This window comes from Hemicordylus capensis, chromosome 4, assembly GCF_027244095.1.
Source record: "Hemicordylus capensis ecotype Gifberg chromosome 4, rHemCap1.1.pri, whole genome shotgun sequence".
NCBI lineage: Eukaryota > Metazoa > Chordata > Lepidosauria > Squamata > Cordylidae > Hemicordylus > Hemicordylus capensis.
In genome coordinates, this window is record NC_069660.1 from 40,425,375 (window position 1) to 40,497,463 (window position 72,089).

The window sequence follows — 72,089 nt, forward strand, 5'->3', positions numbered from 1 at the left end:
CCCTACTATGAATTGGCCAGATTCTTATTATGAATCATGTATTTACAAACTTCAAAATCATATCTACAGCCTCTTTCAAAGGAGTCTCTCAGTGTTGCATTCCTCCCATCTGTGAAACACAAGCGCAATGTGATCCAGTGATACCACTGATAATCCTTGATTCTCCTAATCCTTGATTACTCCTAATCTGGCAATCCTTGATTCTTGCAGTTCTCCTGTGTCCACTGCTGCCCAACAAATACATTGCTCTATCACAACAACAAAAAGTTACCCTCTCTAAAATATGTGCTCGATTTTGGCAATATGGGAGGGGGACATAATTGGAGTGAAATTCACCCATTGAAACTGAGGACAGGAAGCACTTCCCTCACTCTGTTTTTGCTTGGTGATGTTATCATGTAGCTAAATATGATTGACTGTGTGGTGTCATCAGGAAGCATATTCAGACTGAAAGCAATACTTCCTGCCCACACTTTGATTTGCCTTTGTGACATCATTTATAGAGCCATAATGGGCTATGTGATGACATGACATCATCCTATTACCTATGCAATCTATGACAGGTTGAGATCAGCTCAGAAAGGAGATTGTGTCTATTTGTTTATTTGTTTTAATGAAATACACAGACTGGAAAAGAAGCCACTATTAATAGGTAGCAAACAACAAGTGAAGAGATAAGGAAAGATTTCATGAAAGTTCCTTCCCCCCGACCCTGGAAATCCCTTCTTCAGCCATGAAAATTTTCATGAGCATAAATTCAGGAAGCACAGTCCTACCAAATCTGTGGATCTGAACTTACATAAGTTCAAGTAAGTCCCATTGAATTGACTCAGTGGATAGACCTAGAAAGCTGGGGCATGTAGGCTAGGGATGTGCATAAATTGACTTTTTTGATTCAATTTGAACCCAAATCAAACACCCCCAATTTGTTTTGGGTCCAAATCTGATCAGCTAGCACAGGAACAATTTGTTTTGTCCATAAATCTTCCCAAACAGGTAGATTTGGATACAAATCATTTTGTATCCAAATTGATCCACAAAGGCAGTGATTCACTCAGCAGCAGGAAGGGGGTGGAAAAAAACCTCTACTCTTTTCCTCAATCAGGAAAGCAGGAACAAAAAGCAGAGAGGATCCACTCCAGGCAGCAGGCAAGACAAGACAAAGCAAAGCTCCTCTGGCTCTCTCTCTTCTCCCACGAGGCAGAAAGGCAGAATGGTGGCTGGTTGCCTCCTAAAGTACATTTGAAAATCCCTCCTTCAACCCCCCCCAACCTTGTCTCTTCTTTGACCCTTCCCCTAGCCAATGCAGGGCCAGTCACCCCTGGCAACACAAGATTTGAATGGAAATGAGCCAATCTGGAACCAGGGGAGAATCGCCAGCCAATTGTTGCACACTGAGTCACCAATCTGAAGCTTGGGAGGGCACGATTTTTTTTTTTTTTTAAAATCCTGACAGAAAATGGACATGGCAAGAGAGATCGCCGCACAATGGAGGTCTGAATCTACAAATCTTTCAGGTCTGAAAATCAGGGCGATTTGCTTTGTACCCGAATCTGGCCAGCTAGCACAGGGGCAATTTGTTTTGTCCACAAATCGCCCCAAACAAGTTGATTTGAGTACAAATCATTTTGTACCCGAATCAATTTGCACATCCCTAACGTAGGCAAAGATAATTAACATATGGACATTCCTGCTGCAAGTCAAGCTAAGAATGCGCAAGATGGATGAGACCTAAATAAACCTGTCATTCTGTACACATGCACTGCATTATAATGTATCAAGAACTCTTTAATTTCATGTTGATTTCTGTATCTTACACAGCTATGCTCCTCTCATTTCCAAAACCCCAGCAAGAGACAATTTCTGGCTGCCACCTTTGGACATACCCTTCTGATATCTTGCCCTACAAGGTGTGGGGTAGCTTCTTAAACTAAGTGTAAAGAACACTTCCTTTGTATGAGTCCTGAACAGAAGCAACCAGCAGTAGCAAGTTGCTTAGAAGGAAATTCATGCAATAGCACTCAAAAAGTTCACACTGCAGAGATAGTTATCACCGCATTAACTGACTCTAGGGGACTGACACTTTAGTACTGTGCTAGTACATTGTGTCTCTTGTACAGTAATGTCTCCCAGAGTACCAACTATGGCAGAATAAAATTGTGAGATGAGCTTGGGTCCAGGGAGATAAAAGCCACTTAACATCCATCTATCTCACTTGCAAGCTTACACACACAGGAACACACACACACACAAGGCAAACTGGAAGATAGGGGGATAAGGAATACGTATCATTCTTTTTTGAAAAAAGCTTTATTTTGTGGATCTCTGGGCTCAGATTTCCTGGACTAGCTTTTCATTTTTCAGATTTGCCTACTCTCATCATGGATGGGAATCGTAGGGGTAGGTCACAACTGCTCGAACACAGCTCTTGAGATGCATGGAGCCTCCCCCACCAACGGCAGGACATCCGTGCTCTGGTGAGTGCCATGAAGCCAGAAAACCCACAACTCTCTTCGACACTTGAGTGTGCAGCTTGATGAAAGGAATGCGCACCAGAGATTTGTCTAAGAATGCCTAGTGAATTTGTGGTTGATAGGTGACTTCTTGATTTATATGCTTATAGTGCATATAAAAAGCAATGTTGCCTACTACTACTATGAATATTTATATACCACTTCTCAGCAGAACTTCTCAAAGTGTTTTACATAGAAGAATTGATAAAAAATAAAGATGGTTGTTTCCCTACTACCTCTCCAACTATGAAGTTTTAACATGGCTAATTGGTTCCACGACCACATATGAGGGCATGAACAAGCACTTTATTTTATTTTATTTTATTTTGCATTTATATTCCACTTTTCAGGTGACCCTCCCAAAACGGTTTACAAAAAACTTAAATAAAGAACAATATTTCAAGCCGCACGTTTACAACTTTACATGGGCCTTAGTCTCACTTCTTTCGTCTCCCCTCCCCTCAGAGCAAGATGGTCCCTGGTTGCTCTGTGGTGGCAGTTGGGGGAGGAAAGGGCCACCTCAGCTGGAACATGGGAGCTGGATGGTGGCAGCTCCCCAGCCTTTCTCTCTTCTCCCCTCCCTTCAGAGCAGGATATTTGAACGAGTATCACTAATTAAGAATATTTTCAGGACTCTAGCTGTGACCTGGACACATGCACATTCTCTGGGGCTGTGGGCATTTCCAGTTTTAAATACAACACTTGAACACATGTAACACATGAATGCTTCATGCATTCCAAGTATGCAGTGTATGAGAAATTGTTTATTTCCAGGATATGGAGGCTGACAAATATATATCGAATTCAGATGGTATCTAAGAATTTGTTCCTTACCACCCTGAAGTTGTTGCAGTGACACTCACTCTCTCATCTTTTTACATTCATGTTGATAAGAATCTTAACCGCCTTTTATAGTGTAAATGGGTCTCTCCCTTTTTTTTAACTTTACATTTGAATGTTGGTGAGCCAGAAAGGTCTTATCCTTTGTTTCCAGATATGTTGACTCATTCATCACTTTCTTTATTAAAGATCCAAATCATAGTTGCAGTCAAGGAATACTGATGAATTCACTGGGGTGTGTCTGGACCTTTAGGGGCAGCCTTTCAGAGCCAGAGGGAACATCCCCAGATCTTTCTCTACCTTGCAAGATGCCTGAAGAAGCAATTCAGAAGTTGAATTTGGCCCATGGGACCATAGGGCAGTGCTTTCCAGATTTCAAGCAATTGTAATCCCTAGGTACTGAGAATTCATATGCCCAGAAAGAAGGAAGGCTGAATTCAAATTGTGTACTGGGCCCAGCAGGGCCTTTTTAAGATTCTGAGAGGCCCAGGGTGGGCGGAATGTTCGTTTGATTTCCCCCTCCCCCACTTTTCTCTGGCTGACATACTGCACAAATTTATGCATGTAATGGAAAGTAAGATATGCACAGTTGTACAGAGCACTGTTGTGCAAGCACAAAAACTGCACAAAGGGAGTTGCACAAGAGTCTGGCCATTATATATAATGGCGGAACTGTCACACAACTCCATTGGTGCCATTTTTGCACCTGCAGAACAGCACTCTTGCACAACTGCGCAAATGCTAAGTTCCACTGCATGCGTAACATTGTGCAGCATGGCAGGCACCACATCCTGTGTCAATGTAATAACCCCAAATATGGAAATAACTTTTGATCCTTATATTTGAACTGATCAGTTTTATTGCCTTGAATGAAAAGGTTAGATCTGCACATTTTAAATACCGAGCCATACTTTCGTCGGTCACCTCCATGTGAGGTGTGACCATCCAAAGGGGACCAGGACAGTTGCTGCCTTGACCCCCTAAAAGGGCCCTAAGGCCCAGAAAAATCCTGTCCCAAATATTTCTAAGGACAGAAATGGCAGTGTTTAGCTGCTGAGTAAAAGGCTTGACCCATACAGATTTCTTCACATATCAGGCTGTGAAAAAAGTAGGGCAAAGATACTTCTGTTACCTGTAGGGATTTGGGTGTTTTTATTGTATTTTCTTACTCGAGTGTAGATGTCAAAATGCTTCCTCTAAAGCCATGTGAGAGCTGTAAAGGAAGTGGAGCATACAACTGAGATAATAATTTGCTTTTATTTATAGACACAAGGCTTCTAGGGAGATAAACTCTAAGATAGTTGAGTCCTGATCGCCCATGCCAGGAGACTAGGCTTCAGCACTGGACATAATTCAAAGCAAGTTAAATGTACTTAGGACTTAAGAGTGTAACTGTGTGGTTAATTCTCACTGTTTTCCATGGGAAGTTTGAATACTTTTGCTGGAGAGTGGCAGCGAACCAAGGCAGTGCACAATGACCATGGTGTTAAGGCAGTGAATGGCAGGCCTGCAAAACTTGCCACTAACCAAACTGAACACAACTGACCAGCCTTATTTTCTTGCCTGCCAGTTGCTTGACAGCCACCTGTTTTACAGTCCCAGGCTGGCAGCAAAAACCAGGAGGTTTATTATAGAGTTCCTGGTGTGCTACCACATAGCTGGTAGGCTGCATTCAGTCCAGTGAGTCACAAACTGTGCCTGGTTGTACTAGAGTCGGAGCAAAATGATAAACCCGGAAGTGAGAGTTTGTTTCTAGTGGCTTGCTGAGATTGCTGACAACCTGGACCAACAGCAGGTGAACTAGTGTCCTAAAGCACAGCTGGGTGGAGTTTCAGAGTAACTCAATGGGATGTGATCGGTCTGCATGGAACCGGGAAGCCCAGCTTGATTTGAATCGGACTGGACTTGAACTGAACTGGGCCCTGTTTAGTTCCATGCACATCAAGCCAGGCCCCAGTTCAGCTTGAGGCCAAACCATTTTGGGCCTGAGTCGAGTGAGGTGGGGTGGGGTCAAAAAATGTTTTTAAAACAAAATTTACTGTCTGATCTGGCGTCCTCCTTGGGGTGAGGGTGTCTCCAATGGTCCCAGCTCACCCCGCCAGTCTCCCCCAGTCTTTTTAGGGCCGGTTCTGCCCATCATGGCCTGGGCACACAAATGGCTAGAGCGCACTCACGGCAGCCTTCAAAATGGCCACCGCGAGCGTGCAGAGTGCCAAAAAGGCCCATAAATGGGCTGAACCAGCCCTAAAAAGACTGGGGGAAGGCCGGCGGGGGGGGGGGGGGAGCAGGCAGCACCCACTGGAGGCTGCCAGACTGGTCATAGTGGTTGAGTCCTGGAATCATACTTCCAATTATTGTCACACCCAGGGCATGCAAATGGCCTTCGTGTGCCTGCGTGAGCAGGCAGGGGGCCGAAAAAACCCTGTAAATGGGCCAAAATGACCCTAAAAAGAATGGGGGGAGGCTGGTGGGGGGAGCGGGGCCTGCTGGAGATCCCCGACGGCCATGGCAGTACCGTTTTCAACCCCCCAAGCCAGCCCAGGGAGTTTGGCTCGAGGGCAAGCCCTTGAACAGGCCCAGTTCGATGGCGAAGTGGCTGAACCTTAAGCCAGTTTGCACATCCCTAGTTGGGCCTCAGGTAGTGATATGTGAATGAGAGTGTCACAGGAATGTACCTGGTTTGATCTGTGAAATGCTGGAGGATATGGGTGCATGATACACAGAATCATACAATTTTAGATCTGGAAGGGGCATTGGAAGCCTTCTAGTCCAACCCCCCCCACACACACACCAGTCATTTCAGAAATCTGCTACAGCATTCCTGACAAATGGCTTTTGCAATTGTAGGAACATAGGAATCTGCCTTATACTGAATCAGACTATTGATCCATCTAGTGTAATATTGTTTATACTGAGGCTGTCTGAGGTTTTAGGCTGAAATCTTCCCCAACCTTATCTGGAGATGCCAGGGAATGAACTCAGGACCTTCTGCATGCAAGCATACAGATGCTCTTCCACTGAGCTATGGCCCCATCCCCCTAAGGGGAATAGCTTACAGTGCTCGCATGCAGTCACCCATCCAAACATAAGCCAAAGTAGACCCTGCTTAGCAAAGGGAACAATTCATGCTCACTTCCACAAGACCTGCTCTCCTCCTCGTCTTCTGTTTGAGGTTGTCCATCTTCCCTTTGAAAACCTCTACAGAGGGAGAACACACCATTTGTGAGAGACAGACTGCTCCACTGTCAAACAGCATTCACAGCTAGGAAAATCCTCCCAGTGGTTAGCCTGGATTGGACTTCCTTGTAATTTCAGTTCATTGGTTCTAGTACTGTCCTCAAGAGCACAAGGCCCACGTCTTTTTCGATGTGAGTGCACCGGGATATTTGAAGATGGATATAATCTCTGGCGTGAGTGCACATTTTCATGTGCAAACATTATAGCTCTCTTCAGGCACAATGGAAAACCTCCACTACCAACTTTAACTCTGGTTTGGAGTGAAATGAAATTCCATTCCGGACATAACAGTGGAGGAAACAGACCCTCAGTTGGGTGAGTGAAACTTACTACAGAGCCAAGGTTCATTCCTAGGTTTGGTATCAAAATCAGAACCATGGTTGAGTCCTGGAACCACACTTCCAATTATTTGGATGACATGCGGTGTGCGGTGTGTGTGTGGGGGCAAACCTAAGGTGAGTTCACCTCAGGTTCCCCATTATGTCCAAAAGCAGCCTATGACAGGCACATTCAGTAGCAAAACTTCAGCTTTTTAGAGAAAGCGCCTGAGATCATTTCAGTGCTCTAAAAGCAGAAAGATTCTCTGTGATAGTTGCTAGGTCAAGGCCTTTTGCAACTATCACAATTTTTTTAAAAAAATAAATAAATCAGGGGTTGACTCAGCAATGCTGGAAACTCTCTCCTTTCGTTTATTTGCCTCACTTGCCTAGACTGGTTTCCTGACAAATTTTCAAGTGATGATTTTAGAGGCCAGTATAGTGCAAGGCCTAGGGCACAGTGACAAGATGAGCAATCCAGGTTCGGTTTCCTGCTCAGCCATGAAACTCATCAGTTGGTGAAAATTACCATGTTCAGTTTTATTTACACGAAGTCCTGAGTGTGGAGTCTTTGCTTTTATATGTTATAGCCACTAGATGGAGCAAGTTGCAGCGTTTTTGTGTGCAGTTACATAGCCCAAAGAAGCATAAGCAAAATGATGTTGGGCCTTTTGGTAGTGTTTCAAGGAACGATCTCCTATTAATCCAAACTCTGTTTGGATCAGTCAAGGCGGTGTGGGTGTGTGGGTGTGTGTGTGGGGGGGGAGGGTGTCAGTTTGCATCTTACTTGAAATTAATTGGCACTTTACCTCTGAGAGTGATCTTGTTGTAAGTTTGCTGCTTTTACAGTACAAAAATTATCTCAAATTCTTTCTCCATCTTAATGCATGTGCCTTTCATGACATTTGCACATATAGTGCATAATGGTAACACTAGTAAAAGGGCCGTTTTGGTGGTTGCACCCTGTTTGTGGAATAACCTCCCCAGTGAGGTTTGCCTGGCTTCATCACTTTGCTCTTTTAGATCTTTTTGTTCACCCAGGCCTTTTAAATCCAGGTTTTTGAGATTTGATTCTGATTTTTAAACAAATTTTAAAATGAGTTTTTAAGCTGCTTTGTATTGTATTTTGTATTTTCTATTCACCTTTTTTTGGACTGTTGTGATTTAATGTGTTATGTGTTTTTATTGTATGTTTTAATCCTCTGTTGTAAGCTTCCAGAGAACAATTTGTTATGGGGCGGCTAACAAATAAAGTTGTTAAATAAATAAAGTTTATTAATTATTATTATTATTATTATTATTATTATTATTATTATTATTATTAGTAATAGTAGTAGTAGTAGCAGCAGCAGCAGCAGCAGGGAAGTGCTTGACTAACAAGCAGCTGTTTGCCAGTTCAAATCCCCGCTGGTACTCTATCGGACAGCAGTGATATAGGATGAGGCTGAGAAGCATCATCTCATACTGCGCGGGAGGAGACAATGGTAAACCCCTCCTGTATTCTACCAAAGAAAACCACAGGGCTCTGTGGGTGCCAGGAGTTGAAACCAACTCGATGGCACACTTTACACTTTACGTAGTAGTAGTAGTAGTAGTAGTAGTAGTAGTAAAAACTGTTAGAAGTGAGAATTCTAAAGCACTGCTCTTAGCACTGCAGTGACCTCTTCTGGCCACTAGAAGCATGCTGAGATGTAATAGATCTGTCTTGGTCAGTTAGAACTGTTCATTTGTTGAAGGCTAGTGCCTGTTTGGGTCTGTTATTCAATCTCTCTCTCTCTCTCTCTCTCTCTCTCTCTCTCTCTCTCTCTCTCAGTATGTGATGTTTTAGTTTCTTAATAAAACTTTGTGGGGGTTTTTTGTATCCAAATAATATCTCTGGCTGAAATTCTTTATCGCCAGAGCATACTCTGCTGTGTGAGGACTTTAATATTCTTCTCACACTCCTCAGCAAATACAACAAGATCATTCCGACACAAACCCTGGAAACCCCCACATTTTTATTTACCATTGCAAACCTTTCCTTTCTGCCAGGTTAGCATATATGGAGTCATACCGTTTTCTGCTGCAGTCACTCCGCAGGGCTGGCCTTAGGGGTGAGCAAACTGGGCTGCAGCAAAGGTGCTTACCTCAGAGGGGAGCAAAGCTGAGCTCATTGGCTTGCTTTTCGTTGAGGGTACTCTCTGCAGTGAGCTAGGGAGAAAGCCTAGAGGTTGTTCTCATGACCAGGCAGGTGCAGCGGCAGGAGTGGAAGCCTTGGTAAATATACCTTCCCCTGATCTTGTGGTAGCAAGCATGACTTGTCCACATAGCTAAGCAGGATCCATCCTGGTTGCATATGAATGGGAGACTAGGTGTGTGAGCACTGTAAGATATTCCCCTCAGGGGATGGAGCCATTCTGGGAAAAGCAGAAGGTTCCAAGTTCTCTCTTTGGCAGCATCTCCAAGATAGGGCTGAGAGAGATTCCTGCCTGTGACCTTGGAGAAGCCGCTGCCAGTCTGTGAAGACAATACTAAGCTATATAGACCCATGGTCTGACTCAGTATATGGCAGCTTCCTATGTTTCAAGATGTCCAGGTTCTCCTGTAGAGAGCATGAAACATGCTCCCAGAGGAGCAGCACTGTGTGCCTGTAGCACAGAGGTGCTGGTGTTGGGACCATATGTCCCTGCCCTCAGAAATCTCACAATGCACTGTGAGAGGGCATGGTGCATTGTAGGGATCCTCCCAGTGACATACAAGGGCCCCTCAGTGTGTCAGCACTGGTTGAAAGCAAGGAAGCATGACTAAGAGAGCACTTACTCCCTTAACCTTGTTTAAGAGGCGGGCTCTCGAGGTAGGTTTGCTGCCAAGGCACTGCCAGGAGCCGATTGGCTCCCACAAGTTCCCATGGTCAGCCAATCCTGGGCTTTGCTGTCCTAACCCACTCTTGGTCTCTCTCTCTCTCTCTCTCTCTCTCTCTCTCTCTCTCTCTCTCTCTCTCTCTCTCTCTCTCTCCAGATCTTCTTTAGTGGGACCTGAGAGCTGGAACAGGGCAGCACTGGCAGCAAAGCAAGATATATTGAGAAGTAGTTCTGGGCTCTTTTCATGGGCATTTCTGGGAAAGCCTGGAAACAGTAGTAGGGCCAGTTGCACTACTAGATTTTGCAACCCTGCACAGCCACACAATTTGGCAACACTGAGAGTCTAACCATGTGTGTGTGTGTGTGTGTGTGTGTGTGTGTGTGTGTGTGTGTGATATCCTTATCTGAAGGCTGGCCCTGTCACCCCAGTGAGCTTCATGATTTGAACCCAGGGGTCCCTGGGGGTGTGTGTGTCAGAACTAACCGTCAGAGCTAGTGTGGTCCAATGCATCACACCAGCTCTGACAAAGTGTGCTCTTTCTTTCCCACCTCTAGTAAGAGTGTTTACAATGGTACAGTAATGGGATAATAGTGTTAAGTTACGGCAGAGAAAGGAAATCAATATACCAATTTACAGCAAAAAACCTTGCAGACAAAGTTATCACCCAATGACAGCAGATGTGATTAGGCTGTATAACTACATGGTCCCAACCAGTTTGATGTAGGAGGGCTTAACGTGATGAAACTGAATGTGAAAAACCGACTCTGGATGCATGTGTATTTCAGTTGTTTGCTGTGTGTCCGGTGTTACATTTAATGCCACTTGGCTCTCTCGTAGCTGCTGGGTCTGAAGGTCATGAAGTGCTTCTCAGTCTCTGCCAAGCAGACCTACAACAACTTATTTACTGTGGGACTACTTGGATTTAAACAGATTAGTGGTAATGAAGTCAGAAGGGAGTAAGGAACAAAATCTAAGCCTAACAGGACTATGGTTTAGAGCCTATTGTATATCTAAAGCTTCACTACCCAGAGAATTACATTTGACATTTCCATATTTACTTGACAGAGCATAAAAAGCCAAGACCAATCCAAAATGCTTCCTCCCTGCCAGTGCTCTATGTCCAGTGGCTTGAGGAGAACATCTTCAAGTTCATTGTAAGAGATTAGAATTCTTTGAACATGTTAATGCCAAATCTTGCATTGTTTTGGTGAGAACATTCAGACAACTGCATTTTTTAAGATCGTTCACACAACCATTTCTGGTGAGGCTGGGGAGTGTTGGGAGAAAGGCAGGATCATACCTACCTTCCCCCACACGACAGCCCGTTGCTCCCGAGTTGTGCCGCTCATGCGGCCGCATGATCACCACTGTGGCGAGTGGTACAGCCATCTGGAGGCTGGGGGAACGAAGCCCAGCCTCAAGATATCCCACAATACACTGCACAAACATCACAATGCATTACGGGATTCCCTGAGGCCAGGTCGCTCCTTTCCCCAGCCTCTATCATTTTAATGGCTGCTGGCAGCTCAAAAGGAGCTGCCGGCAGCCTGGGCACCCACACAATGACCACCACAACAAGTGACCACCATAACAAATATTTATCTACTGCTCTTCATCAAAAGTTCCCAATGCGGTTTACATCAATATAAATAAAGAAATAAAACACACGACTGGGAGGTGGGGTAGAGGTGGGGTAGAAGGGAGAGGAGAGTTGGTCTTGTGGTAGCAAGCATGACTTGTCCACATAGCTAAGCAGGGTCTGCCCTGGTTGCATATGAATGGGAGACTTGATGTGTGAGCACTGCAAGATATTCCCCTCAGGGGATGAAGCCGCTCTGGGAAGAGCAGAAGGTTTCAAGTTCCCTCCCTGGCAGCATCTCCAAGATAGGGCTGAGAGAGATTCCTGCCTGCAACCTTGGAGAAGCCGCTGCCAGTCTGTGAAGACAATACTGAGCTAGATAGACCAGTGGTCTGACTCAGTATATGGCAGTTTCCTATGTCCATATGTCTCTAAGGGTGCATGTGTGCCCCCACCTCACTTTTTGCCTGGCTACAAACCGATCCCAGAGGTTCTGATCTATCCCAGTTGTGAGAACTGATCCCAGCAGTTCTGACAACCAGCCCTACCAGGGCTAGTGCTGCCCTACCCAGGTAGGGCTGGTCATGAGAAAGACCTCATTTATTTTTATTGTGCTATCCGCTTGCATGGCACTATACACAGAGTTCAATGGAATAACCTGTTGGAGGTAAAAATCACAAGCAATTAAATAAGGAGATCAGCTGTGAAAACAGCAGGATGTTCTGTTGTCCTCCTGACTCCTGGTTGGGCTCCCTTACCTCACCATGGCAGTAATAAAGGATCAGGGGTTAGATGACAAAAAGTTTGTACTGCTTCTCTGTTCCTCTGGCTCCCATAGGCTGCTATTGCTGCCTGTTTGGGAGGCTGGGTCATGCCTAGGGTTTATTCCCTTGCCCCCAAAAGGTGGGCAGTGTCAGCTGCTCCTGCTTTCAGTTACTTAATCATTTAAATGTATGCCTCTTCTGGATCTTTGCCCCCAAACATCTCTTCCCTTCAGGCCTTTTTCAGCTGTACCCCAGTCTGTGCAGATGTGTTAGTAATGGTAAAATGTGCTGCCTTTTGTAATATCTTCAATCATGGCAAAAAAATAAAATAAATCCCTCTTTAAACAGGTTTTGGATTGCACATAGAGGGACAATTCAGATGGATGCTTTCCCTCATGTGGTTAAGGGATGCCCCAAGAGCATGTCGGGACGGCCTCCTGTGATGTTAGGGTGGATGTGCTCTCGGCGCAACCCTGACCTTATTACGTGTGCTGGCTGGCAATCGTCTGAACTGGCCCTGATGTAAGGGTTGGTTGGTTGTGCCGTCAAGTCGGTGTCGACTCCTGGCAACCACAGAGCCATGTGGTAGAATGCAGGAGGGGTTTACCATTGCCTTCTCCCGCACAGTTTGAGACAATGCCTTTCAGCACCTTCCTATATCACTGCTGCCCGATATAGGTGTTTCCCATAGTCTGGGAAACACACCAGCGGGGATTCAAACCAACAGCTTCCTGCTCTCTAGGCAGGTTGCTTCTCTGCTGTGCCATTAGGTGGTGACGTAATGGTTAGAGAATGGTATAATGACTGATGATGCCCTATCTTTATGGCTACGACTAACATAGGTACAGTTCTCATCAGGAGTGCGTTGCGTTAAGTGTTATACTCCAGCAGTCACAGAGAAGATTCTTGTAGGCTGTTTTTAAAGGGATTAAAGTACTGATCCAGTAGGAGAATTAAGAATGTAAACACCCATCCTCGCTCCTGCAATGTTTCTCTGCAACCTGATTCAACATGAGTCAGTTTTCTTTGTAAAATTAAAGGACTTAAAGTAACGGGTGCTTTTTTCAATGGAAGCAATTAATGGATATGTCTTTGGTGATTATTTTGACCTGGTGCCAATTACAAGAGCTATTAGGTGCATCTCTCCTGCCTGGTCTGCAGTGCATTGTAGCACAAGATGTGCCCTGTACTAGGCCCATGTTGATCTGCACTGTGTGCACTTAGTTGCCAATCTGAAAACTGTGCTGAGTAGAAAAGGTGTGCGTCCCCCTCCTTCATCTTACCATGCTGTGAAAAAGTATATTGTGGAACTGAAAGTCTATGAAATAAAATTGTGGCTATCATGAGCTGTGGATAGATGAGTACCTTTTCAGAGATTTGAAAGAGGTTTGACAGAATTGGTGTTGCCTATGGCCCATACATTCATAACACATCTTCTGCCCTACTATGGTCTCTGATCAAACAAGCAGATTTTCAAAGCAGTACAAAAACCTGCAACACCTGCTTGATACAGTGTTTATAGTGAAATCATGAGTGAACCGGCAGCAATGGTTCCACTCTAAAGTCTCTGAAAAGTACTTTTCCTCTCCTTGTTTCAAAAGATGCATTTTTTTCTTGCTTTTGTTTTCATTTCTTTTCTCTCTCCCCTCCACCCATGCTTTTCTCAAATTCATCCCAGAATTCTTCTTGGATCATGGCCCCAACCTTGCGTACAGGTCAGGACTAACTTAGAGTGGGAGGTGCCAGACTGAGGACCCAGACCCTGACAGCAAGGATGAATCAGGAAGTGAGGAGCTGGACTCATCCCCAAAGAAGAGTCCTGAGCTGATTCAGCCGAGAGTTTGTAGACTCACATGTCAGGAGACCGACAGCAGTGAGGACCTGGACATGATAGAGTGCTCAGCTCCAGACCTAGGGGCAGCCCCTTTAAAGATCTCCATCTGCAGTGGTGTGGTAGACCTTGGGAGGACCAGGAACCATAAGGCTGGACCTGAGATTCAGTTGGACTGTAGATTCTTTCAGTCGGATTCCTTGGATCAGGTTGGAACTCTCCAAGGTCCTGTAGCTCTGCCTTGGTTTGACTTTGCCTTTATTTTCATCTTTGTCTTTGTCTTGCTGCATCACTCCATCTGTGGCCAGAACAGGACACTGATATTAAATACAATTCAAAGAAAGCAGTAATTGGGTCCCATGAATGTGGAGCTATGTGTATTTCTTGCTAGAGGTTCTTTTGTCCAAAAAGAGAAAGAAAACCTAGGAGGATGAAAGAAATCCATGGCTGCAATGGAATAGCTTGGTTACCCCAGTGTAACCCAACTACATACAGATGAAAGGATATCATTTTAATTATAATAATGACGTATAATAATGACACACCAGAGAACAGGCACATAAAAGCAAACCAAATGGACTGATCCCACATTGTAACTAAATAATTAAATCTAACACGAACTTCAGATGTACCTAAACATTAGAATCTGACTCAAAGGATCAGTGGTAGAACAGGACCCAGAATTCTGATTTTTCACATTGAAAACCAGGAGTTCAGATTTGTTCCATATATTTCACTGCAGCATTATGATTCATAATTAATACTTCGTAGTAGTTTACAAAGAATTTATTGGCATTCTGGTGAACCCCTGCCAACCATTCCTGCTTTTAGAATAATAGATGGGAATGGAATAGGAGTATCAGAGAGGATGAAAAACCTACATCTTCAGGAGGAGCATGCTGAATTTTGGGATAACAACCTAGGCATACTACGTGAATGAGAGCTTTGTGGATAATTGTAAGAAGATGATTCTATCCCTCTAGGAGTGAATTTCTTGCATATAACCTTCTTAACTAAGCACTCTAAATTGAGGCCAATTAAACTTGATAGAGGCTCATAATCGAAACTCTTAATGCGTGAACTCTAAAATGAAGGATAGAAGCTCTCCAAACAAGGAAAAGGCCTCGACAAAATATACTTTGTATGAGGATGGGATGTCTCTATAAAGGATCAAACTTTCCATCAAATAATAAAATTAAGCAATGCTATATAATTTATGGAAAGTTCTGGGCCTTTACACAGGAAGAACTGAAGGTTTAAGAGTCTGATTCACAAGCTTTATGGACCTAGAACTCTTTCTTTTATGGAACATAAATGGTCTGAAATGGATTCTATTTCTTTAAGAAGAATGGGATAACTTTAAATGTCTGAATGTTTATAGGTTTACAAGGGCTTGCAATGTGCAAGATTCATCCTCTACCACAAAATCACCATGCACACTCCATTCACTCCTTGCTAGTTAATAACGGGACACACTCACACACTAGGGAATAATATCTGATGGAAGGGTGGGAGGTACAGAATTGAGAGAGTAGGGGCTGATCATGCTGTTGGTATGTGGGGTCTCATAATTAAGTCTTTTGCAGCCATGGACATTGGACAATTCTCTTAGAGAAGTATATGGTTGGTCTCGTTCATGCTCTTTGCTCTCACAGCTGAATATATTCATCTCTTCTTGTGGGTCATGTGTTTTGCCCCAGAACTGTGTGACAATTTGCAACCATAACCTACTCAAATGGACTCCTGTTCTGTACAAGCTCAGTTCTTTGGTTAGCTATTCACTCAACAAAACTGCAAAGGTCTTGGGAGTGATAAAACCTCCTCCTTGTCCAGTTGCTCTTTTTGTTGTCGTGAAAGTTGTGTAGATTGCAGGGAGAGCTCATTTACCAAGAACTGAATGTAACTTTTTGTCTCTGCCTTGGCTCCCAAGTGCTCTTAATACACAGTGATTTCCTCTCACTGAAAGCACTTTCCGAAATGGTGCAGGCCTTACAGAATGAGCCGATGTGCATTTTATCTTTTGCAATACTTCATTAATCACACGGGGAGGTCTGTTGTGGAGAAGCCTGATTGAAAGTCTGCCTGTTCACTTGTTTGGTTCAAAATCTGAGTTAATGGCTCAGCATCTTGGATGGAATCGAGTCAAAATAAATGCTGCTGGGAAGAGCTGAGAGTTCCTTGTTCATTGTTGACCCTCCTGATTACATGCATTGCCATCTCTGGTTTTGACATTTTAACTTTATTTTAGGAAAGGGTCAAGCTGTGGTGCTTCTCACATCCTTTAAAGGGGCTCTCTGTATTTGTATCTTATGTGTTCTTGTTTACAGATATGCAAGGAAAACATGTAGATAGTATTCTGTCCAGTTGCTCCAATTGGAATCAAATTAGAAAGGAGATGTGCTGAGAACAGACCCATTGAGACATCTTGTGTAGAAGATATCGCAACACCTTCCCGGAATCTCCTGGAATCTCCTTTTATTTCCTGGGGGTGGGCTGTATTTTATATTTTCTGTGTGATCTCATTGTTTAATGTTAGCTCATTCCCACATGACCTCACATTAGCACCCCCACAGGTTTTCGCGTGGGCGGGGCTAGTGTGATTTCAAGCCCAGAAATTGGAAATAGGGTGGGAAAGACTTGTCCATAGCTTTTGTTGGTAGGTGGCGATCATCCCAAGCATGATACACAAGAGGTGGAGCCTGGTGATGTCATATGGCAGGCAATAGTGATGTCACAGAGTTGCTAACTCTTTAAAGTGAAAAATCTGATACATGGTTTGATCCAAAGAATAAAGCCCAGTGGTAAAGAGGTGCAGCTAGTAATGTAAAGGCCCAGAAAAATGGGGGGAAATAAGGATTTTTGTAAGCTAGATTTTTTGGAAGAAGGGGGATGGATGGAAGACCTTTTGCACAAGTTTTTCTTTTCTTTTCCGAATGTCCAGCTTCAGTAAGTTAGCAGCAATGTAGTCAGGGCAATCTGCTGTTGTGCTTGAACACAGCATATGTATATAGTTATTGGTGCTGCATGTGCAGTTTACATGTGCAGTAGTTGTTGCCTCTGGCAGGCATAGGTCAAGCAGTCTGCCAATCCTGTACACATAAAAAAAGCCAGCCTAGTTGATGGTCCTAAGATTAAATGTCCCTCCCTGAGGCCCTGAGAAGAATCCCAAAACCTGAGTCTCATGACCAAAGCTTAAACCTGGCAACTTTACTCATTATTAGCCAAGTTGTGTTGCCTGTCACCAAGCTTTGCCTCCAAAGACATTCTCACTGAATTCCTTCCTCTATCCAGGATCATCTCAACATGCATATGGTTTGGGGCCCAAATCCTTGTTTCTGCAGGATCACTAGATGACCAAGTCATCAGTGTCTGGGAGGGTCTGGTGGAAGAAGAGATTCTGGTGGGTCTCCCTCACTTCTCCCCATTGTGGCTCCCCCATTTGTCCACCTACCTCCTGTGCTGCAATACATCCCCCCCTCTCCTGCCACAGCCTTGCTTATGAGCCATCCTCCCCTTGCCTTAAAGCTACTCCCCACATCCCGGGTGTGCACAGAACTGGTTCTGTGCACATCCCTACTTCCCACCAGTTATATGAACACAGCCTTAATTTTATTAAAATTTTATTTTATTGTATGAATCTTATTGAATGAATTAAATAATGTCAAATCACTTGTGTTTAGGCTTCTGCTGTATCACATTGATTTACAATGCTTCCTTCCCACCATGTCTCCATTCCATGGCACACAACCCCAATATTTCTGGCTCCAAGCCTGGCTCATTCATAAATGAAACTGCACCGAAGTCCTTAACTAATTTAATGACATAAGCATAGCCTTTCATATATTAGGTGGGAATATTTTTGGTTTTTTAATCATTGTTGTGGGCAAGTTTTGTCAATGGGAAAGGATGATGCTGATTCAGTAAATTAGAAACAGGCTGGCTGTTTTCATGAATAAGAGAGGAAATTGCCCAATTCATGAATTGCACAGAAACTGTTTTGTGAATGCATCAATATTTAGCTTATTGCTTACATGAAACCATTTTACATATTTAGTGTGATATATAATCAGTAAAACTTTTCAATTCACAGGAAACATACTTCAAAGGCCTTTGGGGTTTACACCCCCCCCCCCAATGAATCATTTATTTCTCCTCAGCACCCACTACTTCAAAGTATCAAAGTATCATTGCATGCAGTACAGACACAGATCACTTCTGAGACTCTGTTTTATTTGGGTTTTTTAATTGTTGTTTTTGGTGCTGGCAAGGGTTGTGGGAAAGGTAAGATAAGAGGCATCTTTGAATATGTGATTCTGGATGAAAGGTTTGATTGCAGCATGGAAGCATTCTTCAGTCAAGCTAGAACATGTCCCATATAATCAAACATATGACCTCACGTAAGGAACAGCAGAGGCTTACAAATCATGGGAATGGAAAAGGCTCCAGGGCTTGCTATTGGCTGCCAGAAATTGAGTAAGTATATCACAGAGCACATACTAGAAAAAATAAAAATGAGCTCAGTAATAAGATTTGCATTTGGGACCATATTTAAGCCACAGCACAAATCATGGGGAAGCTTTCCTGGGACTGTTAGTCTATTAATGCCAATGGATGATGATGTTCTTTCATGGAGAGTAGGAGGGAATGTCTACACAAGGCCATTGTTGTCCACAGGGGGAAAAGTGGATAAGATAATGTCCCACAAAGCCAGGATACATCTGAAGACAAGATGCTAGGGACAAACAACAGCAGAAATCTCTGCCTTTGCATCCTGTTTATAATCTCTGCCTTTGTGTCCTTCTCATGGGTGGGGCTAACTCTGGGTCTTAGGGCCTCTCAGCAAAGTGCCCTCAGTGGAGCTTTTCCTACTTGGGTGGGCCCCGCCAAGGTCCATTACCTTGCCAGGGTGTGTGTGTGTGTGTGTGTGTGTGTGTGTGTGTGTGTGTGTGTATTGTTCTGCTGGTGGCAGCTCCTCTTCCAAGCCCTCCCCTTCCTCATCTTCTCCATGAGCAACAATGGAACTCCTTGCACCCTCATTTAGTGGCTCCCTTCTGTAAATGGGAGGTCTCTCTGATGATGTAGGTCCCTCAAAGAGATACTTCTCGTTTGCAGGTGGAATGGAAGAGAGGAGGAATATTTTAAATAAATAAGTGACAATGCAGCAATTCTTTTGGCCAAGAGGACTCATTCTGTCACCTCTGCATTCTTGGCCCAGGGAGTCAGGGATGGGCTGCTCCCCAGGGATGCCACCTCTGATGCCCAGAGGCATCTGAATGGGCACTGCTGGAAACAGAGATGGACTAGATTGGACTTTCGTCTGAATCAACAGGAATCTTTTGCTGTTACCCTCCAAATAATGGCATGTAAAGAACTCCTAGCACTTTGACACAGCACAGGTCATTCTGACTCAAGTTATAACGATAGGCCTGAGAATGTCCTAAATCGTGGAAATTGTAGAATTCATTTGACCCTGGTGTTTGGTTACCTTGGTCTCAGAGATGCTAAATGTCAGGATGGAGTGTACGAAAACTGGTATCTTTATCTGCAGGCCTTGCTTAAGCAGCCTACCAATTCAATCACACAACTTACCACATGCTGTCCCAGGGGCTGTGCAAACAAGAGCCCATGATTCTGGTGTGCAAACAAAGATGCTTGGGTGTGATAAAGCACTCTGCTATACTGAGAACTATTTAAACAGACCTTTGTCTTTGTTCACACCAAAGGCTGCCGAGACTATCAGTATTTGCTAAGTAGCAAAGGACAAAACCTGCAAGTGGAAAAGGGAGAAAATGGAGAGATATTCCTGCTTTGAAGTGAGATTATGAACATGACAATGAGATCCTGTCTTTGCAATTCAGGAAAGCCAGTAAGAACTTATCAAAACAATTGCAGGGTCACAGGGACTCAGTAGTGAGTAAAGATTAGAAGAACTATGCCCAGTGAAGCCTGAATAAGTGGTGGTTCAGATGTATGGATGCAGGGAATATGCCATAACATGCAGGATTAGAATTTCTACTGCAGAACTAAGTCCTGACTTTTTTCAGAGTCCTGGGAAGCTCCAATTTTTTACTTTATCTTTAATGCAAGTTTCTAGCCCATAGGACAATGAGGGAAAATCTTAATATATAGTTTCTCAGCTCATCTATTTTCATCAAAGAGCTTTCACCAATAATTTGGAACTGTTTTTAGGCACAGACTTTTAATTATACAAATCCCTATCCTAGTCATACCTGGTGGATCATGACTCACAAGAAGACTGTGCCCTGAGTTTTGTTGGGGTGGGTAAGAGGCACCACCATTTTTCTTTTTGCTGCTATTTTAACATTTGCATGCTTTTCAGTCTCAGCTTTTCTAGAAGGAATCAGTGCAGACAGTGAAAGACTGAAATAAAATTAGAAATTAGCCAGGATAAATAAGAAGATTGACCACCATGATGTGCAGCGTTCCATCACTGGAAACAATGGCAGACATTATGCACAGGGTTCAATTTCTAGCATGCTAGGGATGCTGTGGATGCTCTCTCAGGGATGCCTGACACCATTAAGAACAAGTGATTGTGCAAGTAGCACTGCTGCAGTTATTCCCATTGCATCAAATGGGAATAACTGCGGTAGCACTCCTTGAGCAACTGCTCATTCAATGTCAGGGCTGCCTGTGCGTCCATAGCAGCCCCAGCATGGAACATTCCAGCAACAGAATGCTGTGCATCATGTCGGCCATTATTTTCATTTTGCATTGAGCATCTATGTATGATAGAGAACCTATGAACTCAAAACCCAGCTGTAGTTTAAATGGCTACCTTGTCCAATAAAAAGCATCATTCCTCCATCTCTACCTGCTGAAATGGCTGTTGTGCGGACAAATAATTATTTACAGCATTTCTGTCTGGCAAGCCTGGCTGACATTTTCTTATCTTAATCACTTTTGATTCATTAAAGCTGTTTTGAGTCTAATTGCTTATATTGATGGAGTTCAAGTTTCTGGAGGTTGTTCCAATAGGTATTCCATGTGCTTCTCCCTATTTTAATCATCTTCATTCACTAATCTGAAAAGATGCAAGTTTATAACGCATTGAGCCAAAGGAATTCCGAGAACATGTTTATTAGGCACTTTGACACCTACATATTGCTTTCGACACCCAGGAGACTGCCAAACAAATCAAATTTGCATGTCTCTTTTCATTTGCAGTGCAGCTAAGTAAAGGATATCAAAGTGATGGCTAGCGATGGAGCTGCAAGAAGATTTCCTGCTGAGCAGACAGGGTGATGCTAGCCTGTCAGATGTCATCCAAAACAACAACCCACCACCACATCCAGAGACAACTTGACATATCTCCAACTATTAAAAAGGACATAAAGAAAAGTTGGAGTCCCCCCCCCACTTTTTGTGAATGTAAGCTAAGTAGAATAGTCCCATGCTATTCTGCACTGGTCAGACCTCATGGTACTGTGTCATTATTTTGGGCAACACCATTTAAGAACCCTGATAATCTGGAACAGGTCCAGAGGAGGGCAACAAAGATCATGGGGGATCTGGAAACCAAATCCCCTGAGGAACAGTTGAATTTGCTTATGTTTAGCCTGGGTGCTTTCCAGACTGCATGGGAAGAAGTGGTGTAAAATCCATCAGCAAACCCTAACATTTTGAAGCCGATTAGAGTTAGTGGAATCTGATTTTACACCACGTCCTCCTGTGCTGAGGCTTTGAAGAGAGAGAAGGGGGCTGGTGATATGATGGCTTTCCTTCCCCTCCTCCCCACATCCCCGGTCAATTTTCACAAGAGCACTGGGCTCTTGCAAAAAAAAAAAAAAAAAAAAAGGAGATCTCCCCCCACATCCCGGTACTGCTGGTACGATTACACAAGGGAATGAAAGGGAGCAACAAAGCAACACACACACACAAGCTGTCTCCCTAGACCAAGAAGCAGACAGGTCATTTCAATTACTTATAACAATAATAATAAGACACACAGATACTAACTTACTAAAAGGCACAGATACTAAAAGGCACAGCGTAGTGGTTAGTTTTGGACTAGGACTGGGAAGACCCAAGTTCGAACCCCCATTCAACTATGAAACTCACTGGGTGACTCTGGGCCAGTCACGTATCTTTCAGCCTAACCTACCTCACAGGGTTGTTGTGAGGATAAAAATAAGCATGTATACCACTCTGAGTTCCTCAGAAGTAAAGCAGGATATAAATGTAATTAATAAATAAACAAACAGCAATCCTATGCATTCTTACTTAGGATGAAGTCAATTGAACTAAATTATTTACTTTTGAATAAACCCAGCAAGACTGCAAACTGTTCTTAAAGAAAAAAATCAGCTACTATTTTATCACACACATACAACACTTTGAACCTAAAACATCAAGATAAGATCTGAATACAGACTGTGACTGTGTGAACTGCACCTTGCTGTTCCCGTATGCAGGATGGTGTCAAAACCTAGATCATATGAATGCACACCAAGCCTATATGTAGCAAAGCCATTTTAAGCTGCAGTCTGGAAAGCACCCTGGAGAACAAAAGACACAGGAGAGAGGAGAGAGGAGAAGGAGAAGGAGAGCTGGTCTTGTGGTAGCAAGCATGACTTGTCTCCTTAGCTAAGCAGGGTCTGCCCTGGTTGCATATGAATGGGAGACAACACATGAGAGCACCAAAAGGTATTCCCCTCAGGGGATGGAGCCGCTCTGGGAAGAGCAGAAGCTTCCAAGTTCCCTCCCTAGCTTCTCCAAGATATTGCTGAGAGAGATTCCTGCCAGCAACCTTGGAGAAGCTGCTGCCAGTCTGTGAAGACAATACTGAGCTTGATAGACCAATGGTCTGACTCAGTATATGGCAGCTTCCTATATCCCTATGTCCCTAGGAGACTTGTGCTCTGTTGCTCTTGAGGGTTGGACTAGGACCAATGGATTTAGATTGCAGGATGGACATTTAGGGTAGCCATTAGAAAGAATTTCCTGCTGCAACATCTGTTCAATTGTGGAGCAGTCTGCCTTATGCAATGGGACTCCTCTTCACTGGAGGTTTTCAGAGGTCGAACAACCATTTGTCAGGGATGCTGTGTAGCAGATTTCTCTGATCAGGAGGCTGGAGGACTAGAAGGTCCCTTCTAAAATGCTATGACGATTCTATGACATTCACTAACCCACCTCAGAATTGTCAATTGTTCTCTCTCTCTCTCTCTCTCTCTCTCTCTCTCTCTCTCTCTCTCTCTCTCTCTCACACACACACACACACACACACACACACACACACACACACACACACACACACACACACCTCTTGACCTGCTCCTATAGCAGCAACCTGATCTTCTGGAATCCGCAAATAAAGCTTTTCATGGCTTGGAGATAAGCATTATCAGCTGATCATGTTTTCTGACAAAGCTTCTATTAAAGGCACAAAAGCATAAGCAGTTAAAAAGTTGGCAACCCTACTCAAAAGTAAATAATAAAGACTGACATCCTGAATACGAATACAACAAATATTTATATACTGCTTTTTGACAAAAGTTCCCAAAGTGGTTCAGTAAAGTGTAAGTAAAGTGTGCCATCAAGTCAATTTTGACTCATGGCGCCTACAGAGCCCTGTGGTTTTCTTTGGTAGAATACAGGAGGGGTTTACCATTGCCTCATCCTGCACAGTAGGAGATGATGCCTTTCACCATCTCCCTATATCGCTGTTGCCTGATCTAGGTGTTTCCCATAGTCTGGGAAACATACCAGCGGGGATTCAAACCAGCAACCTTCTGTTTGTTAGTCAAGCATTTTCCCTCTGTGCCACTTAAGGGGCCTTTCAGCATGGTTTATATAAAGAAATAAAATGTCCCCAAAGGGTTCACAATCTAAAAAAGAAACACAAGATAGACACCAGCAACAGCCATTGGAGGGATATTGTCCTGGGGATGGATAGGGCCAGGTGCTCTCTCCTTGCTAAATAAAGAGAACCACCACTTTAGGGACATAGGAAGCTGCTGTATACCGAGTCAGACCATTGGTCTATCTAGCTCAGTATTGTCTTCACAGACCGACAGTGGCTTCTCCAAGATTTCAAGCAGGAATCTCTCTCAGCCCTATCTTGGAGATGCCAGGGAGGGAACCCATAATCTAGATGCTCTTCTCAGAGCGGCTCAATCCCTTAAGGGGAATATCTTACACATTTAGTCTCCCATTCATATGGGACCAGGGCTTAGCTAAGGGGACAAGTCATGCTTGCTACCACAAGACCAGCTCTCCTCTCCACTTTAAAGAGTTGCCTCTTTGCTCAGTTAGCAGTTAGTTGATTAAATTACTGAACACTAAGTACCACCAAGCAATATGATGCACCAAGTCACACACACATTTTTAAAGTGGTGATTCTCTTTATTTAGCAGAGAGAGAGCAATTGGCCCTATCCACCCCCAGCACAGTACCCCTCCAGTGACCGTTGCTGGTGTCTATCTTATGTTTCTTTTTAGATTGTGAGCCCTTTGGGTACAGTGATACATCTTATTCATTCATTCATTCATTCATTCATTCATTCATTCATTATGTAAACTTCTTTGGAAAGTTTTGTTGAAAAGCAGTATTTGCAGTTGTTGTTGTACAGCCATGAGGCTGCTGCAGAGCAAACCAAGCTCCAGCACTGTTCTGAAACAGTGGGTGTAGAAGCAGCATTTCTGAGGTCTCCCTGTGAACAGATGAAACCAAACATGAAGGGAAGCACCACATCAACAAGAGAAGGGGAATGCAGGAATGGTATATTGTGAAGATCATTGTGTTAGAAGATCAGTAGGACCTCTCCTCCTCCTTCATGTCTCCAGTCTGAACTGGGCCTTCTGCTTGGGAAGTTGGTCACATGGAGGTCTGGTTGAGGAGGAGATTGCAAGAAGTATATCTCCATGATTAGGCACGGGCACAGAGAGCTTAGTTCACACTAGAGTTTGAGAGGTGGAAGGCAGTGGCCTCCATATCTTTATGTATGTATGTATGTATGTTTATATTCCACTGTTCTTCCAGAAGAGTGGTGGACATGGCTGTGTTTATCCTCAGAACAACTCTGTGAGGTAGGTTAGGCTGAGAGATACATGACAGTGAGTTCCATAGTTGAATGAGGACTTGAACTCAGATCTCCCCAGTCCTAGTCCAACACTTTAATCACTACACCATGCATAATTTTTCTGCCATGTTGCTGCAGTACTGCCTCGGAGGAATGTATGAAATGGGGCCACAAAAACAACAGGCTGATATAATGGCGTAAGTAAGCTAAGCGTGTTGGAAATGACAAGTATTTACTGGGGCATTTGCTTTTTAGTAAACAGTTGGTAGCAATGCTGCTGAACAGTAAATATTTGTATTCTATTTGCATGGTTGTTGCATTCATACCGTTAACCTATTTAAAAGAATGCTAATTATGAGTATAGATTATCTACCTTAAAAATGAAATTATTTCATGATCCATAAATTTAACATTTATGTGCTTGTGCTGCTGCTTAGGGATTGCCTGAGTTGTGAATATGACTGCCAAGTGAATACATTTATTGTTAACCAAATGGTGCTATAAAATCCAAAGATAATCAGATCTGGAAAATAATACAACCATTTGAAAGTCTCTAGCCTTTTGTACAGAAATGGTGAGGATTTGTGGCAAGGATGGTGCTAGACTCATCCAGTATCTTTTCTTTCAGAAACATCCAGCTTCACAATATTCTAATTAGGTGGTATTTCCGATGTGGCTTCTGTTTTAGAGTTTGATCTGACAATCCAATAGTGAAACTGGAAAAAGTTGGAGATGCCATTGAGGGTGAATGTTGGACACAAGAAAGGATGGAAGGAAGGAAAGAAGGAAGTACTTCTTCACACAATGAATCTTTATCCCATGTAATTCATTGACACCGACTTATGGACACTACTGTAAACTGTATTACTGTTTTTAAACTATAAACCACCAGCCATAAGGCTCAAGGTGATTTTTGGCCAAGGAGTTCAAGAAAACCTCTCTTTTATCAATCAGTCAGTCAGTCAGTCAGACAAGAACTGCATCATACTGGCTTTCTAATTAATAAAAAATTGAAATAAATACCTAGAGCAGCAGTAACCTGAAGCTCTCCAGCTCTTGTTGCATTATGACTTTCATCATCTCCACTCATAATAAGTTATGGCTGGGGATGATGGGAATTGTAGTCCAAAAACAGCTGGAAAAGCTCAATTTGGCTGCTCCTGACCTAAAGGATACATCTATGACACAAAACTCAGTGGCCCAGTTCAGATGTAAAAAACCAGATAGTTATCAGATAGAGAGATAGAGCCAGCGTGGTGTAGTGGCTAGAGTGCTGGACTAGGACCGGGGAGACCCGAGTTCAAATCCCCATTCAGCCATGATACTTGCTGGGTGACTCTGGGCCAGTCACTTCTCTCTCAGCCTAACCTACTTCACAGGGTTGTTGTGAGGAGAAACCTAAGTATGTAGTACACCACTCTGGGCTCCTTGGAGGAAGAGCGGGATATAAAAATGAATGAATGAATGAATGAATAAATAAATAAATAAATAAATAGCAGCAATATTATACTCAATGCTGAGAAAAGGAAAGCACAAAATCAAACCTTCCTTCCTCCTCTCCTGATGTGCTCTCTTCTTCAAGAGAGGCAGGCACAGTATAAGGGCTCTCTTTGCCTCCCAGTTTCTTTGAATACATTTTGAAATTTCCTTCTTTTGTGTTCCCCCCTCCCTCCCCCACAGCCAATGAGGCACAGTTGCCCATGACAATATTTGATTTGTATGATAACAAGCCAAACAATAAGCAAGGAGATCTCAGTTGGAAGCCAGCACCAGAAAACCAATCAGCTAGGGGGAAACAGTCCTCCAAAATGGCCCATGGAACATCAAAATGTTTTGATTGGAATGGGGTTGTTCTGCTCCAAGCTCGAAACAGGACCTTTATTTAAAGGGTGTTCTGTTTCGAGCTCGAAATGTCAATATATCGAAATGTTTTGCTGTCAAAACATTCTGCACATTCCTACTGCACATTTGCCCCACTGGCAAATCAGGGCCTTTGTCCTACCTCCCCAGCAGCACATAGAGCATGTTACTGTTCCTGCAGCTCTTCCTCTCCCTCCCCAACGAGTCCTTCCCTCCCCATTTCTCTCTTTACCGCCATCCCTCGCATTACCGCACAGTGGTGCACCAATTGCCATTGTCATTCCTCTTCTTCTCCCTCTCCTTCCTCCTCCTCCAGTCCAGCATTCTACTGTCCTCCTTTATACTTCCTACCACCCCTTCTTTTCTAACTTTTGAAAATGCCAGAGGAGGAATAGAAGGACAAGGCGAGCAGGTATGGCTGGGGAGGACAGTGGACAAAGGTGGCAGGCCAGCAGAAGCAGCTGGCTGGTAATCTGCTGCCTCCGCCAATGTGCCTCCTGAGGTTCTGCTTCACCATGCATCATTATGGACCAGCCCTGGGGATTTAGCTAAAGGTGGTTGGGTGCTACTGACCCATAATCTAGAAACTACATGGGAGTTTATAGGTATAAAATCTCTCAAATTTATTTTGTCATATATCTGCTTGTTAAATGTATGTGTCAAATATGTTGGCAAATTCACATAGCATGTCACCTGGAGTTGCACAGGACTTGTCATGTCTGATTGGCTAATATATATATGATTGGATCAGGCAGGACTTCCTTTGCCATCCTACGCATCCCCACACTATCTTTCACCTGATATGCATTTGCTGAGGGGAATAAAGGGAAATATTTATGCTTTGGATTGTATGCCGTGAATATATCAAGAGTGAAGCAGCTTCCTGCTGGGTATATTTGCATCTGTCAAACAGGAGGGAAAGTATGAGGAGACAGCAGAGAAAAACAGAGAAGAACTGCTTTTGATCATTTCAAGTTTATGACTGAGCACTACTGTTACGTCTCTCCAGGTAGACGAACACAACCACCTTGTGCTCGGTTTCTACCTGGATGAAATACGCTCTAGGCTACCTGTGATGATTAATATATATATTGCCCCAACACCTCCTGGCACAGCACACAATAAAGAGACACACAACCAATTCTAATGGGTGAAAGACCACTTCAGATGATGCTGTTCATAGGCCCTACCTACAACTCATTGAGGGGCATGAGCATATGCATCCAGCATCTTCTCCATATGTACCATTCTGCTTGGCATAATTATACAAAGTGGAATGGTGCATCAGGAGGGGGAGCAGGACACCCACATCTCTCACTGAATAATGAGTGGGGCCAATGCACTGTATCATTCAAACTGGCCCAAAGACTAATTTAGGAGAGGAGACTGTGGTGTTTTTGGTTAATCCATTCTTGGATCCAGACCAGCTTTTGTATGGGGCTTTAGTTGTATGCCAGTCCTGGAGCAGAGGCGGGGCTAATAAACATCCAGCAGTAAGAGCACTGAAAAGCAGTCTGTACTTGCCTCTCTGTACATAAGATCTATTTCATTAACTTCTTATTATTCCTGATTCCACTTCACTGCATTGTCCTTGCATACCACAACTTGATTTCTAGTGACAAGGGCTGACATTTCCACTAGCAAACTGTCAGCAATCTGGCCACCTGGTAGGGGAGTCTAGGACGATAGTTCACCAAAAGACCAAACTGGGTTGCAGAAGCGAAATATGGCTCGGAAATATTTCTCTCTCTCTGGCTCAGACTGAAGCTGTCGACACCAGGGATGACATACGTTGCCTTCTAGCGGCTAACTGCAACCTGCAGACGTGCTTTATAGTCCAAGCTGATAACTCTCAGCTGGCAGGGATTCAAGGCTTATCAGCCCTCTGCAAGAGGCGTTTACTTCTCCTGATGGTTGCCAGCTGTGCCTGCTGTCTTGTGATGTGCCTCTGCTGTGGAGTCAGTGGGGGTTGCCTGCACAGCTCATCCTCCGGTTTGTCCGTCGCTGTCTCTGCTGCCTCAGACTGCTGTGCCTGCTCTGAAACATCAGCCAGACCTGCCTCAGCCATCTCTTGGGAACCAACAGCTGGGCTCTGCCCCTCAGGCACCCCTGCATCAGCTGAAGGGCTGTTAGCTTCCCCTTCCTCCTCGCTATCTGAGAGCGAGGGCGTGACACAAACTCCTTCTTAAAGATGTCCTCCTCATCACACTTGTTCCTTTCAGCAAAGGCCTCTCAGGGAGGAGCCATATGCTGGAGGCAGGTGGTGCCTCCAACCACCACCAGGGAGTTTCTGCCTCCATATCAGTCAAGTTCTCTCAACCCCATTTGTATTGTGAAGTAAAACTGTCCTGACATGATCAGGCTGTGTATTTATCTGCCTCCAACCACCAGCAGCCAGTGATGTGGAGCAGGGGTGGTGGAATGGATGCATAATAAGGAAGGGAAGGGGAAGAGTCAACACAGGGATGATGTGTTGCCAACTTGGACAACTTTCCAGTGGTGAAAGTTCCTCAAGAATCTCCTACAGGTTGTCTGAGGCCCACAGCTGAATGCTAATGAGCATTCACATCTACTGCATAGTACTGATGGCCAGTTTTCTTATTTCTGGGATGCTGTGGATAATGTCACAGTGCATCAGGCAGAAATCCATAAGGCTGGATGCGACATCGGCTGAATTTCTGACTGCACATTTACTATAGTACGTGGCATTTATAAGCATTGTACCTTGTAGAAATGCAGCAAGCAGAAAATCATCAGGGACATGCCTGGTGTTTAGCATAATATGTAGTTCCACCCCTTCAAAATCTCCTATGACTGATGGCTATAGATTGCTTTTTCATTGGCTATTTCCCACGGAAAAAAATGTGCATGATATGGCCTTCAAAACTGCCTGAACAGCAACTTAGTAGAAATTATTAAATTCAAAATGATGATCATCACAGCCTTAGCTGAGTGATAGAAATTAATGTGCCATCTGAACAGTTCCCTCTCTTTATCTCTCTGCACTGCATTCATGTTCCTCATTTGAAATGAATCTCTCTAGACCTGAAGGGTATTTGGAAACAGCTGATGAGGCCTATAATGAGGATTCCGATCTTTAAGTCTCTGCTCCAAAATTAGACATATGTCCTGGCGTGTTGACATTAATTTGCCCTGTTGTAGCTGCTAAAGGGTTTATTTTGGAGCCTTTTAATAGAATTGCAGGGGAGAGATAGCTGCTCTGTTGAAAAGGGAACCGAGAAGGGGGTCTGCTGAGAAAGCATAATTCCAAAGGTTAATTTGAAACTGCTTCACTTGTCAGAGTCTTTCTGTATGTTGATACTTTCAGACTAGGTATTTCAATGTATTGGCTGAATTCAGACATAGCATGAAACCAGAGGTTGGTGAACCCATGGTTTCAATTCTAAACTGTGAATCATGCCGCAGACGTTACTCAAACCATGGACTGCCAACCTCCAGTTCCAGGAGAGGGGAACCCCTCCCTGCTGCTCAACCATCAAGGCCAATCCCACCAAGCTCCATGGCCAGACTGTGGGCAAAGCATATCAGTGGAATGGCCACGATTGGCCATGATCTTGAAAGGGAAAAGAGCACGATCATGCTTTTTCAGAGCGCTCCGCCTGCCCTCAGCACAAAAAGGGCATTTAAATCCCTGTAAATGCCATGCCATGCCAGTGCTTCTGCTGACAGCAATGGCACCGCTGCCCCCCAAAGAGCCCTGCACTCAAACAGTCCTGCACAAGCACAGTTTTGGGATCGGGAGGTCTGGGAGACACTATTTCCCTGTTAGTCAGGGAAGGGAAGGGAACAGGAAGACTTCCTGGGGGGGGGATATGTATATGAGGGAGGGCAAAGGATCGGGGGGGGGGCTGTCCTGCCATGACCTAGAATGGTGTTGATCACCCCATCAAAGCAGTCTATGCAGACCAAACCAAACTCTTACTTGCCTGGCAGCTTGCTGCTGGTAGGCTCACCCTCTCACAAGAGGGCCAGTCTACTGGGGAAGACCAAGGGATGTGAGCCCTAGGTCTCCCTTTGGAATTCTCATGCTATTCTCAGCTAACCAGCAAAGGGGGCCCTGCTTGTGTGCCCCCCCAACTCTTCATGGTAAAAAATAGAACAGAATGTCTGCAAACCCTGCCTTCCCAACCTTCCATGTGAAGCCTTGCACACACCCAAAGGAGATTTTTATGCTCCATGTGTCAGAGCCTGGCTGCAGGCGTGGATAGGGGGAACATTGGGTGTTTGGACGGATCTTTAAACCCATTCAAAATTCCTGGGTTCTGTCTGGCATTGCACCGTATGCAGATCTGCAAGTGCAGGGAAACATGGGAGAGGGAAGCCCCGATTTCCAGCAACCCTGGGAGAGCGGTGTCGCCATTTGGGGGCACAAGCAAGGGTGCACATGTCCACATGGGTGTACAGACTGGCAGGGGGCATGCTTTGACAGCTACTTGGTGGCAGTCACCAAGACAGGGAGAGCAGTCACTAGGGTACCCATTCCTGCAGCTTTGCTCCACAGAGCAACCTGGCTTGATACAGAGCCCCAGTGGCCTCACAATCTCATGAGAGAGCAGTCTGTGGGGAGAAGGGGATTTTTTTTGTCATCACACATTATTAGAGATTTTGCTCAGCAATTGTCTCTCCTCCCCTCTGATGCTTCTTCTCATGAATTGTTAGGGGTATCCCTATGGCGCAGCACTCTCTTGAGCAAGCGCAGTCCCCCTCAGGTCAGCATATGTCATCATCACACATGTCAAATCGCTCCTTTGACTGGAGCAACACTGACTTTGGGGACCAGCCCTTCTCATGAGGAACAGGAAGTGCCATATACTGAATTGGAGCATTGGTCCATCCAGCTCAGTATTGTCTACATACACTGGCAGCGGCTTCTCCAAGGTTGCAGGCAGGAGTCTCTCTCAGCCCTATCTTGGAGATGCCAGGGAGGGAACTTGGAACCTTCTGCTCTTCCCAGAATGGCTCCATCCCCTAAGGCAGGGGTGGGGAACCTTGGCCCTCCAGCTGTTGTTGAACTACAACTCCCATCATCCCCAGGCACAATTAGGCTGGAGATGGTAGGAGCTGTAGTTAAAAAACAGCTGGAGGGCCAAGGTTCCCCACCCCTGCCCTAAGGGAAATATCTTACAGTGCTCACACATCAAGTCTCCCATTCATATACATCCAGGGTGGACCCTGCTTAGCTAAGAGGACCAGTCATGCTTGCTACCACAAGACCAGCTCTCCTCTCCTAGGGACTTCCTCTCCTCTCCTAGGGAGGAAGCCTAGGGACTGCAAATTCCCAAAAAGGAAGGGGCTGGGCCCCCCCTTCCCCAACCTTTCTGTGAAAAAAAAATAGAACTTGGCTGCTCAGAAATCCCTGGTTGCAACTGCCTTTTAAAACTGACCCTGGGCACTGTTAAAGAAATCTACTCTTTAAAGGGTTGTTTATAGGCAGGGCCCACACTGTTGCATCAGATTCAAAGCTTTATTAATCACAGCATGCTGGGCTTCAATCATGAAGTGCCTCAATTATGGGTGGAAACCGAGTATATATGCCAAAGCCTTATCATTTATGCAAATAATAGGATCCAAAAATGCACCAATACATTTTCCATCTTCAGACCAGAATTGACCAATCACTGCTATTCAGTAAAATTCATTTTCTAGGGCTATTGTGCACGTCTAACCTTGCATACCATAATGCTATTTTAATTTTATTTTATTTTATTCATTCATTCATTCATTCATTCATTCATTCGATTCTACCACCCTTCCAAAAATGGTTCAGGGCGGTTTACACAAAGAAATAATAAATAAAGCAGATGTATCCCTGCCCCCAAAGGGCTCACAATCTAAAAAGAAACATCAGATAGACACCAGCAACAGTCACTGGAGGTACTGTTCTGGGGATGGACAGGGTCAGTTCCTCTCCCCCTGCTAAATAAAGAGAATCACAACATCAAAAGGTGCCTCTTTGCCAAGAAAATATCTCCAATCGCAGCAGCCTTACAAACTCCAGACAGGGAGTCAAACTTTGATTTTTCTCCATCAGCATGCACACACGCATGCACACACACACACACACACACACACTATTTCCCATCCTTGCACTGTGATAGAGTGCCCTGCTTATGTTGCTGCCTGGAATCTTTGTGGTTGTGAACATACATCATTGGCATCTCCTTCTTGGAGAACAAAGCTCTTTGTGCCCATCCTGTCATCCCTTCCCCTTTCCCTCCTGCTTGCCAGGTAGAGGGGAGCAAGGGACAGAGTGGGAGAGGGAATGTCCCTGGATGACTGTGCAGCTTGAGATGCTGACAAGTCTCAGTTGGGACATGGTGGCATCCCTGTTGCCAGGCAACTCCAAAGCGGGATAGGTGACAGGAGAGGCAGGTTGGAGCTGCTGCTTGGAGAGTCAACCAGCCAAAATCACCATAGAGCAGCCAGAATCCCAGGCATGTCTGCGCCACCAGCTCCATGGTTGCAGCTTGCAAAATGGCATTAAACTGCCATTATGGCACCATCCAGGATCGGACGTAACACTTCAGTGGCCAAACTGGAGATCTTGGCAGCAAAACGTTGTGCAAACCAAAGGTTCAATTTGGAGTTTGGCAAGGCAAACTGCAGGTTGCTTTTGCCAAGTAACTGCAGTTTCACAATTTTGGACATCCTGGAGTTCCAATCTCTGCCACGTTTAACTCCGATTGCATGCTACATCTGAATTTGGCCATTATTGAAAACTGAGCAAAGGCAAAGAGGAACAGAACTCTCCCTTCACCCAGTGATGACGTATGTTGCAATACCATATTGCTCACAAAGGAAAATTAATTTAGTAGTGTGAGATGAGTACATTGATTGCAACTTTCGAGACAAACTTCTTTGGAACAGTAGAATACAAATAAAATTGATAATGAGGATGATGACGATGAGTACAATGAAGTTAAGGAGTCTGCTCTTTCTTCCCCTCATGGGCTAACCCCAGGGTGATCTCTTCCTTAACAAGGAGCAAAAGTAAATAAACTGAGATGTATTCAGTCCCTAAGCCTGACAGTGTCAGTGTCCATTCCGCAAACCTGGAGACAGTTCTCTCCATGTTCACCATGCTGTTCATTGGCAGTAAAATGGGGGGACCTGTTTTGCAATTTGGAGGGAGAGTAGGGTGCAAAAATCATGACAGTTACCCAAATTAGTGGTATGGTGGTGGAGTAAAACAATTTATCATGTCTCTGTGGCGGTGGTGACCCATCAAAGGAGCTGGGAGTGTATGGAAAACAAACTACAGTGCTTGATACTACTGTTACATCTTACCCCAGCAACCTCTCCCCCTTTCTTGTATTCTCCAAGCCCAATGGGCTGGTAATTTGTCCAGTTGGGGATTGAAGGGAGATCAATCCCTGACAGGGTGAATTTAGGTGGGGCAAGAAGAGATAGGGAGAGGGATTGCAAGTTACCATGGGTGGGGTGGAATGGGAACATCAAGCACTGCGGATCATCCCCCCACCACCACTTCTTTGCAGTGACTGGCACTGCTCTCTGGGCAGTGGCATCAGTAGTGCTTGAAGTGTTCCTTATAATGTTTCTGCCAGCCACCATTTTATTTAACTTAAATGCTCCAAGGAAAATACTGCATCATAACATCCTCAGAAAACAACGGCTGCTGCCTGGAACCAGCCATTGGGAAGACCAGCTGCACTTGAAATGTTGCTACCACCACCACCACCACCACCACCACCACCACCACCACCACCACCAAAGCTTGCATTAAATAATTTAAAAAGGGAAAAAGGAGAAGGGTTGCCATTGCTGCCACTAATTTGTGGTAAGAAAAATTAGCCACTTTTCACCCACTTCCCAAAAAATCACACATGGCTCCCCCATTTCATCTCATGATCCCCAAGCATGCCCTGGAACATGAAAACACCACCCACAATTCATTACTGGCAAAATGACAAATAAGTAAAGGTTCAGGTCAGCCTAAGTAGATCAGGTGCCAAAAGGCAGCATTCAATCCTTTGTTGAAAGGATTTAGTGTTAACCTCTTACTTTAGATTACTTTAGATAAAACTCTCATTGATTGCTGCATCGACCACATGATCAGATCACCCAACCCAGCAGTTTTTTGTTTAGATAATATCTCATCCCCACTTTGATCGCTTCTCACTATTGTTTCTTGCAAGTTTTTATGTGCATGTCCTTCATCTAGATCCAAAATCTTCTCTTGTTCCCAGATGTATTTGAGAGGGCTGCATTTACAAACTTCCCCCCCTAAAACTGGTGCCGCAAGTTGGAAGCAAGGCAGGTGGAACCAAACAACAATTCTCAGGGTGTGATATGATATTGTACATGCCTGCAGAACCCTCAGTATACATATATCAACATATGCACTCTCAAATAAAGTGTTTTTGAATGCTCACAGAGAAAATGTGTAATTATTGAGCCAATTATGAATTGACCCTATGGGACTTTGCCCATCATCACTTCTGACCTGTAGTTTCAGTAATGCAGAACACACACACACACTCTCTCTCTCTCTCTCTCTCTCTCTCTCTCTCTCTCTCTCTCTCTCTCTCTCTCTCCTCAATATGTCACCTTGGTCGAGCCCCCTAGAAATACAAGTCAAAGACATGGTAAGAAGATATAAGCCCACTTCTCTATGGCCGCATTTGGAACTCCGGGCCCATTTGTCCAGTGACCCAAGGCTGTGCTCCACAGACTCCCATTTGAACCCTCAGTTTGTAGTGAGTTTCGCTGCTCATAACCAGGGTTCTAGTCTGGGAGAGGTATGTCTGAATGCAGCACTGAAGGCTGCATTTGGTCAGACTGGAGTTGAGAGAGGAAGCTATCCAGCCATGATTGGCTCTGTGGGCTGTCCTTCCAGCAAGAAGAAAGCCCGCATAGCCAGTTCCCCCACTCCGTGGACAGGAGAGTGGGGGAGGGGGGGAAGCGGAACAGCAGGTCCATTGAACCCATGGTTCTACATTACGTGTGAATGAGGCCTTTATTAAAAAGCACTGAGGCCAGAATGATGAAGTGGGTAGGATGAGGAAACACCATATAACATGGCCTGAGCTCCTGTTGAAAGAACAGCATAAAAATGAGGGAAAGACGTAAAATGAACAGATCAACAAATATAGCTTCATAGATAAATATTTGTAACCACCCTTCTATGTCTTTTTCAAGGTGTCCAGTGAACATTTGTCTAAGATGTAAGCTAATTTTCTACAAAAATTGCCACATATAACAAGATTACAATTCTATCCAAAGAGATTAGCAGGAAATTCTGAATTGTGTCCTTCTCCTGGAAAGAAATTTGGATAACACATCAAAACGGATTTTGGAACTCAATGGGTAGCAAGACAGATTCCCCTAGAGCAGGAGTAGGCAACCTTGACTCTCCAGCTGTTGTTGAACTATTACTCCCATGATGCCCAGCCACAATAAACTGTGGCTGGGGATGGTGGGAATTGTAGTTCAACCACCGCTGGAGAGCCAAGGTTGCCTACCACTGCTCTAGAATATGTGTGAATTAGAGCAGGTGCAAAATATTTTCCTACTCACTCTCATACCAGTATTGGCCACAGAAATGGGATCATAGCTCAGTGATGAAACAAAAAGGTATCATCTGTTACTTATTTATGTCAGATATTTGTATGTTGCCTTTCTACTCAAAGGGTCTTGAAGGCCTTTAAAAGGGTCTTGAAGGCCAAATAAGTCTGAGTTTTTCTACTAGTCAGCCACTAACTGGAGATACTGGGAACTGAACTCACAAAATGCTCACAAGATCACAAGATCTCCAGTTCCCAGAATCTCCAGTTAGAGACTCACTAGTAGAAAAGCTTAGACTCTAATCCTGACATCCGGTTGAGGTTTGCAGTTCTGAGTTACATGAGTCATTTATTTGCCAAAGTGTAAGGTAGTTCCTTGTTGGCAAAGTCATTTTTTGCAGCTAGGATGTTTTCCTTAATATCTCACTTCAGGCTATGCTATTGCAACATGCTCTATACAAACAAGGAAATCAATAGCTTGCTTACAGACCAGCCAAAGTTCCATCATCAAACAAGAATGCAACGTGTTGATGAAATCTCTGAATCAGCTTCCCTGAAATGAGAGCTAATCAACTCCATTCCACCTGACTGAATTCATGTATACAAAAAATATATATATAAAAAATTACACTGCCATCTAATCGTTTTGGAGAGAGAGAGAGAGAAAAGTTAATCTTCAGCAAAATGTAAGAGGGTAATCTCTTGCTCTTTCTATAGTTGTGTATTTTATGAAGACTAATATTGATGAAAGGATTTTCCCACTTACAAAATAGCGCAGACAGTTTCAAAGGAGCATGAGAAGGACTAAGGACAGAATAAAAGTGGTTGTGAACAATAAACAGTAATTAAGTAGTTATACTTATTGGTTTTATCTTTGCTAAGTGCATAGTTTGGGTTCACAGTGACAAGGTACAAAACCTCCTCCTGGGGTCTACTTAGGAGCTGATGACAGCAGTTTTTCACAAGGTAAAATGTCTGGAATCAATGCACTCAAAGCATTGCCATAACAGTGCCTTTCAGGATATCTTGCAAAAGATGAAAAAGAGTGTTGTGGCAACTTAAAAACTAACAGATTTATTGTGGTTTCCATAGCTTACAACCCTCTTCATCAGATGTACTGTTATCCTCAGTGGGGCCAAAATGCAGTCTTTTATATTTTCATGTTTCATGTTTATATACATTACATCACACACACACACACCCCGACTGCATAGGATCTTTCACCATCTTTCATCAACAGCAAGAGAGAGGGCATGTGCTCACCTCTTGCCGGTGGGCTTCTCAAAGCCATTTGGTCGGTCACTGTGTGAAACACGGTGCTGGACTAGATTGGCCTTGTGCCTGATCCAGCAGGGCTGTTCTTATGTTCTTATCTTCAAAGCATGTACTGGTGGACCTCATTATTCACAATACTGCTATTTGTGGTTCCGAGGATATGCACCCAACCTCACTATTCATGGTGAAACAAAAGGTTAAAATCCATATATCCCCAGTTCCTAGGAGGCTAGAAATGATCTCCAAAGTCATTTCCAGCCACCGTTTTGCTTAAAGGAGCCATTTTGTGACTCTTCTGTTTTTAAAAAGAATTATTTCCCTTTATTTTTTGCAGAAAATTGGCTGAATTGGTGGCTGTGGGGGCATATTGCTGGACAGTTAGAGACCCGCAGAGCACGCTATGGCACTATTTCAATTATTTCCACCATTTTTGTGCTGTTTTTCTGACCTTTTGTGCCTTCCAGGAACCTAATCCCATTCACTTAATGCTCATTATCCATGGTTTCGTTATCCATGGAATTGGCGTGAACAGAAGCTCTGCAGATAATGAGGTCCACCTGTATTTTTGACTTGATAGTTATTATAGAACTGGGTAGTGCCTAAAGGCCCAAATAATCAACATCCATTCCTGTAGGAGTTTATTCATTCAATGTAGTCCCAGGTGCATTCTGATGATGTTTTAGAATGTCATAATGGATTTTATGGAGCATGAGATATCTCACAACATGTGAGCACTTACATTAGACTGCTATCATTAATGTATCTGGCTGACAAAAATCCACCTCTCAGAGTTAAATCATGTGTTCATTTAGGTGATGTGATCTGGGTTAATTGAATGCAGTGTCCTTTGTTTTCTGATAATGTGATCATGCACTTTGTTCAATACAAGCATAGATTCTAATTTATGGTTGTGCTGCACAGCTTCTGAAAAGAGCCTGAATGGGAGCAAGGTAACATATGGCCTTGTGGTGAAGGGTAAGATGGGGAAGTAATCACACAACTACTATATTGTACACTCAGAAGATCAATGCCAATTTTGAGATCTACTCTGCCCATATTTCATCTTGGGATAGCTGAGTGAATCACACTCAGTCTGGAATACTGAGAGGGCAACTTTCAGTCCAGGAATGAGTTGACTGAGCAGCAACATCAAAATGAAGACTACTGATACAGAGATGTGTATGACGTAGAGCAGGCCTGCTCAACTTTGCCTTCCCCCCCCAGCTGTTTTTGGACCACAACTCCCATAATCCCCAACCACAGTGGCCAATAGCCAGCGATTATGGGAGTTGTAGGACAACATCTGCAGGAAGGCTGAAGTTGAGCAGGCCTGTTGGAAAGGAACTTACACTGCATGCGGAAGGTCTCAGGTTCCTGCCCTGGCATCTTCAGGTAGTGAAAGACCCTGCCTAAAACCCCAGGGAACTGCTACCACCAATGAGAATACAAAGCTACATGATATGATTTGGTCTAAGCAGGCAGCTTCATATATTCATTAAGGTACAATGCTTCATCAGAGGAACAAAGATGTCAGAAGATGTAAAGTGAATTTTGATTATATCATAGTAACACTATTTATACGAGTTTTCATGGCTAGAAACAGTAGAGCAGGCCACTGTGGCTGGGAATGATGGGAGTTGTAGTCCAATGACAACTGGGGACACCAAGCCGGAAACTGGCTGGAAACAACTTTGACTCAGTTGTTTGCAGTTATGGGTGCAATTCCTGCATAGTATAAATATTTATGAATGTTAGTGAGGGGGGAAAATAGTACCAAAGTGAAAGAAAAACACTGCTTATATACTTATTCAAGCCAGTAATTAGATAAAAGGTTTTGGAGAGCATCTTCAGTGATTCATCAGTTGAAGTAAAATTTAATTAGCAGACAATGGAGACTTCCTATTATAATTTTCTAGTTATGTACGAAATCATATCAAGCCCAGGTCATTCATATCAATTAGTTATATCAGCGCTCAGTACGGTAAATGATACATAGGGTAAAATGATGCCAACACAAGATCCATATATCTCCTTTTATTTCATATATAAATCGCATTAACAGTATATTGGAACGTAAGAACAACCCTGTTGGATCAGGCCTAAGGCCTATTTAGTCCAGCATCCTGTTTCATGCTGTGGCCCACTAGATGCCTCTAGGAAGCCACAGGCAAGAGGTGAGGGCATGCCCTGAGCTGCTCTGGGAGGGGCACCTAGGTTCCAAGATCCCTCCCTGGCATCTCCAAGATAGGGCTGAGAGAGATTCCTGCCTGCGACCTTGGAGAAGCCACTGCCAGTCTGTGTAGGCAATACTGAGCTAGATGAACCAGTGGTCTGACTCAGTATATGGCAGCTTCCTATGTTAACAGATCTGTTCAGGAATAACTTTAACCCGTAGTGAAAATTGTGTATCAGTTTGCCACAGGAGGAAAGTATACAACATGGAGGGGGTTATTGCTTGATGGAGATGGTACCCTCACAGTAGATGAGCTTCTTCACTTTGAAGGTCACAGTCCGTTTCAACCGTGACTTCTAAAGACATCACCACTTGCATCTTTTCCCACTATTATTGGTACCTTCTTTTCTTCCTTCTGCTGGTTTCATTGAAAAAAATCATGTTTTACACTGCCATTCCAGATCTTCACCCAGGACCAGTTCATTGTGTGATATACGTTTACCACATCATTATCAGATATGCATCGTCTTTCAGTGTGAGTGGCACCTTTTTTTTTTTGTTATCCTCTTGCTGTGGCTGCCTTGCAGAATTCATCTTTACACTGGAGCATGTCGGGAGGCCAAGTCTTCCCAACTGACTTGAGGGGGTGGGATTTTTTCCTGTGTGAGACATGTTCTCACTGCATTTTTCACATGCTAAACTGATCATCAGATAGGTGCTGACACATCACGAGATAATATTCCTCCTGGTGTGAATGTTCTGTACAGTTCTGTGCAATTGTTATCTTATAACTGCTGTTACTGCTACTATGCAATAAAAATTTTACTGTGAAAGCAATTAGGGCTGTTAATTTCTGGCTTCAAAATAGGACTCTTGTGGTTTCTGAGACAAAGATGGCGAGGAGAAAATCAGTGGGTGTGGCATCATTTGGTCTATCTAGCTCAGTATTGTCTACAAAGATTGGCAGCGGCTTCTCCAAGGTTGCAGGCAGGAGTCTCTCACAGCCCTAGCTTGGAGATGCCAGGGAGGGAACTTGGAACCTTCTGCTCTTCCCAGAGCAGCTCCATCCCCTGAGGGGAATATCTTACAGTGCTCACACTTCTAGTCTCCCATTCAAATGCAACCAGGGCAGACCCTCCTCAGCTAAGAGGGCAAGTCATGCTTGCTACCATGAGACCAGCTTTCAGATAATCTATGCATTTTGCTCAGCAGAACCCGTATATTGGGCCAACACGTTGATTCTACATAATAAATAATTAAAAGATGGACCAATGCCAATAAGAAAATCATCACAACCGAAGCTCTTTAAGTATGCTGCCTGACATCCAGATGAACACCATGTTAGCACAACAGTGTTCTCTATCACGCAAGAGGTGGCACGATTTTTGCCTGAAAATTTGCTCAGTAATTGTCTTCCCCTTTACTCTTTTCCTAAATAAAGCCATACCTGCTGAATTTCTGTTTGCCATCCCTGCCTTAAGAACCACAAGAGTCCTGTTTTTGAGCCAGAAATTAACGACACTAATTGCTTTCACAGCAAAAACTGTATTGTGTCGTAGCAGTAATAGTTATAGGATGATAACTGGATATCAGTGCTGCACAGGCTTCCCTGCTTTGCCGGGCACAGAATGATGGATGCATCCAACACGGTGCCTTAATTTTTCAAGGCATACTTATGCTCTTCTCTTGGCACTCTACTGTCCCTGCTGTACCATTTGGGAATCATTGTTCTTGGTCAGGTCTGCTCAACTTCAGCCCTCCTGAAGATGTTGGCCTACAACAACCATAATCCCTGGCTATTAGCCACTGTGGCTGGGGATTAAGGGAGTCGTAGTCCAAAAAAAGCTGGAGGGGGCCAAAATTGTGCAGGCCTATTCTAGGTTAACAGCAGCAGTCAGAGACTGGGAGAAGGGGATCTTCTTCAGGCTGGGAAACTGAGATACTTGAGTGGGAGACAATAAAAGGAGAAGAGAAAATAGATTCAATCCAAATTGTCATCTTTTGGACAATGAAATTTCACTGAAAGGTGGCTCTGGCCCAGGACACATGATTGGTCATCTGCAAAATTCTTGTTTTTTATTTTATGCTTGCTGATTTAAATGGGGGAGGGTTTTGAGGAATGTAATCGATATTTATATACCATGTAAAGTTGAGAGTAGGGATGTGTGAACAAGCTCGAGGTCGCACTCAAACTGGCCCAGCTGGAGGGCTTGCCCTCGAGCCAGACCCGGCTTGGACCAGACCGGGTCTGGCTCTAGTGTGCACAGAAATGGACTGTACCTGGTTCGGTTCAAGTCTGGTTCCATTCGAAGCAACTCGGGTTTTCTGGTTTTGTGTACACCCCTAGTTGAGAGAGGAAAAGGTTTTAGCATTATTCATTTAATTTATTATTATTCATTTAATTTATATACTGCCTGATTCCAAAGGCTCTAGGCTGAAAGATGATTTTTTTAAAATCACCTTTTCTTTGTCTTAATGTATGTTTGTTAAAATTGTTCCTCCTGTCTGATTTTTTTTAAAATAAAAAAATAAACAAATCTATAAAACTGTTACCTCTGTGTTATGTACAGAGGATGTGAGTGGGGAGGGGTGGGGACTCAATCCCTTGCATCTGTAAAAAGAGCACAGCTCATGCATTTTGTGAAATTCCCCCTGTCCCACATAGACTTCTCGTTGTTACAAGGGGGCACTTCTACCCCTCTTTGGACCCAAGGCATGGTTATAAAACAGGGAGCCTTCCCACAAGGAATTGAGAACCACAGACTTAAAATAGGAATAAAAATATATTTCATTCATTATAAAGAGGCGGTGGTAAGACCACTATTAAAGAAGCCCTCCCTTGATCCCTCCAACCTGGATAACTATAGGCCTGTGTCTAACCTTCCCTTTTTGGGCAAGGTGATAGAGCATGTGGTGGCGTCCCAGCTGCAGAGGTTCTTGGATGATACGGATTATCTGGACCCTTTTCAATCTGGCTTCCGCCCCGGGTATGAGACTGAGACTGCCTTGGTCGCTCTAGTGGATGACCTACGCCAGGAACTAGACGGGGGAGTGCGTCCCTGTTGGTTCTGCTGGACCTCTAGGCGGCGTTCGATACCATCGACCATGGTATCCTTCTGGGCCGCCACTCGAGTATGGGAATTGGAGGCACTGCGTTGCGGTGGTTCCGGTCCTTTCTTGGGGGGAGAGCCCAGAAGGTGGTGCTGGGGGACTACTGCTCGGCCCCGTGGCCGTTGGCCTGTGGGGTCCTGCAGGGATCGGTCTTGTCCCCCATGCTGTTTAACATCTACATGAAGCCGCTGGGAGAGGTCATCCAGGGACTTGGACTGAGTTGTCAGCAATATGCAGATGACACTCAGGTCCATCTCTCCTTGTCATCTGATCCTAGGGAGGCGGTGGATGTCCTGAATCGGGGGCTGGAGGCCGTGATGGGCTGGATGTGGGCTAATAAACTAAAATTGAATCCGGATAAGACGGAGGTACTGTTGGTCAGTAGGAGAGCCAATCGGGATGAGGAGATTTTACCGGTTCTGGATGGAGTTGCACTCCCCTTGAAGGAGCAAGTACGCAGCTTGGGGGTACTACTGGACCCGGTTCTGCTTTTGGAAGCTCAGGTGGAGGCGGTGTCCAGGGGTGCCTTTGCACGGCTTCGGCTAGTGCTCCAGCTGCGTCCCTTTCTCGAGAAGGCAGATCTGGCCACGGTTACCCATGCCTTAGTCACGTCGCGGTTCGATTACTGTAACGCGCTCTACGTGGGGCTGCCCTTGAAGAATATCCAGAAACTGCAGCTAGTGCAAAACACGGCAGCAAGGGTGTTATCCGGAGCTGCCCGTTGGGAGCACATCACCCCCATTCTGAAAGAATTGCACTGGCTACCGGTTTGTTTCCGGGTCCAATTCAAGGTGCTGGTTTTGACCTTTAAAGCCCTTAACGGTTTGGGCCCGGGGTATTTGAGGGATCACCTGCTCCCAAGGGTTGCTGCCCGCTTGACGAGGACATCTGAGGGGGCCCTGCTCCGGGTGCCGACTATGAGAGAGGCCCAGCTGTCGTGCACTCGGGACAGGGCCTTCTCTGTTGCTGCTCCCAGACTCTGGAATGCTCTCCCAGTGGCCATTCGCTCCTCGGATTCCATCACGGTTTTTAGAAAGCTTGTTAAAACTTGGCTTTTTACCCAGGCTTTTACATAATTGTTTTATTGCTGCTTCTGTGTGTTTTTACTTGTATTGTTTTTATGCCTGTTTTTTTGTTTTTATATTTTTTAGCTTGATGTTTTTATTGTCTGTTTTTAACTTTTGTAAACCGCCTTGGGGTTGTCTTTTAACGAAAGGCGGTATAGAAATGCAACAATAAATAAATAAATAAATAAATAAATAAATAAATAAATAAATAAAGTGAGGGTTTAATCATATGAACATCAGGGCATTCCCACATGACATAGAACACGCAAGATGAAGCACGTGTCTGGGTGCTATTGCTTAACCTTCACCTTTAGTTACCAAGGCTATTTAAATAACAATTTAAAGGTCATTTGCTTGACTATATGTATGATATACTAAGTATGTCCTACATGAAGTGGGAGAAGGGAGATGGGGAAGGGATGACAGGGGGAATACAGAATAGACAACACTGGAACCAGATTGGGTAACGAGAGAGTAAGAAGTTGGTACAAAGATCTGGAGAGGGAGTGGAGGATGGAAGAATTTAGACCCGGATGAATCTGGGCATTGGCTATGGACCATGGAGCAAGGGGGGAAGATTGTCCCCAAGCTGCCAGGGTCTGGGGGAGCCACCAAGGCTTCCCCTCACCCTTGGCCAGGGCACCCCCTTTCCCCTCCTGCACCAACCAGCAAATGAAATGCTCGCTGTCTGGGAGCATGAGGCACACCCCTCTCCTCCCCAGCCAGTGTTTCAATGAAATGCTGGCTGTGCTGGAGGGAAAAGCCCAGCTAGCCAGGGTTTCAATGAAATGCTTACTGAGGAGGGATGGGAGGGGGTCCAAATGGACCCTCTTCTGGGCACCAGCCCCACCACTGCATCTTATGTCAAATGTAAGAGGGCAGGGCCAATGTCAAAAATGGGGCCCAGCCCCAGCAGAGCTTCCCTTCCCCAGTCAGCAATTCGGGAGCTCCTTTCCCTGCCTCCTTGAGAAGCAAATTCCATAAACTGATGACTGTGCAAGGAAGTTCTGCTGGGTTGTAGGGCCCTGTTCTCTGCATTGGCCCTGCCCCTTGTGTCTGATGCAGGGGGCATGGTTTGAGGGTTGTGCACACTTTGCACACACAATGATAAAGCTTAGGAGGGTAGAGGAGATACTGGAAGAGTTTGTCCTCCAGCCATGGCCAAGCTCCCTAAAGGGAATAATGTGGGGTCGGTCAAGAGGCTAAAGGAGGGAGGTTTCCATGTTTGGTGGGACAGGCATGGAAACAGACCCCAAAAAGACTCAGGTATAGAGACTGGATTGAGTCTGCTGAAATTGAGAGAGAGGGAGGGAGGGAGGGAGGAAGAAGGGAAGTGTAGGGAAACAGTTTGGGTCAGATTGGGGAACCAAGGGAAGAAGCAGACTGACAGAAAGAGGAAACCTGAACAGCTTCAGTGAACAGATACAAGTTGAGCCCATCTGGACCCCCAGGGGCCATCAGAGCAGTTAGAGAGGGAACCCATGCGGCTTCGGGTAGACTAGGAAGGGTTGGTGAGAACTTCATGGAAGGCCTGAGGGACTGATGGAGACAAGTCCGAATGAATTTGTGTTAACAGATAATGGAGGGTTGGGGGAAGGAAAAGAGAGAACAGTGGGAGACAGAGATAAAGAAAGTCAACCAAAACCAGGGAGACAAGTCAGTCCAAACCCATTGACTGGCTCCCTAAGCTACTCTTGGCTTTAGAATAAAACAATGTTCCTTCTTGAACCATACTGCACATGAACTCAGGTTACTTCCTGTAACATCATCTCTCTGTACTGTGTTCACAGCCTGCCATTTGTTTTGACTGTAAAATTAACTGATCTCCACTGATCAGATTAGGGTTAATGGTGCCATCTCATCCAAAAGCTGCATCAATTGATGGACAATGGAATCAAAACCTTGTTTATCTGCAGGAGCTGTAAAATGTTCTGTGCTTCCTATACTCACTGCAAAGCACATTACTACAGCTTTTTTCTATCATTCTTTGAGAGTAGATATACTGCTAAGGCACTTGAACTCTATTATGATGTCAGGCATCTGCTACTTTCTATTATCCTTGGGACAAAAGCAAATGAAATCCCTTATATGTTCTGTAAAACTGAATTCCTCCGAGGTAATTGTGCCTCTTGCCCTATATGCTGCCAAGCCTATACAAATTAAAGAAGCTATTGCCAGCCTCAGTACCATATACATTTATGAACCAATATTTTCCCCCCCACACACACACCAAATAATGCAATTATGTGCATATAGCTGACCTACTGAGGGTCCATTCTACCATCTTATTTCCTTCCTCACAAATCCCTCAAGAAAAGATAAAGCTATCTCTTTTTATCGGCTGTGATTTGGATTTAATGACTTCTCTCTCCTCTTCCCCCTCCCCTATCTTTGGGTCAGTTAAGAACACAGTGTATATGTGTGTGTATATATTTGCCCTTCATTCTATTCTTTTATTATCCACATTGGTGAACTTCTGCGTTGTATTTTCCTGGCAGGTCAGGAATACAAACAAAAGACAGTACAGAATGTAAGCAGTGGTGCTTTTTGTCTGAAGCATCAACCAGGGACAGCATCAGGAATTGGCCAGATTCTGCACTGGAGTGAAGGCCCACGCCTATCAGAAGGCCTGCTCAGCTAATTCCTGAACCTTAGTACCAGTACTGCTCACCTTCTTGTGATAGTAGCAGAGGCACAGGTTCCCTGGGAGATTCATGCAGCCACTGCTTTTTCCTGCCCTCTTCATCAGGCAGTACACTGTCTCCCAACGGCCTCTGTGATGACACAAACTTGTCAAATTTGGCTGCTGAGAACCCAGCTGTGGGGGCAGCTTCTTTTCTTCCCACCTTCTCCATTGGTAAATGCTCAGTGACTTCTCCTCTTCCTCCTCCTCTCTGAAGGTGGGAACTGCTGCTCTTATCCTCTTATGCTCTTCTCTGAAGGTGGGAATGGAAGATTCCGCCCATTCACTAATGGGGAGGGTGGAAGAAGCCATCACAAACCCACTGCCAATTCTTCCCATTTGCCAGAACATTTTGGGGGGATGCACTGGGTGGAGTGCATCATGGGGGCATGAAAGGATATGTCCTTGAGGGGCCCAATCCTTGGGGTGCCCTCTTCAATGCTTTGCTCAGGGTCCCTTCATAGCCTGAGGCTGACAGCAATGTGTCAAAATGATAGTCTTTATTTTCTGATTGAACATAATGACACAGATTGTCAGTAAGTAAACCTAATACTTCCTAATTCTCATATACTGGAGTTGAGTTAAAACCACCCAGTTATTTTTGGTTTCCTGTTCACTCATGGAAAAAAGAAGCTACCTCTTTTATTTTATTTTTGATGCCCCTCTCTCAGAGATCTCTATCTATTTGCCAGCACTCCATCATGCAGTCCCCAAGCAAGCCTTTTTTTGTACTTCCTCTCTCTACACTCCTCCATCTTATCCAAATAGATGGGGAAATTCTATTTTAGAAAATCCATGTTTGCTTCTTATTTATTTATTTAAAGCATTTATACCCCGCCCCTGCAGTACATTACTGCTTGGAATGGCTCACAACATTTATAAACAGTTACAATATAAAATTAGACTAATAAAATTAACCAAATTAAACAAATTAAAAATCCAAGCTAAAACCACAATCAAAATTAGCTTTTAAAATTCCAAATTAAAATCTTAAAGATAAAAACTAAGAATTATAAAAACTAAAAATTAAAGAACCTACCAGATATACACAACAGGTGAAACAGTAAAAAGCCCCTTTAAAAAGGTGTGTTTTTAGTTGTTTCTAAACAGAGGAGAAGCATGGCAGAGCTCTTCAGGGAGGGTGTTCCAAAGCCAAGGGGCCACAACCGAAAAGGCCTTGTCTCTAGTCCCAACCAACTGGATCTGTTAGTGGTGGGGCCATGAACAGGGCCTGAGATGATGAGTGGAGGGCCCTGGCAGGTTCATATAGGCAAATGCTATCCGACAGGTACCCCGGCCTCAAGCCATGTAGGGCTTTAAAAGTTAATACGAGCACCTTAAATCTAGCCCGGAAGCAGACTGGTAGCCAATGAAGCTGATGCAGGATGGGTGTAATACTCATGAAGCAATTTGCACCCATGAGCATCCTTGCGGCAGCGTTCTGAACCAGCTGAAGCTTCCGAAAGGGCAGCCCCACGTAGATCACACTGCAGTAGTCCAATCTGAATGTTACCAAAGCATGAGTGACTGAGGTCAGGTCCAACTTCTCCAAGTAGGGTTGCAGCTGGTGCACCAGTCATAGCTGGAAAAAGGCACTTCTGCACAGCATCACCACCTGTGCCTCCAAGGAGAGTGTTGGGTCCAGAAGCACCCCCAAGCTGCACCCTCAAGCTCCCTTTCAGAGGGAGTCTGACCCAGCCAAGACTAGATTTACTTCACTACTCAGATAATCAGTTTTACCAACCCAAAGAAGTTTCAGCTTCTTGTGTTATATTCAGTCACTTAAGGATACACTGTTTCCTTACAGCCCAGCCTCCACACATGTCCTCCCTTCTCTTTCCCCTTTTTTCAGGCCTGGGTTAGGCACCCTGCTATGGAGAAGTGTAAAACCCTTTAAATAAAACAGTTCAGTTACCAACCCTGGTGTGAAGCCTACGTTCTGTCCTGTTTGTTACCCTCAACCTGCCGCCTCCCCGCCCATTCTTTGGATTGATTCAGATGATATCACTGGCCCTTTTAGATCCATGGGGGAGGAGCGCAAGTGCAAACATCTCCCTCCCCTGTTGGTGCTACTGTCTATTAGCATGCTTGCAGTTTATGCAGACTCCCTCTCCATGCACAGGTAAACAGGCGAGGCTCTTGAACGGGCCTCTGGGGGGCGGCGGCGGGGGGCTTCTTTAAGGTAAACGGAGCCGGTGCTCCATGCCACCCAGCAGCCCCCGCGGCGGGGAATCGCCTCCGCCACACACCTGGCTCCCGCGGAGGTGAGCCCTTGCCAGTGGCCAGGTGAGTGGTGGAGGCGATTCCCCTCCGCGGGGGCTGCTGGGCGGCACAGAGCACTGGCTCCGTTTGCCTTAAAGAAGCCGCCCGCCGCCCCCCCCCGGAGGAGAGTTCATGAGCCGCGCCTGCAGGTAAAATATAACAGTACTATTTTATCCATGGGTTGAAAGGTGACTCAAATGAACAACTCCCTTCCGTAATTAAACAGCAAGAAGATAGCCCACTATATGTGGGAGAGATGTGCGCACCCACACTCCTCCATACACATTTGAGAGGGCCAATGGACGTATAACTTGAACCAGCCTTCTGTTACATGCAAAAATATTGTTAAAATCTCATTGAAAGGACAAGTTATTCACACACTAGGTTGGAAGCCCAAATCTAGGTAAGAGCTCCAGGCAAATGGTCCTTTTCAATACACTCATATTACATCCCGTAGTATTGCCTGTTCCTCATTTGAAGGATATAAGGTGTGTATAGACACGGACCATTTGCCTGGAGCACTGTAAAAGGCAGAGAACAGCAAGAAGAGGTTGGGACCTTTTTGTCTCTTCCAAAAATTAGTCTCCATCAAGGTAGAATGGAAGGGGCCTATGATAGCACTCCCTAATTTGTGCACAAAGTCTGGTTTCAGACTAGAACCAAAGGCTGTTCATACATAGCCCTATTCAGACATTATGTTGTATGTGTGCGGATGTTTGTATACACCTATCTGTTGTGTGAATGACTGTACAAGCATTCATTTTCAAAGTAAACCAAGGTAAATGTAAACATATGTAAACAATGTCAACAGACTGCACGCGCGTCGAACATAAATGAAGGGTACAAATAAGAAGTTCATGATTGTACATATGTTAAACTGAACTGAACATAAATGCGTGAATAATTGCATGTGCATACACTTCATACTGCACAGGAGATGGCAATGATTAACCCCTCCTGTATTCTACCAAAGACAACCACAGGGCTCTGCGGTCGCCAGGAGTCAACACCAACTTGATGCACACTTTACCTTTACCTTACAATTCTCCACATGCATACAATGTAAACAACACATTGAACATACCATGTTAATAGGACTCAGGTGTACCAGCTGAAGTGGCTTCTCTTTCTCTAGGGTCAAGGGGAAGGTCTCTGTTGCAGAGTGACCAAGACTGAGATCAGAGGAGGAAGTAAGAGGAGGAAGACCTGCACCAACACTTCTTTTGCATGAGGAATGTCTCCACGAGGAGCTACCTGCTGGGCTGATTGCAGGTAGCAGAGCCTTTCTTGTTCTAGTTGCCAAGGAAACCTTGGCTTAACTGACTTAAAGGGAATGTGGTAAAACACACACACAAGAGCATAAATAAGCAAAGAGGAGTGAGTCCTGCATTCCTTCACTCAGGATTCCTTCTCTACCCTTTTCCTTGTACTGGGGTCTCCCTTAGATTTTACTAATAGCCTGCTGGGCCTACCCACTTCTTGGTAACTGCACAGATTCTAATGCTCTGATAGTGTGCAACCTACATCTGCCTCAGCTTGTTTGCTGCCAGTGAAGAAGAGAGAGAGAAGAAGCATGCTGCTTATAAGTAAAATTTGCCCCACCTACTTCCTTCCTGAAGTTTTGTCCCCCCTCAGTCTTCTTCCTTTGCTTTTCAGAAGAAAAAGCAGCAGGTGAGCCAGCTGCATTAGGCCAAAGCCAGCACATCATCTCTGGCTTGGGGACAGGAGATTCTACTGACTTGGTCCCCAGTGGGTACAGGCTGCAATGCTTTCCAATGCAATGGAAGAGTTGGCACAAGGGTGGCAAGGGCCTGTGAGTATGTGTGTATGTTGTACAATCCAAGGAAAAGAGTTGTGGTATGCAAGGACAAGGCGGTGGAGTAGAATCAGGAATAGTAATAGTTTAATCAAAATTATTATGTACAGAGAGGCAAGTGCAGACTGCTTTTCCGTGCTGTTGCTGCTGGCTGTTTGTTAGCCCCGCCTCTACTCCAGGACTGGAACATGAGTAATTAAAGCCCCATTCAAAAACTGGCCTGGATCAAGGAATGGATGAACCAAAAACACTATATATGCCATGGCCAAGAACTCAGAAGAGAAGCCCAAAGATGCCACAGGCCCAAGCCTCATAAGAGGCTCCACATGAACAGCCACTCCAGGAGACAGGCACTGGAGAATACACTTCCATGGGTTTTTCTCACTCCTGTTTCAGGACTGCCCTCAGTCCTACTTCTTGGACTCAATATATGGTTTGCAGAATACTATTATGTTGCATCACCTATAAGTGTAAGTGTGTGTACACATTTTAGTATGAATGACTATTCATGCATGCAATTTAAAAGTCAGCCCCTCCAAAATGGGACAGAACCCCTCAAAAACATAGCATACAGACTGCAGTATTGAATGTGGGTTGAATACAACATTTATGTTGAATATAACATGTGCACAGATCAACAACTGTGCATACATTATACACAGAAGCCCTGTTTAGATGTAATGTTGTATGTGTGCTCAGATATTTATGCACATATATATGTTTTGTGTGAACAACTGTATGTACATTGATTTTAAAGCTGAACCTGGGTACTAGCCCCTTGAAATTCAGGATATAGATAGGAAGTGCACTGTTGTACATGCATTCAATATTATGCATTGCTCATAACATGTGACTAGATATAGACTCTGCTAAATGTAATGTCCAGATAGGGCTTATGTGACCCTACCTCCACCAAAGACAGCAGTTCCTCAGTGAGACTTGGATTTCAATGTGACATTATGTGTCTATATAGGAAAGAATCAAAGCAAGAAAGGAGGACAGAGGCTGCATTCACACATAACATGAAAGCGGAGGTTGCTGAACCCGTGGTTAACTTTTCTAACCATGAATCACATTGTAGATGTTTATCCAACCATAGCCTGGCAAACTCAGTACTGAGGGCAGGGGAGTCTCTCCCACTTCCTGGTCTGCCGAATCCGTATCCCAGCAAGCTCCATAGCACTCGTGTCACCAGACTGTGGGAAAGGTGGCAGAACATCTGCAGGGCGGCAGCCATTGGCAGTGATCTTCAAGGGGGCATGTCAAGCATGAACATGCCTTTTTGGAATGGCTTGTCCACCCTCAGCAGGGAACGGGCATTTAAATCCCTTTAAATGCCATGTGAGCTCTTCATCTGACAATGATTGCACAGCCACTATTGTAAGAGCCCTGCAACAAAACAGTCTCGCACAAGCACAATTTCTGGTGGTAGGGGGATGCTCAGGGGCACTATTTTTCTGTTACTCAGGAAAGGTAAGGGAATATGATGATTTTCTAGGAAGGGGCATGTGTATGGGGGAGGGCAAAATATTCTGGGGTCTGGCCTGTTGTGACCAAGGATGCTCTTGTGATTACTTACCCTGGCAAAACAGTCCATGGAGACTAAACCACACTGCTACCCCTGGGTTATCTTGCTGCCTAGGTATTAATCCTCTCACTCTACTGAGAATCTTCCATCAGACTTTATGCTCATGAGTTGAGCCATCCCCCAAAAATGGGACTCCACTTGTACGCCCACCCTGGTTCTCTCTGGTTAATGATAGAACTTTTGCACAGTGACCGTCTCCTCTCCAGGGAAGCCTTTGACACACCCAAAGGAGAATTTGATGCTCCATGTGCCCGGGTGTTGCTGGGTGGGCAGACTGGGGAAACAATGGGACCAAAGATAGATCCGTACTCTCATCCAAATTTCCTAGGTTTCGACCAGTGTCACTCCATACGCAGATCTGCCACCATGGGGAGTTGCTGGAGGGGGGAGCCCTGGTCGTCTGCAATCCCAGGAGAGTGGTGTCACAGTTCTGGGCAGGAATAAAGGATATTTTCAAATGGGCTTATGGGCTAGCAGAGGGCCTGCTTTGACTGCTTCTTTGTGGCAGTCACCAAGACAGGGAGAGGTATTGCTGGGGTACCCCTCCCTGCAAATGTTGTCCAGAGCAACCAGGCTCCACAATTTCCTGGTTGTGTGGGGCAACCAGGCAGGGTAGCATCTGCTGCCTGGCCCTCATGCATGTCTCCATGGCCTAATACTCTCAAGAGAGTAGTCCATGGGAGAATGGCTTTTGTCACACATTATTAGTGATTCAGCCTGATCCCCCTTGCCCCTCCCGATGGTTCTTCTTATGAGTTGTGAGGGGGTATCCCCATGGCCTTCCACACTCATAAGAGAGCAGTCTGCTAGGAGCAGCATCCATCTTCATCACATATGAGGAATCTCTCCTTTCACTGGAGGCAATGCTGATCCTGCTGCCCAGTTCTCATGAGGGAGCCTAGGGACTGAATGTGTTAAGTCAAGGGGAAGGGGCTGGACCCTGCTTCCCCAACATCATTGTATGAAAAGTAGATCTGAGCCATTCAAGAATTCCTGCGTGGGGGTGCCTTTTAAACCCTACCTCAGGTATTGCCGCCCTGCCATATGTTACTATCTAATGGGTTTGCCCTGTTTATGTTGCCATCTCTAGTGCATGTGCTTGTGAACATATATCTTTATGTCAGGAGCAGGGAACAAGGGACAGAGTAGGAAGAGGGCATGTCCCCCCATGTGACTTTCCCATTTGACAGGCTTACAATGTGGCAGCATCCCTTTCACCAGGCAACTGTTTTTTTTAAATCAGAGATGGGGGTGGGTGGGACAAGTGCTCAGAGAGGCGCCCAGTGAGAAGCACTGCAAGCATGGAGTGGGCACAATCCCTAGTGGGTCTGGGCCTCCCTCTCTATGATTATAGTTCCAGAAACAACACAAAACCGCAGTTATAGCGGCATTCACATTTGGACATAACACTGCCGCCACAAAACCTCAGGTTGGGGTGGTGAATCTCACTACAAACCACAGTTTCAAATTGGAGTTTGGTGAGGCAAACCACAGGTTGCTTTTGCCATGAAACTGTGGTTTCACACATTTGGATGTACATGAATTGCAACCTCTGATCTAAGGTGATGGTCTTTGCCGAAACATCTAAGAAATGTAAATCGTTTATAGAGGGTCATCAGATTGAACAGGTTGAGAGTTTTAAATACTTGGGTGTGGTCTTTCATGCCACAGGGTCATGGAAGGCCCACATGGACTATGCTGTCCAACAGGCTTAAAGGAGCATATCAGCAATTCTGAGATTTTTCCACTCCAAAGGAGGAGAGGTTATTCCCACAGCACTAAAGCTGTTCCTTGCCAAACCACTAGCCCAACTTCTTAACAGTGCACAACTGGGCCCCTATTCCAACTACAAATCACTGGAGATTGTCCAGTCTACGTTTATAAGAGCTCTGCTCAGGCCCCCAGATGTATTTCTAATGCTGCACTAAGGTTAGAAATTGGCTTTCAGAGGATGGAATCCAAAGCATAGACAGGAGGAGTGTATTCCTGTTAGTTCTGCTGGACCTCTCAGCAGCATTTGATACCATCGACCATGGTATCCTTCTGGGCAGCCTCTCGAGTATGGGAATCGGAAGTACTGCGTTGCAGTGATTCCAGTCCTTTCTTGGGGGGAGGGTCCAGAAGGTGGTGCTGGGGGACTACTGCTTGGCTCCATGGCCATTGGCCTGTGGGATCCAGCAGCGTTTGGTCTTGTCCCCCATGCTGTTTAACTTCTACATGAAACTGCTGGGATAGGACATCCGGGGACTTGGACTGAGTTGTGAGCAATATGTGGATGACACTCAGCTCTATCTCTCCTTGTCACCTGATCTTAGGGAGGCAGTGGATATCCTGAATTGGGGGCTGGAGGCCGTGATGGGTTGGATGTGGCTAATAAACTGAAATTGAATCTAGACAAGATGGAGGTAATGTTGGTCAGTAGGAGAGCCAATCAGGATGAGGAGATTTTACCGGTTCTGGATGGGGTTGCACTCCCCTTGAAGGAGCAAGTACGCAGCTTGGGGGTACTACTGGACCCGGTTCTGCTTTTGGAAGCTCAGGTGGAGGCGGTGGCCAGGGGTGCCTTTGCATGGCTTCAGCTAGTGCGCTAGCTGCGTCCCTTTCTCGAGAAGGCAGATCTGGCCACGGTTACCCATGCCTTGGTCACGTCACAGCTGGATTACTGTAACACGCTCTACATGGGGCTGCTGTTGAAGAGTATCCAGAAACTGAAACTAGTGCAAAACGCAGCAGTTAGGGTTTTATCTGGAGCTGCCCGGTGGGAGCACATCACACCCATTCTGAAAGAGCTGCACTGGCTGCCAGTGTGTTCCCGGGTCCAATTCAAGGTGCTGGTACTGACCTTTAAAGACCTTTACAGTTTGGGCCTGGAGTATCTGAGGGACTGCCTGCTCCCAAGGGTTGCTGCTTGATGAGGTCATCTGAGGGGGCTCTGCTCTGGGTGCTGACAATGAGGGAGGCTAGGTTGTTGTGCACTCAGGACAGGGCTTTCTTTGTTACTGCACCCCAGACTCTGGAATGCTCTCCCGGTGGGTATCTACTCCTCAGTCTCCATCACAGTTTTTAGAAAACATATCAAATGGTGGCTTTTTACCCAGGCTTTTATATGATTGTCTCCACTGCTGCTTCTTGTATTTTGTACTGTTTTAATGCTTGTGTTTTAATTTATTATTATTATTTTAAATCAGATGTTGTTATACTTTTTAGCTCAATATTTTAATGTGGGTTTTTTATAATCGTGTTTTTAAGTTTTATTGTGAGCTGCCTTTAGATTTTCTTAATGAAAGGTGGGGCATAAATTTAAAAATAAATAAATAAATAAATAAATAAATAAATAAGACCTAAGTGTCATCCTGCAGACCATAAGAGGGAGCCTTGTCGATCTCAGCCAGGAACCAGCCAGTTATTTATTGTCACTCTCTTTTCCCTACCATCAGAGAGTGTTCCTTAGAGCAAGATATGATGCCTTACCATCAGCAGTTTTTTATGGGAAATTTCTGAAAATTCCCCTGGCCAGTCGAATCTGCCCTTGTGGTTCTGGTGAGGTTGAATCCATCCACCATGTGTTGCTGTATTGTTCCTTTCATAATGGCAGTCAATGTAGTCTTATTACTCCCTTATTACATTACCTCGGCTGAACTGATGAATTTTACATCACACTTCTCCTTGCAGACAAGAAATCTATTACACACAAGGTTGCTAAATTTTGTGTAGCTGCTATTAAGATCCGCCAACAATTAATTTTTACCCTTTAGATCTTACCATAAAACGTTTACTTTGTTTGGTGTATTGTATGACAGATTTCTTATCTGAATGTTTTAAAATTTGTTGTGTTTATGTCTGATCTATGATTGTAATAAAGCTATTCATTCATTCATTCATTCATTCATTCAACCTCTGCCCCATTTAACTGTGATTTCGCATTATGTGTGAATGTGGCCAGAGTAAAGTCAATTTCAAATTATTGTAATATTTTAAACTTTTAAGTTTGTTTTTATTTGTAATGTTTTGTTGTGAACTGCCCAGAGACATAAGTTTTGGGTGGTATATAAAAATGGTAAATAAACAAACAACCCAATTGAAATGATTTAAAAGATAGATAAAACTCTAAAATTAAAACTTTAAATCTATAAATTAAAAGCCTGATTAAAATATTTAATCAATGTATATTTTCTTTTAAAATATATTTTATATATATTCTCATATTCTTTATATATATTCTTAGAGATTTTATAAACACAAGGTGGCAGATGTATGGAGAAAAATATGTCCACACATTCCCAGAGCAAAACTAATTAAGGTGTTGGGGGTGGGGGAATGGAAGACCATGCTTATTCTACTAATAATAACCTCTCTCCCCTTTCCATGCACATACAGTCACAGCACAATCCATTTTTAAAAATGATAAACCAGAAGTGTAAATAATCAAACATAAGTTGCCAGTAACATGAGTGTGGAACAGAAATATCAGGCAAAATATAATCAACAGATGGCACACTAATGGCACCTAAACTCTGTTATAGGCTGATGGGTTTCTTTTCTTTTCTTTTTTTTTCATTTTAGTTACAAATCTGTACCTTTTCTCAGTTTGCTGGAATAAAACCAAATGGCTTCAGCTTTTTTTTTTTAAAGTCCATTTACAGGAAGAACTAGACCATGGGGAAAGCTGGTTTCAGCCCAGTATTCGTGTAAATATTTTAGTTCCTTTAAATGTTCCTCAGTATACAGGCTTATAAGCTCTTGATTCTCCTGACCTCACCTGACCTCCTCTCCAAGACCAGTGGCAGAGGCCATGGTGCCTTTGGATTCATATGTTACAAGCTTCCCATTTTCCCAAGTGGAGAGCAATTTCATGGGCAAAGCCATAGGCTTTAGTTTGGGTGACAAAGTATTGGAGACTTACAATGTCTTTCCTTCCTTCCTTATGTTACTATAATGCCCCATATACAAATCTCTGGGTGGCTTGCTGTTCTGAACTCTACACTCATTTGATAGGAACACAGTTTGGCGGGAATACAGGACAAGGCCTTCTCTGTTGCTGCACCCTGGCTTTGGAATATCCTGACTTGGGAGATCTATTTGTCCCACTTCTTTATAATATTTTGGTCCAAGTTAAAGACCTTGAGCTGCTGAGTGTTTGAACATTTGTCCCTGAGCCCCTAAAATTTTGGCCTGACCCTGGGGGTGGTGTATTTTTCTGTTGTGTATTTCTTTATTTGCATTCTTGTTTTTATTGTTATGCTGTGACCATTGTGAGTTGCCCTGAGTGTTCCATATTGGAGCAGAAATGCCTTTTCATAATTAAATGAAAATTTAATTTCATTTAACACTTTTTAAAAAAGATTGTGAGCCCTTTGGGGACAGGGATCCATCTTATTTATTTATTATGTTTCTGTGTAAACCACCATGAGCCATTTTTGGAAGGGTGGTATAGAAATCAAATCAAATCAAATCAATCAATCAATCACTCAATAAATACACCTAGCCTTTTAGTACACATTTATGCACATTGTAAGCAGTGTGCCCTCTAAGAGAGATTCCCAGATGTTGTTGACTACAACTCCCAGAATCCCCAGCTGCAATGGCTTTTGATTGGGGATTATGGGAGTTGTAGTAGTGGCTCAGTGGAAAATGACTTGCCTAGAAAGCATGAGGTTGCCGGTTTGAATTCCCACTGGTACGTATATCGGGCAGCAGCAATATAGGAAGATGCTGAAAGGCATCATCTCATACGGTGAGGGAGGAGGCAATGGTAAACCCCTCCTGTATTTTACCAAAGACAACCACAGGGCTCTGTGGTCGCCAAGAGTTGACACCGACTCCATGGCACACTTGGGAATCCCTGTTAGAGGGAACATTGATTGTAAGCACACTGTCTTATCAGAAGTCATAGTGCTCCTGCAGCAAAGGGGACTATCAGAATAGGGCAGCAGCAGCAGCAGCAGTAGCATGAACTAACAGCTGCTGCTGTCCTGGAACAGGGTTGTGCATTGCCCCCTTCCAGATTTCCCACTCAGTGGCTGACATCCTAACACTGCACTTCTGCAAGGCTGTTGCGCTAGCTAGTTGCACTAAGTCTAGATCTGGTGCTAGATGTTTGTGCATGAGCAACAGGTATGGAACCTGTGGCACCCATTAAACGTTTTAAGGGGGATTTTTTGTTCAATCACGGCAATTCTAAAAATACTGTGGCTTTGTGACTAAAATGTGACTTTGTGCAGTCTAGATCTGGTGCTAGATGTTTGTGCATGAGCAACAGGTATGGAACCTGTGGCACCCATTAAACGTTTTAAGGGGGATTTTTTGTTCAATCACGGCAATTCTAAAAATACTGTGGCTTTGTGACTAAAATGTGACTTTGTGCAGCTACGTGATCTTCTTTCACTAGCACAACTACGTTCAGTGTGTAAGTGCCGCATTAGTCAGGATGCCGAGGACTGCATTGAGCAGCAAAAATGGCTGACATCAGGACTAATTTCACACGTTTTCTGTTATATAAAGGGCTAGGGTTGGTTTTTGGCTATTTCCCCTCCCTCTGCAGGCAACTGTCCATCTGGAATGTAATGTATCCTGTGTATTATATACAACCGTCAGGGACACATATTCCAGAGGCACAGAGAGCTACAGGGGGAAGGGGAAATTGCTGGAAATCACCCCTTGCTCTTGTGTGACAAAAAATGTTCTTCTACCAATGCAGCTGCAGTTGGGGTGTTGATCAGTAATAAGATCTTAAAGAATGCAAATATTAAAATAGCTATTCTTGATTTCTTGGCTTTGTTTTCATCCTGGGACCAAGGATGGAGACTTCATGGTCTGGGAGGGGTGCTCTCTCTCTCTCTCCTCCCCCCCCCCACTTAGACTTTCGCAAACAGCAAATATGCATACCACTGTCTGCCTCCCTCCTCAATCTAATACAATACAGTTCACCTCTCTGAACTAGTACTAGAGAATCTGTCTCCAGATCTTATGCTGTGTGGAAGAGCAATCCAATTAAATTGGGCCCACTGGATATATTTGTCTGCAAGTGTTCTTTGGGGATAGCAAGTCTGTCCCTAGAGTAAGCATCACTCTGCCTGTGGAGATAGAAAGTGTTTGGAAGAAGAGTTTGGTCTCCATTCTGTTCTCCGTGGAATCCCCGAGAGATCAAACTACACAGACAGTTGAAGAAATGAAATGGTTTAAAAAAAAAATAAAAAAATCATAGTGCTAAATATTCACTTCCAAATCAGTAATAACTTGCAAATCTGTCAGTCATAAAATATGCAAAGAAAATATGTTCTCTCTTTGCCCCCACCCCCCAATTTATGGTTATTGCAGATATATGAAGGGGGGAAACACTGATTCATAACTTCAGCATCTTTACAGTATGTGGTGTTTTCCCCCTTTTTTCTTTTTGCCATTCAACTGATTTCCTCAGGCTCTTTCCATCTTTTTTTTGTTTGTTTTGTTTTTCACATCACTTTGGTGGAGGGCAAAATATATCCTTTAGGCTAGAAACTACTATATGAGCTAAACAGGACATAATTTCAAGCAATATGAAGCCAGCATTTGTGAAGATAAAAATAATAATAATTGCACAATTATGAGCTTATTTAGCATTTTTCAACATATTTTGACACATAGTTCAGCAAAGGGAAATCTGAAATACCCAGTTTATCCTAAAACATTTCATCCCATACTTCCTCAGATTTAGTAAGGTTAGAGATTAGTTGTGGAGAATTTGAACATACAAAAGAACTTACCACTGTATTAAGAATACAGAATATTGGTGTAGAATGCACTTGCCAGGGTTCTCTCTGGAACTGCTCACTCGGAGCATATTATTACACCTGTTTTGAAAGAGTTGCACTGGCTGCCAATTTGTTTCCAGATCCAATTCAAGGTGCTGGTTATTACCTTTAAGGCCCCTAATGGTTTGGGTCCTGGATACCTGAAGGACTTCCAAGGGTTTCTGCCCACCTGGCAAGGTTGTCAGAGGGGCCTTTGCTCCGTGTGCCGATGTTGAGAGAGGCTAAATTGTCATGCACGTGAGACAGGGTCTTCTCTGTTGTTGCCCCCAAGCTCTGTCATGCTCTCCCAGTGAATGTCCACTCTTTGACATCTGGCTTCTTTTAAAAAACAACTAAAGACCTTTTTATTTGTTCAGGCTTCTACCCCTTAGGAGCTGCCAGGTATTTAAGGTGGGGTTTTTTTGGGGGGGGTTGATTGTATTTTATGGTTTCTACTGTTTAACTGATTTTAAGGTTTTAAATTTGATATTTATTTATTTATTACATTTTTATACCGCTCCATACAAAAAAGTCCCTGAGTGGTTCACAAACTTAGTTTTATTGTTTATTATTGATGATGTTATAGGGTTTTGTTGTATTTTAACTTTTGTAAGCCACCTTGGCATGTCTTATGAAAGGTGGTATAAAAATTGTACAATAAAATAAATAGATAAATAACTGGGATTTTTAATGGATACATAACATAATAATTCAAACATAACATAGCATACATAACATAGCATAATTCAAACTCTAAAATGTCATAATGTCTTAAGTATTCATGGCACATTCTTCCAGCATGTATGCAAAGCCATTGCATATGCTGCTGCAGCATAATGATTTTGAAATGATTGATACCCAGAATTCCATATAAGGGCTTACATATTGTGCAAAGGAACATGGGTGGCTTGAGAACCATCCATGCCCTTATCCTCTATAATAAAGAGCTAAGTAAGTGTCCGTGCCTTTGGAACGTTGGGGTCTGCGTCCGTGTCTCCCTGGGCTGTTCTGGGCCTGCGCGAAGCGCAGGCCCAGAACAGTCCAAGGGAGACACGACTGCTGACACCAGTGTTCAAATACCATGTTGTGTTGGCCAAAATTGCCCTTAACCCGCCCGCCCTCCCAGCTGCCCGAGTCCTCCTCTCCCGGCCCCACAGGCAAAATTGCTGCCGCGGTCGCCGCCGCCCACCCACCTGCCCGCCCTCCCTCCCAACTGCTGAGTCCTCCTTACCCCGAAATTGCTGCCGCGGCCACTGACCGCCCTCCCAACTGCCGAATCCACCTTACCCGGCCTGAGTCAGTTGGGCGATGAAAGTCCTTAATTTGATAGGGAGAGAGGAGCTCGCAAACAGAGCTCCTCTCTGTGCAAAGGCTCTACCCAAACTGGCGCTTTGGGTGCAAAGGACACCTATTGCGTCCTTTGCGTCCAAAGCGCCAGTTCGGGAAGAGGCTTTGCAGAGAGAGGAGCTCTGCTTGCAAGCTCCTCTCTCCCTATCAAATTAAGGACTTTCATCGCCCGACTGACTCGGGCCGGGGATGAGGAGGACTCGGCAGTTGGGAGGGCGGGCGGGCGGGCGGCGGTAGTGGCCACAGCAGCATTTACATGGGCCGATTTGGCCCTTAATCATGTGGAGGGGGGGTCACCATTCTGGAGAGCCCAGAGCCATTCTGTGTCGCACACAAGCACCCCCCCCAAACAACGTCCCCCACCCAAGAGCCAAAAGAGGGGAAAAATAAAAAGCGCCCACAGCCACCATTCCCTCCCCCTCTCCCCGGCCGACCAATAGCAAAGTTGAAAAATGCCCCCCCCACACACAGCTAAAGGCGGGTAAAAAATAAAACATATTAAAAAAAGAAGGAAAGCAAGAAAAGGAAGGAAAGAAATGAAAGGAAGAGAGACAGGGACACACACACAAAAGGGCAAAAGATATGAAGAAAGCTTAAAGGGGGAAAAGAAAGCTAGCGCCCGTTATTATAACGGGCTTAAAAATACTAGTACACATATAAACAGTTACTAGGAGGCAGTGTCGCAGGATAGTGGTACTTGGCAGTAAGGACTCCATGCACAGAGTTGCACAACATGCCCATTGGAAATAGTGGGCATGTCATTGCGCAACTCCATGCATGGAGCCCTTACTGCCAAGCTCAAGCCCATGCTCCCTTGAGCAGTATGTAAACCAAGGAATTTTGACCTGCTGTTGATAAAAACCACACTTTCCCCCTCCAGTGCCTATCTGGTCCATTAAAACAAGACGTACTTGTCAAATAATAGTCCAAAAGTCCACAATATGTGACAGACATGAAGTAGAGAGAGTGGACAGAGAGAAATTTTTCTCCACCTCTCAAAATACTAGAACCAGGGATCATCCCATGAAACTGATTGCCAGGAAATTTAGGACCAACAAAAGGAAGTACTTTTTCACACAGCACATAATTAATCTATGGAATTCTCTGCCATGGCATGTGTGATGACCACTAGCTTGGATAGCTTTAAAAAGAGCTTAGACAAATTCATGGAGGACAAGTCTATCAGTGGCTACTAGTCTGATGGCTATAGGCCACCTCCAGCCTCAGAGGCAAGCTGCCTCTAAACACCAGCAGGAGAGAGGGCATGCCATCAGCTCTTGCCTGTGGGCTTCCCAGAGGCATCTGGTGGGCCACTCTGTGAAACAGGATGCTGGACTAGATAGGCCTTGGGCTTGATCCACCAGGGCTGTTCTTATGTCCTTATTCCTTTGACCATTCTAGAGGCCCTGAAAATACATTTCTTTTTTTGGCCAGGCTTTTAAATGATACCCTGTTGAGTTTTGAATTAATGCCATTGCTTGTTCTTAAGTTTCTTCCTTCCGTCTTTATGAGGTTATGCAAGAACCTTAAGTTTTACTATGAGTGATGGTAGCAACCTTCATGGAGCTGTCAAAGGAACAGCCTAAGGACACTAGAAGCTCACGTTTTGCAACTCCACTTTGTTTAGTGCTATGTAAGGAGGCATGACCTTGCATGCCTCTGGGTTAATTTTGCATTGTAGAGAGTGATGAACATGGTTTAGTTAGACCTTTTGTATGTTGGGGATTGTGCTTATTTATCAAAGCACCAAGGAAGCTGACACTCCAGTTACAGAGTGCAGAGTTTAGTTGTTGCAGCTATTTAAGAAACATGCATGGAGATCACTGCAGAGTCTAAACCAAATTGATTTATTGGTGAAGTACATTTGAGATAGGAAAAACCTATCCTATCTATCAGCTACACAATGGACCGGGTCTCACGATCCGTGAGACCTGGTTTGGGGAAGTGAGCGGGAAGAGCAGGCTAAGTCTGCTCTCCCCGCTCACAAGCAGGCAGGGAGCCCTGGGTGGCCAGATCGGCCGCCCACATGATGGCCGGCTCCGAAACGGAGCTGGCAGGGGCTGGGGACCTCGGGGGCCGTGTGGCCCCCGGAAGCCCCAGTATGCCCTGCATGAGTGCGCAGGGCATACTGGGGAGACCCCCGCGCCAGGAGGCTGCTCTTAAGCCTCCCAGCTGGGGGTCTACACGCGAGTAGCCGCAGCGCAGAGCCGCGCCGTGGCTACTCACAAGCAGATAGCCCGGGTTTGCGGAGCGCTCGCTCCGCAAACCTGGGCTAAGGGGTGGGCTACAGGAGCGGGTTAGCTGCTCCAGAACCACCAGGCTTGGCTGTGATCCCGGTGGTTCTGACGACCAGCAGAAATCAGGCTAGCCTCTGCTAGCCTGATTTTTGTTGGTCGTGAGAATAGCCCCAATGAATAGGTAGGGAGAGAGAGAGAGATGTTTCCATCTTCTCTCTGGGAGAAAAGGAAGAGGGCTGACTCACTACAGGAAGAACCTGAGGATTCAAAACAGGGGTCATAGAGTGGAGGCAAGCAGGGACAGGTAAGGAGACCCTCACTAACTACCTCTGCTCCCAATGCCCCTAGTGGTCATTAGGATAGGTGGTGCAAAAGGTCGATGCACTGGAACACCATCTCTAACATCTTAAAGAGCCAGTGTCAATTTTGATGAACTGGCAGGGGGATGCACCCTTATGATCTGATTATAGCAAAAAAAATATGAAAGTGTTCACTTGTACAAGAAGCATTGCTGATTAGGCTTTACTAGTGGCCTTGAATTTCTTTTTTCTTTTGAAGGTGAGATTAAAATGTTGAAAAATAAGACAAAATAATTTGTTGTTTCTGATTGGCTCGGATCACCCATGTGACCTTGCAAAGAAGCACGGTGCTCATGTTAAATTAGCTTTCTTTGTCCTCAGTGATAGCAACATGTAGCCAAATCCAACTAACTGTATATTATTCATCATACTAGTTGTAGTATAATGATATCATGGGATTCCTGAATGGCTATGATTACTTTATAATGAAAGGTTCCCTAAACAAGGGGTGAAATGGTGCCAAAACAGCAGTTGTTCAGTAGCAAAATTGGAAGCAAAAACACTTCTAGATGCATAATTTTATGTCCCCCCCTCCTAGCCAGGAATTATTTCAGTGTCCATCCCCAAATGAACTTTCACCCTAAAACCAAACTGAGTTAGCATTTGGCATAGCTCTAAATTAATGTGTTTGTAACGTGCTCCAGAATTCTGGAAATTTTCTGCCTCTTAACCTATGACCCTATGACTAATCTGGCCCTGGTTGTATCTTTAATCTATTTCTATTTTGAACAGAAGGGGAAATGATCCAATGGGTATTAGAGATTTTCAAAAATACATGTTAGTCAGAAAATGTCTTTTTCTGTTTTTTTATTTAATGTTTTTAAACATTTTATAACATTTTATAGTTTGCAACAACATGCCCAAATTGCCCCCCACCCCGCCCCCATACCCCCCCGAAAGAAGAGGAAGGGGAAAGAAAGAAAGAAAGAAAGAAAGAAAGAAAGAAAGAAAGAAAGAAAGAAAGAAAGAAAGACTCTAACCACTATACCACGCTGGCTCCACGCTTTAACATCTGCTCAGAAATCTAAAAGAGAGCCAGTGTGGTGTAGTGGTTAGAGTGCTGGACTAGGACCCGAGTTCAAATCCCCATTCAGCCATGAAACTAGCTGGGTGACTCTGGGCCAGTCACCTCTCTCAGCCTAACCTACTTCACAGGGTTGTTGTGAGGAGACACCTAAGCTTCTTGGAAGAAGAGTGGGATATAAAATGTAAAATAATAATAATAATAATAATAATAATAATAATAATAATAATAATATTATTTCCAAGGGGACTCACTATCCCCTCTGTTGTTTGTAATTGCCATGACTCCACTTTCACAAATACTAAACAAAACAGGCCTCGGATACCAAACATCTAAAACATCAAGTAAAATAAGCCATCTGCTGTACATGGACGATCTGAAGTTGTATGGAAAGTCCCAGTCAGAAATCGAATCACTGCTAAACACCGTCCGTATATGCAGTAGCAATATAGCAATGGAGTTTGGACTAGACAAGTGTGCTGCATTAATAATGAACAGAGGGAAAATAACAAAAACAGAAGGAATAGAACTGCCCATTGGAAGCAAGATCAAGAACCTGGAAAAGAAAGAACATTACAAATACTTGGGCATTCTCCAGGCTGATAACATCGCACACACTGAAGTTAAAAGAAAAATAGGAAGTGTATACATCAGGAGAGTTAGAAAAATCCTCAAGTCCAAACTCAATGGCGGGAACACCATACAAGCCATAAACACCTGGGCTATGCCTGTTATCAGATACACTGCAGGAATAATAGACTGGACCCAGGCAGAGCTAGAGACGCTAGATTGTAAGACCAGGAAAATCATGACCATCAATCATGCTCTGCACCCCCGCAGTGATGTCGATAGGCTATACCTCCCTCGCAGCTCAGGTGAAAGAGGAATGCTGCAAGTCCATCAAACAGTAAAGGAGGAGAAAAGAGGCCTTGAAGAATATATCAAGGACAGTGAAGAAGATGCGCTTAAAATGGTCAATAACGCAAAACTATTCAACACCAATGAAACAAAGCAGGCCTACAAGAAAGAACAAGTCAAGAACCGAGCAGAAAAATGGAAAAATAAGCCACTGCATGGTCGCAGATGAAACAGTGGACCACCTCATCAGCTGTTGTAAAAAGATCGCACAAACTGACTACAAACAAAGGCATGACAAGGTAGCAGGGATGATACACTGGAACATCTGCAAAAAATACAAGCTACCTGTAGCCAAAAATTGGTGGGACCATCAAATTGAAAAAGTTGAAGAAAATGATGATGTAAAAATATTATGGGTCTTCTGACTACAAACAGACAAACATCTGCCACACAATGCACCAGATATAACTGTAGTCAAGAAGAAAGAAAAACAAGTCAAAATAATCGACATAGCAATACCAGGGGATAGCAGAATAGAAGAAAAAGAAATAGAAAAAATCACCAAATACAAAGATCTACAAATCGGAATTGAAAGGCTGTGGCAGAAAAAGACCAAAATAATCCCAGTGGTAATTGGCGCCCTGGGTGCAGTTCCAAAAGACCTTGAAGAGCACCTCAGCACCATAGGGGCCACAGAAATCACTATCAGCCAATTACAAAAAGCAGCTTTACTGGGAACAGTCTATATTCTGCGACGATATCTATAACAACAGCAACAACATTGACAATAAAATTCTGGCATCCCAGGTCCTTGGGAAGGACTCGATGTCTGGATAAAACAAACCAGTCAATAACACCTGTCTGACTGTGTAAAATAATAATAATAATTAATAATGTCTCTGATATCTCAGGAAAATCACCTTCTTTTACACCGTATGTGATAACATCAGAAAGAGGCAACCTTTGAATGTGATATTTTCAGCCCATCACCCTTTTGCCAAATGCTCAGGCCTGATTGTGTCTGTGGAGAGAAAGGCACAGAGGATAGCCTCACAGCATCCTTCAGTAATAAGAATGAGTGCGGCAGATATGGAGCATCTTAAGCCCTGTTCAGTTCTGTAAATACCAAACATGTGTAAATGAAGTGGAAGCATACCTGCAGGCCATGGCTCCAATGTCAGAGCATCTGCAGGCCACATCTCCAGTGATGATGTGCTTGCTAGTCATGCTCCTGATGTCCACATTCAGTTGAATACCCGAGAAGAGCACAGTGATAAACACTTGGAAGGAAGCAACAGAACTATGGATCTTACAGCCGGATTTGAAATTTAGAAAAAAAATGCAGGTTGGGTAGATTAATTGTTTTTTTAAAGGTTTAATCAGATTTGGACTGAACCACAGATATGCAAACTGGTTTGGTTGAACCAATCATCTGGGCCGGTGGATTCAATGAACCAGTTTGTAGCGGTTCACGATCGAATTGCTTGAACTGGCCTGGTTTGTAGCAGTCCAGTTTGCTGTCAAACTGATTCTGCACATCCCTACACAGTATGTAAGGAATCAGTACTTGAGCTATAGGGCCTCTGGTTCATGCCTTGTTGGTCCCTGTAGTCACTTATGAAGAAAGCAGGGGCAGATTACATTCCCATTGCAGGGGCAGTGCTCCCTGTTTTTATATGGAGCCCACCACTTGAGCACTGTGCTATCAGCTGGTAGCCTGTCGGATGAATGTAGTCCATGAAGAACTTGTATTTGCCCTGTGACAACCCTACCCATTACAATACAAGGTATGGCAAGATGTTTATCTACAGAAACACTTGTAAGAAGAAAAATGTTTTCAAGTTGCACAGTATGAACATGATAAGTTCATATTGTTGATGAGAATATATTGATCAATAAAACCAAGCTCACTCTCAAATACTTCATCTGCAAGAATTATAGCAACATTTTTTCCTTTCTTCTTAGCTGTGATTCCAACATATTCTTCTTGAAATAGAGATTCCTTTATTGGTTCTGGATGGTCTGTCTTATGTACAAAAGGTGTTGCTGTAGAAACTTCTTATTACTGTATTTACCGAAATCCAAGATGACGTTTTCCCCTGTTCTTTCCTGTTAAATATTGGGGGCGTGTGTGTGTCTTCAATTTGAATTCTTCTTTATTTGGGGTAAATACAGGTATAACCTGTATTTAAGTAAAGGTATATTAAATATTTAAATAGTTAAATACAGGTGTATTTAAATACAGGTATAACCTGTATTTAAACCTGTATAACCTGTATTTAACCTCTTTCTTTTAAGGCACCATCTTAAATTCAGAGTTGCTTTCTATATGGGTAAATATGGCAGCATGCCTGGGCTTGAGTCCACAGTTGGACTTGAACAGAAAACCAGAGAGATCAAAAGCATAGACTCAACCTATAGGACTGTGTAAAGCAGCACCAATTAGATTCAGGGTCCCCCTTGAATTCTGGGAATACCCTAATTCAGTTTGGGGCTTTGGACTAGCAAAGCATTTACTTTCAAGCTGAACCACTAAGGCCCATGTGGGCCATTTTGGGCAGTATTTTGCCAGCCCTCCCACCAATGAGCTCCCCTGTCAGGGCCCATCAGCCCCATCAGAGCTCCCCCAATGATTCCATGAACACTGACTGGGGAATCTCTGCCTGGGCGGAAGGGCTTGTCCTCGGCATTGGCATCAGATGCATTGACACCCCTGGCTGCAAGAGACCTTGGACCTTCTAGTTCAACCTCCTGCTTTGTACAGGAAACTGCTACAGCATCGCTGGGAGATGGCCATCCAGACCATCAACCTCTAGAGAAGGAGGGTTCATCACTGCATGATGCTGGGTGGACTGCCCTCCTCTGGGAGAGAAAGAGAGTCAACTCCTGCATGATGCCGGGTGGACTCCCCTTCCATTGAGCATCTTTCTCCAACAAGGGCCAGAACTGAAATGAGGTCTCTCAAACACCTCCAAGCTTAAACTATCCCTCCCAGGCTCTGCCTCCCTACTGGAGAGAAAAGAAATTTAAAGATGCAGTACTCTGGAGTAGAGTTTATCACCACTTTTTCATTCCATCATGTCCCTCCTTGCCTGTTACCAACACTGCTATGCAGGCTTGGGGAAGCAGGAGATATGAAGAGTGGAAAAGGCCAGTACCTTGAGGGGCTTGGGCCCAAGATCCATAGGTGCTGCTTCGGGGGTGTCTAGTTCTAAGAGTTCCCTGCTGGCAAGCTCAGGCTGCAGAATTGTGTTAGGGATTGAGATGGGGCCGGCCCCTCTTGCCTGGACCCTCTTGCCCGACTGCTCCCCTTTCTACTGCTCAGGGCTGGCAGTTATAACACTTGCACTGTGTGCATAATGGATAAGAACTCAAAAGTAGGTCCTATACTGCAGAGTTGGAATTCCAAGTGCTTTTCAGATCTGATCAGGTTGAAGGCTACTGTTCTATTTTATCGGGAATGTAAAGAACTGAGCTTGTTTCAATGATTTATATTATTTTTATTTTCAATTTCTTTGTATGGATCTAAAGTATATGTTCTGTAGTAGCAGCATCAAAAAAATCCACTTTCAGTCCTAAAAATAGGCTTGGTATCACAAGTCTATGATTAAATAATTTAATGTAATTAAATTGTGAAACCATGGGTCTGAAAAGCAGGGTTAATATTTTTAAAAGAAAGAAAGAAAGAAAGAAAGAAATGACATAGTATGAAAAGTAATTTGTTTGCTGAATATCTATGTATATTTATGTCACCAGCTTTTTGATCTGTTTGCAGATGGAACGGAATAAAATTTAATATAAACAGAAAAGGCTAACACCTTTATAAGAGTATCTCTCTGTAATTTTAAAGCATAAATTTCTATGCAGCTTCCAGTCTGAAATAATTAGCAGGTTGTTCTAGCGAATGGAAGTGTACAATGACGGAACGTTTTTCAATAGCTAGTCACATTAGTGACTCTTTTGGGTTTAGTACACATATCCAGGCATGATTTAATCTCTTGCTCATAAAATCTTTATAACAAGGTAATAAACTTTAAAAGAAAAATTCATTTTGACAAACCTGTCTGTGGTTTCTACTATGTGCAGATAATTGCTTATGGGCTAACTGCTGGGATTCTGCGCATAGTAGAAAGGGCATCAGGCCTGCTTCAGTTAGTTTTTACATAATGATAGTGGTGGTTAACAGATTAGGAATTAGGAATTCCCTTTTCCTTCCAGCTAATCAGACCCTGCTCCCAAATGGATGAATAGTCCAGTATTCTACACAACAAAGCCTAGAGATGTTAATCTTCAGTGGCACACCTAGGTAATTTTGATGCTTGGACCTTCCCTGCCATAAGCACCCCCCCCGCCGCAAGTCCCCCCTATTAAAAACTTCTGCTGCTGCCCTGCCGATCTTTCCCCCATAATTTTAGCCACTACGTGCACAGCCAGGCAGGTGGGGGTGAGCCGAGCAGGCCTCCCTCCTCCCGTGTCAGGGGTGGGCGGAATGGCTAATGGGCCTGTCCATCCGGTCGAGCGGTCCTTGAGAACTGCGAAGCGCTCCAGCATGCCTGTGCAGTTGGAATAGATCACTGCAAGCCCATTACGTCACGGGTTTGAGACAATCTATTCCAACTGAGCAAGCGCACTGGAGTGCCTCGCAGTTCTCAAGGGCCGCTGGACCAGACAGATAGGCCCAGTGGTTGTTCTGCCCACTGCCGCTGCCATAGGGGTGGAGGCCTGCTTGGCTCACGCCCCCACCCAGACGCACACATGGCAGATAAAATTATGGGGGAAAGATCAGCGGTTTGGCATGGTGGGGCAGCGGCGAGGCAGCAGGAGCCCCCCGTGGACATGTGGAGGCCCCCTTGGACCTTTGAGGCCATGGACTGGGGCCCCAAGGTCCGGCTGTATGAGCGCCTTTGTTAATCTTGTATGCCTTTATTTTGTTGCATTGGGTTGCAATTGGCCTAAAATTAGTGTCAAAATTGACTCTCTTTTTTGTCACTGCTGAGATTTGTACATGCAAGAGGGAGCTTTATCTTTATCTCTTTGTGAAAAATCCAGATGAATCCAGATATCAGAACAGGTCTGGGATTTTATATAGTGGACAAAACCTACTTTTTCAAACAGCTCAGTGAATGCATCCACTCTGGATTGTTTTTACATTTCTATCTTGAACTTCCTCCAAGGAGCTAAGGGCAGTTTACATGCTTCTCTCCTCCCATTTTATCCTCCCACCAATCCTGTGAGGTATATTAGTTGAGAGAGTGGGGATAGCCCAAGTTTACCCAGTAAGCTTTATGGCTGATTGTGGATTTCAGATCATGTTTTTCTAATCCTGATCCAGCACTCTGACCACTTCAGCGAACTGGCTCAGTGTGCTGTGCTCATCCACATCTTTATTGGGGGACTCTGGTGTTTTTCAGGGGCTTCTTGGGGGTTCCTTAATGAGATCAGTAATCGTGGGCAATTTCCCCTCAAAAGCTGCTTGTCCACCACACGCAGGAAGTGACATTGCAGCAGGCCCCTCCCCTGCTCATTAGAACATGTGAATAGAGTCCCCATATGTGCACATGGAGGCTATATTCACACATTTGAATTAACATGTGTACTTCAGGGGGAAAGCCTGTTACTGAAATGCTCCTCCCATTCATTTAAAAGTAAAGTTGTGCCATCTAGTGCTGTTCCAGGCCTGCTCAACTCCCCCCGCCCCTGCAGATGTTGGCCTACAACTCCCACAATCCCTGATATTGGCAACTGTGGCTGGGAATTATGGGAGTTGTAGTCCAAAAACAGCTGGCGGGGGCAAAGTTGAGCAGGCCTGATTTAGTCTGAACAGGGCTAAGGGAAGCATCCCACTGCCAACTTCTGAAAGAAATAAAAATACTTGAGGGAAGAACCAATAGTGTCTTGCATCAGCAGCACAACTGTTGTCAAACACACAACAATATGCAAGCATTTGCTACAAATTAAGCCCCTCCTGTTCCCTCCCTCCTTCAAACAAACAAACTGCAAGCCAAAAGAAAATAGAAAAATTGACACTCTTCTGTGGCACTGTAGTACATGCAGTGAGAATATCTTAAAATTATTGTTATATTGCAGAGCGAACAAATGATATATGGTATGTAATATGCGAAGAGCAATGTAAACATCACTTCTTGGAA

General features: G+C 44.3%; 1 long non-coding RNA gene across 1 annotated transcript; it reads right to left on the reverse strand.

Annotated features, from left to right (window-relative positions):
* Positions 1–13,967: 13,967 nt before the first annotated feature.
* On the reverse strand, positions 13,968–50,461 carry LOC128324639 (uncharacterized). Its single transcript, XR_008306993.1, has 3 exons — positions 50,027–50,461; positions 42,100–42,162; positions 13,968–14,220 (listed from the first exon to the last, which is right to left on the reverse strand). It is a non-coding gene; the product is annotated as an uncharacterized LOC128324639 (long non-coding RNA).
* Positions 50,462–72,089: the final 21,628 nt, after the last annotated feature.